The sequence below is a fragment of the Manis pentadactyla genome, chromosome 12 (assembly GCF_030020395.1).
Source record: "Manis pentadactyla isolate mManPen7 chromosome 12, mManPen7.hap1, whole genome shotgun sequence".
Taxonomy (NCBI): domain Eukaryota; kingdom Metazoa; phylum Chordata; class Mammalia; order Pholidota; family Manidae; genus Manis; species Manis pentadactyla.
This window is the reverse complement of record NC_080030.1, coordinates 73,204,212-73,276,300: the sequence shown is the minus strand read 5'-3', so window position 1 is coordinate 73,276,300 and position 72,089 is coordinate 73,204,212. Positions and strand designations below refer to the sequence as shown.

Sequence of the window (72,089 nt, the reverse complement as noted above, 5' to 3'; positions counted from 1 at the left end):
TGTTTAGTTGTGACATTTTTTATGTCTTCTTTATTATGATTTCCATAATGTATCAGTCTCTGAGTTACTTCAGGATCTCAGAAGTTCTATGTGGAAAGACTACAAAGTGAAGGAACTGAGTGAAGAGGAGGTGGATGTTGTGAGGCAGGCCGCATTTGAGAACATGAAGTCTGACCACTTACAAATTACATAAATATACTAAACAGATGAATTAAGGGTAAAAGGAAAGATAGCCATTTCATTCACAAAGGTGAAGTTCAGCAGACAATGTTTGTTTTGTTCTGTGGTGCAAGTAGACTAAAGTCTAGGCTCTGGATTTTATGCAAGTTTCCCAAAATACACCTTTCCTGGTCCCTTTCCCTATACCAGACAGTTCATTTTCCATGATTTCTGCTCCATGCTCTTCATGAGACTACATTATTTGGACACTGAAGCTATCTGAAGAATAACCTAAATTCACAAGGTCTTTACATGGCCCCCAAAAAGCTACCAACGCCTAGCACAGTGCCTGCCAAAATGGATGTTCATTCAATGTTAGACACTTCCCAGCACTCCCTGTGGCCAGAGTTATGATGTAGAGGCCATGACCTCTCTGTAGGCAATCACTAGCCATACCTGCATCACTATTCTGAACCTCCTCTTGTGAATAATTATAGCGCACACTTGCTATTCTTTTGTTATTGGGAGACTTACTACATGTCTCCTATTCAACCAGAATCTCAAATCATAAAATTTTATAGTGATATCTCATTCATCTGGCTTCTAGTGAGGCAGTTTTAGAATGAATTTTTCCTTCATACAAGTAATACCTTTGAACATATTAACTTTTTATTTTATACAATCACTCCAAATTATAGTTTATGAGGTTCTTACTTAGTACATGGAAAATGTGTAGTACAGAATTATGGACATAAATTTTGCACTTAATTATAGGGTTTTATTTCTCTATGTCAAAAGCAATAAATATTGGCTTTGATTTCTCAAAGTTTGCATTTCCTTCATTTCATTTTTAGGTATATCCTTGCCTCTTATCTTGATAAACATGAAACACTGGTAATAGGGATCTATCCTGAAGAGAGGCCATAACCTTCCCTGTTAGCCCCAGAACAGCCTATTGTGTTCTAGATAGTGAGGCCATTGTCAACTGCCATCACTGAACACTAGCATATTGTTTTTCTTTGGAAAAAGAAAACTTTCCTTGTTCCTATGTCTTTAACAACTGTGAAAATGAGAGCTGAAATGGCTAAAGAGAAAGATAGAAACAAGCAAAACGTTGTGTAGAACTGAAATTTGTATATGTTTATTTTGCAGACACACAAACACTTTGTCTTTGAGTGTACTTACCTGAACTTCATTTACATTTCCTCAACACTCCTGCACTGTTTTCTTTGTGTTATCAGTTTGTTCAGTGTTTCAGTTGTTTCTTTTCAGTTCAGTGTTTTGTTTAAGTCACTGTTTGTTGCCTTGCCTCCTTATTAGCTGGTCATCATAGATCTCTGTGTATGAAATTTTACTTTGATGTAGGTTGTCTAATACTTAAGTTGGATAAATATGGAGTAATTTCAGCTCTGCCAATACAAACTGTATGAACTTAACTATTATCTGAGCACTCATGTCCTCATCAGTAAATATTAGTTCCATGATATGTGATCCTATACTATTTTTAAAATACTTCTATAAAATACAGTATCATTCACCTGGAACAAATTAATAATCAAATATGTACATATTTTCCTTTCCCAGGTGGTTGACACCAGAAAAGGTAGGCTAGATATATCAAATTGTAGTATAATTGCATTGAAATGTTTGTTTACTACTTGCCATAAATTGAGAAAATGAAGAGTCACGGCCCTGTGGAGGAGCTAGAAACTTAGAGGTGAGAGAAAAATAGAAGTCGGAAAAAATCATTTTTCTCCCAACACTAAAATATCATGCACACCAAGCCCCAGCCAGCCTGGAATCTTTACTAAAACAATTTATTTGTAACTCCTCCAAGGTACCATTGGAAACTGGAAAAATCACATGACTGTTGAGCAGAATGAAAGGTTTGACAAGATTTTCCAAAGGGAGATGAGCAATTTCTCCTTGAAGTTCATCTGGGATATAAATGAAGAGTGCAATTCTAATGTCAGCACAAATATTTTAAGAAAACATGTTCAGAAGAAAGCATATTTATTATATACTTTAATCTTGGTTTATCATTGGATCATTATAGAACTACCTAAGTGATTAAGAAGTATTAAAATAGTAGTTTTGCAACATTTGCCATTTCTAGTCTGATTTACATTCCCCAGGGATTTCTTAGTTTCTGATCCTAAGAGGATTCCCCTTAATCTTTGGGTATGAAATAATGGAATATTTTTCTTTTAACTTTTAGTAGTTCTTAAGTTTTTGAGCAGAAGGGGAAGGCATACCATGTCATTAATTTGCTCTTGACATGGAAAACTTTTCCATTAAAAACACTGCTTTAGTCTTTTTTTCATACTGAAGAAGTTAATTTCACACAATGAAATGAGTGAATCTTTTAGTTTCAGGCATCTCAGGCTTGTGTTGAACTTAGGAGTGTTAGCTACCCCAAATATTTTCATGCATGCACATACCACATACTTAGTTGATGTGGACAATATGCTTATGTTCTAAGAAAACTGTTTTTCCTAATTAGTAACCAATTGAACAAAATTATGTTTTGAACAGTCCACCTTATTCCTATTGATAAAAATAGACATTCTCATGTTCTAAATAATTGCACTAACATTTATTTGTGTAAAATGACATATTTTTCTACTAATATACCTTTCTCTTTCAAAGTTAGGACATTTTCATTTCTAAAGTAAATTCACAAACCCTCATAAATATTAGTGTTGACATTTTGTTAAAAATTGCTTCATACTGAAAGATAATTTAAACACTGAAATCATTATCAACTAAATATTCCCATCAGAATTATTGTATGCTCACCATTTATTTTGTGTTCTTTCACGTTATTTGGTAAGGATCCCAGCTCTTCATAGGAACTGTGCTCATTTCTTGTTAAGTTTATTCCTAAGAATGTAAGATGGAATTTGTACCTATTCCAAATAGGATATTTTTCAATTACATTTTCTATCTAGTTGTTGGTGTTCATGTATTTTTGCCTGTTCATCCATACTCTAGGTATCTGGTATAAATTTGGCTGAGTGGGAAGCAATGCAGATGGCCTGAGGTCAGCAGCAGTGTGGAGGCTGCTGCCACCACCCACCAGATTCTGCAGACCCAATGATAGATCTCTGCTGATTGTTTAGGGTAGCCGATGGTCTCACTTGCTTTTATTTCCATATGCTCTAAACAAGGATACAAAGGGTCCTGATTCTTGCACTGGGAGAGGATTCTCAGTCCCAGTGACTCCTCTTTGTTCAGCACCTGGTCCTTTCAGATCTCAAAACTCCCACAAGGGTACACAGAGGAGGTGTCATTTGGAGAGAAACATTTGTTTTTGTCCTTTCTTCTCATTTCTTCTTAAACAAATTTGTGTAAGGAATGGGAAGGACACCTTGTGCTTTGAAGAGTGAATATTGGCACCTTCTGAAAACAAGATATTGACATTAGAATTTTATGTGAATTTTCTGCATGGTTATTAACAAAAACTTTAGAGATAAGTATTAATTCATAAAGGAGAAAACAGGAGATATAGCAAAATAAACTAAAATCCCAAGGGTAATTACTTAGTAAGTATTACCACTATGATTCAAAACCTTGTTTGAGTACAGAACTGAAAATTTTTAATACTCTTCCTTTAACGTTCTGTGAAAAATTAGGGATTAATGTGGTTTGTGACTGAGTTCCCATTTTAATTTGATTAAATTCTACTTTTGAATCATCCCTATCCCACTGATGAGTGCCCGCTAGATCTTTCTCCTCAGCCCTTTAATTTGAAGTTCTTCTCTGCAGAGGTGTTCATTTTAATTCTTTAGTCTAATACCTTAAAGTGTCACAATCTTGCCTAAGGTCAGATTTGGCAAACGTACCCAAGAAAGAAAACCAAGGATCTTTCACCTAAAGACATTCTGTCTCCTCTCTGGAACTTTAGTTAATCTAGTACTTATTATTTATACATATCTAAAGTTAAATTTTAAACATAAATTTTGGACTTTGGTGTTTTTTATTTTATTTATTTTTTGCCAAGGGAACATCAGCCTTTTGTGACTTTCTATGCCTGACAGCACAGGACAGTAAGTCTTAACCAAGTTTTTCATGATGATGTGTATTAATTAAGTTTATCACCATAACTACCTATCTGCTGCTATAATTGACCAGTTATCACAAGTATTGTGTCCAATGATTCCTAAAGCTGTGACTCACTTTGTCATATAAAAATCATTTCTCTAAACAACTTCTCTTAGAGTGCTTCAGTTATCTTATTACCATAAAATGCACTTTTATATGTTATATCATTGAATTACCATGTATTCTAGGAATAGAAATCCACTGAAGAACCTTTATTCATCCACAGAAAACCAAGATTTCTGTTATATAATCTGGAAGAATCTTTTAATACAGTGCAGTAGATTAAGTAGATGCTTCAGTCTACAAGAAATCATATTTCTGTTTTTTTTTTTACTTGAATCTGTATCCAAATAGTCTTTCTATAAATGACCAAATTGTGGCAAAGTTTTTATTCCAAAGACACATTTAGTGTCACACAGCTTTTTGAACATTAAGTGTACAGTAATTTCTTGGTTTGTGAGTTAAAATACAGATTTCGATTCCCCCCTTTGGAGAGATTTTGATATTTGAGGCTATGGTTAAGTTTCAGAATTCTGAGACTTGTAGGTAGACTATAGTCACACTTTGATTTTAATCTGTGGTTTCCCTCAATTGTAATAATCAGTATCATTACCAAGAGTGTATGTTGTATGTATGTGTGTGTGTATGTGTGTGCACATTCATCTATAACTTCCAATGAAATCATTTCACCCAGATTATTTTTAAAAATTTAATCAGCAATCTATGAACAGTTACTGAAAATAACTTTGGTAAATTTCCTGATGTCTTTATTTGGAAGACACTGAAATTCTTGGTTTTGATGGCTTGGGGAAATACAATTCTGTTAGATGGCTTAATTTATGGGTGGAGAGTGTTTATACAATATTTGTTTCATATATTGATGCTGATATTTTAATTAGATTACTTTTATGTCCAGCAAAAGCATTTGAGTTGAAATATGACGAGCTTCTTAATCTATGAACAGTATACAGTTTCAAAATGTAAATTGAAGTGACTATCTACATTAAATAACTCAACATTTGAAACCCATAATGCCAGTTATTATTATTTTACACTTGAATGATCAAGGCATGGGAGTTGCCTTCCTAGATTTATTGTGATGTAACATTATTGTTTATAAATTTTTGATATTTTATTTTTCTTGATAACTTAGACAAAATAGTAAAAAAAGAGAAACAGAATATAGAACAAGAGAAAACCCAGTTTATTTATACACATGAGTTTCAGCATTAACATGCTAAGGATTATCTCTGAATCTATGTTGCCAAGACCTATGAAAGGCACACACGAGTCCTTCATGCTTGCCTCCAAGGATGAGCATCAAATCCCTTCTCCATGATCTGTGTCATGTGTTTCTCAGTGTTTAACACAAAGTTAAACAAACCAATTATGAGCAAAGAAATTGAAACGGTAATCAAAAAACTACCCAAGAACAAAACACCTGGGCCGGACGGATTTACCTTGGAATTTTATCAGACACACAGAAAAGACATAATACCCATTCTCCTTAAAGTTTTCCAAAAAATAGTAGAGGAGGGAATACTCCCAAACTCATTCTATGAAGCCAAAATCACCCTAATACCAAAACCAGGCAAAGACACTGCCAAAAAAGAAAATTACAGACCAATAACCCTGATGAATGTAGATGCAAAAATACTTAATAAAATATTAGCAAACCGAATACAAAAGTATATCAAAAGGTTCATACACCATGACCAAGTGGGATTCATCCCAGGGATGCAAGGATGGTACAACATTCGAAAATACATCAACATCATCCACCACATCAACAAAAAGAAAGACAAAAACCACATGATCATCTCCATAGATGCTGAAAAAGCATTTGACAAGCCTAATTCTCATCAGTCTCCACTCTTCTGAAGCATAACGAACAAATTCTTACATAGTGAGTAAGTTCTTACATGGTGAACAGTACAAGGGCAGTCATCACAGAAACTTTCAGTTTTGATCACGCATTATGAACTATAAACAATCAGGTCAAATATGAATATTCGTTTGATTTTTATACTTGATTTATATGTGGATCCCACATTTCTCCCTTTATTATTATTATTATTAGTTTTAATAAAATGCTGAAGTGGTAGGTAGATGTAAGATAAAGGTAGAAAACTTAGTTTAGTGTTGTAAGAGAACTAATGTAGATGATCAGGTCTGTGCCTGTAGACTATGTGTTAATCCAAGCTAGACAAGGGCAATAAAACATCCACGGATGCAGAAGATTTCTCTCAAAACAGGGGGCGAGAGGTTCTAAGCCTCACCTCTGTTGATCCCCAATTTCTCACCTGATGGCCCCCTGCAACTGTGCCTGTCTTAGGTTGTTCCTCCCTTGAGGAATCCTACCCGTCTCTGGCTAACCAGTCATCTTCTGGGGCCATACAGGGAGATGTAAAGTTGGTAAGTGAGAGAGAAGCCATATTGTTCAAAAAGGTTAGCTTTTTACTTCTGTGCAGATTTATCCCCTGTGGCTTCTATGCCCAGCATTTGTCTGGAGGTATCTTTACCACTTGGAGGAATTATGATACTCGGTAAATTCAATATGAGGCACGAATTCTATTTAACGGTTGTAATTAGGAAGGAAGAAGAAAAGCTATAGAAGTAGCAGATGGAAGAACACACGGAAAGATTGATTATTTCTTTGACATATCTTCTTGTAGAGTAACTTAAGTATGTATAGGTTTTAAACTACTAATAAAATTGCGCACACACATTAACATAATAGAAATACAGTTACATAACCAAAGCAGATCTTTAATTACCAGCCATCTCCAGTGAAACCAAGAAAACCAGTTAGGCACACTAGGCATTTGTGAAAATTTATCTATGATATGATGGATATTGTCCAAATTTACTTGAACAGTCCGAGAGAAATCAGACAAATTAACATAACCCATTCCTGGGAACTGTTCACATCCCATATGTTCTTTTAAAAGTAGATAGTCTGTAGTTGTAAGATTTTGGAGCGCTACAACTTGAACTTCTCCTAATTCTTGATTGAGTTCCAACAGTATAGATCCAGTCAAATTTGTTGTTTTACTGTATGCACAGGCCAGCTTAGATATCTCCTTCCTCATTCCCATGGCAAGTCCAGGAACCGGTGGGATGAATGCAGCTACAGCTGTAGCAGCGCCTGGATCTTTGTTGAGGATTTTTGATGATCATCTTCTGGCATGAGTCTTCCAGAGAGTGCTGATGTTGGAAGTTCTTCTTCATATCATATCTTAGTTCACTTTCTGGGTAGCCAAATTAGCCTTTGATCCTCTGTATAAACACAAACAGACCTTTTGCCCACACATTGATATGCCCTTTATACCATTGTGTAGAACTCACTGGAGGTCACCACACAGGAACTGCTTTTATTTTCTTTTTTTTAAGAGAAAGGAATATTATCAGAAAAATATACCTCCATAAACAATCATCTGACACCCTTTAAGTGATCAAAATTAAGGATATTTAAAGCATGCATTAATCGTTGATTTACAGTTAGTTTTATCCTATCAGGGAGTAATCATCCTTTCTTTCTTTCTTTTATTTTTTGTTATCATTAATCTACACTTACATGAAGAATATCATGTTTAGTAGGCTCTACCCTATACCAGGTCCCCCCTATAAACCCCTATACAGTCACTGTCCATCAGCATAGCCAAATGTTGTAGAATCACTACTTGTCTTCTCTGTGTTGTACAGCCCTCCCCTTTCTCCCACTCCCCATTATGCATGCTAATCTTAATACCCCACTTCTTCTTCCCACCCCCTTATCCCTCCCTACACACCCATCCTCCCCAGTCCCTTTCCATTTGATACCTCTTAGTCCATTCATGGGTTCAGTGATTCCGCTGCTGTTTTGTTCCTTCTGTTTTTCCTTTGTTCTTATACTCCACAGATGAGTGAAAGCATTTGGTATTTCTCTTTCTCTGCTGCCCTTATTTCACTGAGCATAATACCCTCCAGCTCCATCCATGTTGCTGCAAATGGTAGGATTTGCCCTCTTCTTATGGCTGAGTAGTATTCCATTGTGTATGTGTACCACATCTTCTTTATCCATTCATCTATCGATGGACATTTAGGTTGCTTCCAATTCTTGGCTATTGTACATAGTGCTGCGATAAACATAGGGGTGCATCTGTCTTTCTCAAACTTGATTTCTATGTTCTTAGGGTAAATTCCTAGGAGTGGAAATCCTGGGTCAAATGGTAAGTCTGTTTTAAGCATTTTGATGAACCTCCATACTGCTTTTCACAATGGTTGAACTAATTTACATTCCCACCAGCAGTGTAGGAGGGTTCCCCTTTCTCCACAGCCTCGCCAACATTTGTTGTTGTTTCTCTTTTGGATGGCAGCCATCCTTACTGGTGAGAGGTGATATCTCATTGTAGTTTTAATTTGCATTTCTCTGATAATTAGCGATGTGGAGCATCTTTTCATGTGTCTGTTGGCCATCTGTATTTCTTTTTTGGAGAACTGTCTGTTCAGTTTCTCTGCCCATTTTTTAATTGGATTATTTGTTTATTGTTTGTTGAGGCATGTGAGCTCTTTATATATTTTGGACGTCAAGCCTTTATCGGATCTGTCATTTACAATTATATTCTCCCATACTGTAGGGTTCCTTTTTGTTCTATTGATGGTGTCTTTTGCTGTACAGAAGCTTTTCAGCTTAATATAGTCCCACTTGTTCATTTTTGCTATTGATTTCCTTGCCCAGGGAGATATGTTCAAGAAGAGGTCACTCATGTTTATGTCTAAGAGGTTTTTGCCTGTGTTTTTGTCCAAGAGTTTAATGGTTTCATGACTTACATTCAAGTCTTTGATCCATTTTGAGTTTACTTTTGTATATGGGGTTAGAGAATGGTCCAGTTTCATTCTCCTACATGTAGCTGTCCAGTTTAGCCAGTACCATCTGTTGAAGAGTCTGTCATTTCCCCATTGTATGTCCATGGCTCCTTTATCAAATATTAATTGACCATATATGTTTGGGTTAATGTATGGAGTCTTTAGTCTGTTCCACTGAACAGTGGCTCTGTTCTTGTGCCAGTACCAAATTGTCTTGATTACTATGGCTTTATAGTAGAGCTTGAAATTGGGGAGTGAGATCCCCCTTACTTTATTCTTCTTTCTCAGGATTGCTTTGGCTATTCAGAGTCTTTGGTGTTTCCATATGAATTTTTGAATTATTTGTTCCAGTTCATTGAAGAATGTTGCCAGTAGTTTCATAGGGATTGCACCAAATCTGTATATTGCTTTGGGCAGGGTGGACATCTTGATGATATTAATTCTTCCTAGCCATGAGCATGGGATGAGTTTCCATTTGTTAGTGTCCCCTTTAATTTCTCTTAAGAGTGACTTGTAGTTTTCAGAGTATAGGTCTTTCACTTCTTTGGTTAGATTTATTCCTAGGTATTTTATTCTTTTTGATGCAATTGTGAATGAAGTTGTTTTCCTGATTTGTCTTTCTGTTGGTTCATTGTTACTATATAGGAAAGCCACAGATTTCTGTGTGTTAATTTTGTATCCTGCAACTTTGCTATATTCTGAAATCAGTTCTAGTAGTTTTGGGGTGGAGTCTTTGGGGTTTTTTATGTACAATATCATGTCATCTGCAAATAGTGACAGTTTAACTTCTTCTTTACCAATCTGGATTCCTTGTATTTCTTTGTTTTGTCTGATTGCCGTGGCTAGGACCTCCAGTACTATGTTAAATAACAGTGGGGAGAGTGGGCATCCCTGTCTAGTTCCCGATCTCAGAGGAAATGCTTTCAGCTTCTCGCTGTTCAGTATAATGTTGGCTGTGGGTTTATCATAAATGGCCTTTATTATGTTGAGGTACTTGCCCTCTATTCCCATTTTGCCTAGAGTTTTTATCATGAGTGGATGTTGAATTTTGTCAAATGCTTTTTCAGCATCTATGGAGATGATCATGTGGTTTTTGTCTTTCTTTTTGTTGATTAGGTGGTTGATGTTGATGGATTTTCAAATGTTGTGCCATCCTTGCATCCCTGGGATGAATCCCACTTGGTCATGGTGTATGATCCTTTTGACATATTTTTGAATTCAGTTTGCTTATATTTTGTTGAGTATTTTTGCATCTATGTTCATCAGGGATATTGGTCTGTAGTTTTCTTTTTTTGGTGGGATCTTTGCCTGGTTTTGGTATTAGGGTGATGTTGGCTTCATAGAATGAGTTTGGGAGTATTCTCTCCTCTTCTATTTTTTGGAAATCTTTAAGGAGGATGGGTATTATGTCTTCCTTGGATGTCTGATAAAATTCCGAGGTAAATTCGCCCGGCCCTGGGGTTTTGTTCCTGGGTAGTTTTTTGATTACCCCTTCAATTTCTTTGCTCGTAATTGGTTTGTTTAACTTTTGTGTTTCTTTCTTGTTTTTCGAGGAAGTTGTCCTTTTCTTCTAGGTTTTCCAGCTTGTTGGCATTTAGGTTTTCTTAGTAGTCTTTAATAATTCTTTGTATTCCTGTTGGGTGCGTCGTGATTTTTCCTTTCTTGTTTCTGATTCTGTTGATTTGTGTTGAGTCTCTTTTCCTCTTTATAAGTCTTGCTTAAGGCTTATCTATTTTGTTTATTTTCTCAATGTACCAGCTCTTGGTTTCATTGGTTTTTTGCTATTGATTTATTCTTCTCAATTTTATTTATTTTTTCTCTGATCTTTATTATGTCCCTCCTTCTGCTGACCTTAGGCCTCATTTGTTCTCCTTTTTCCAATTTCAATAATTGGGACATTAGACCATACATTTGTGATTGTTCTTCCTTCTTTAAATATGCCTGGATTGCTATATACTTTCCTCTTAAGACTGCTTTTGCTGTATCCCACAGTAGTTGGAGCTTTGTATTGTTGTTGTCATTTGTTTCCTTATATTGCTGGATCTCCATTTTGATTTGGTCATTGATCCATTGGTTATTTAGGAGCGTGTTGTTAAGCCTCCATGTGTTTGTGAGCCCTTTTGCTTTCTTTGTACAGTTTATTTCTAGCTTTATGCCTTTGTGGTCTGAAAAGTTGGTTGGTAGGATTTCAATCTTTTGGAATTTGCTGAGGCTCTTTTTGTGGCCTAGTATGTGGTCTATTCTGGAGAATGTTCCATGTGCACTTGAGAAGAATGTGTATTCTATTGCTTTAGAATGAAGAGTTCTGTAGATGTCTGTTAGGTCCATCTGTTCTAGTGTGTTGTTCAGTGCCTCTGTGTCCTTACTTATTTTCTGTCTGGTGGATCTGTCCTTTGGAGTGAGTGGTGTGTTGAAGTCTCCCAGAATGAATACATTGCATTCTATTTCCTCCTTTAGTTCTCTTAGTATTTGTTTCACATATGTTGGTGCTCCTGTATTGGGTGCATATATATTTATTACGGTTATATCCTCTTGTTGGACTGAGCCCTTTATCATTATGTTATGTCGTTCTTTATCTTTTGTTACTTTCTTTATTTTGTAGACTGTTTTGTCTGATACTAGTATTGCAACACCTGCTTTTTTCTCTCCGTTGTTTGCATGAAATATCTTTTTCCATCCCTTGACTTTAAGTCTGTGCATGTCTTTGGGTTTGAGGTGAGTCTCTTGTAAGCAGCATATGGATGGTCTTGCTTTTTTATCCATTCTATTACTCTGTGTCTTTTGATTTGAGCATTCAGTCCATTTACATTTAGGGTGATTATTGAAAGGTATGTACTTATTGCCATTGCAGGCTTTAAGTTTGTGTTTACCAAAGATTCACAGTTAGCTTCTTTACTATCTTAGTGTCTAACTTAACTCACTTGTTGAGCTATTATAAACACGGTCTGATGATTCTTTATTTCTCTCCCTTCTTATTCCTCCTCCTCCCTTCTTCATATGTTGGGTGTTTTGTTCTGTGTTCTTTTTAGGAGTGCTCCCATCTAGAACAGTCCCTGTAAGATGCCCTGTAGAGGTGTTTTGTGGGAGGCAAATTCCCTCATCTTTTGCTTGTCTGGGAACTGTTTAATCCCTCCTTCATATTTAAATGATATTCGTGCTGGTACAGTAGTCTTTGTTCGAGGCCCTTCTGTTTCATTGCATTAAGTATATCATGCCATTCTCTTCCGGCCTGTACGGTTTCTGTTGAGAAGTCTGATGATAGCCTGCTGGGTTTTCCTTTGTAGGTGACCTTTTTTTCTCTCTGGCTGCCTTTAATACTTTGTCCTTGTCTTTGATCTTTGCCATTTTAATTATTATGTGTCTTGGTGTTTCCCTCCTTGGATCCCTTGTCATTGGAGTTCTGTGTACCTCTGTGGTCTGAGAGGCCATTTCCTCCTCTAGTTTAGGGAAGTTTTCAGCAATTATTTCTTCAAAGAGACTTTCTATCCCTTTTTCTCTCTCTTCTTCTTCTGGTACCCCTATAATTCAGATATTCTTCCATTTTGATTGATCACTCAGCTCTCTTAGAATTCTTTCATTCCTGGAGATCCTTTTCTCTCTCTCTGCATCAGCTTCTCTGCATTCCTGTTCTCTGTTTTCTAGTCCATTAATGGTCTCTTGCATCTCATCCATTCTGTTTTGAAGTCCTTCCAGAGCTTGTTTTATTTCTGTATTCTCCATCCTTAGTTCTTGCATATTTCTCTGCAAGTCCATCAGGATGGTTATGACTTTTGTTTTGAATTCTTTTTCAGGAAGACTGGTTAAATCTATCTCCCCAGGTTCCTTCTCAGGGTAAGATGTAGCAGATGCTGAAGCTGTCTGGGTTAGTCTTGTCTGGATCAAATTTTTTTGCCTTTTTATGTTGATAGGTGGTATTGACTGTCAGCTGGGAGGGCCAAACTTTCCACTTGCTACTGGCCTTTCTTTACTGGGACAACTGCGACCCCTAGTGGCTTGTGTTGGGTACTTGCATGTAGATTGGGTCTTTGTGTCTTGCCCGGCTGGTATGGAGGAAGCTCCCTTGCTGAGGGCGTGGCCTGCCTTAGGCTGCTGCTCTGCTATTGCTGCGCCCCAGAGTAGTAATGGACGGGGGGCTGTTTGGCTGTTTACCTCCGTGGAGGGTCTCAGACCTAATGCCCTGGGGGTTAGTGCATCCAGTTTTCCTTGAGATTTCAAGCTGCTGGACTGTGACCTGTGTTGTTTCCGTCCAGCTGTTGCATCCTTGTCCCTTTAAGACTTTCAAAAAGCACTCACTTTTCTTTTTCACAGGGGCATCAGCTTTGGAACCCACTCAGAGGTATTGCCTCACTGTTTACCTAGTTTCCAGCCCTCCACGCATGCACTGTTTCTGTGCTCTGTTGCAGATGGCTAGGGCTGTGTGTTTAGCAGTCCTCGGCTCCCTTCCCTCCCCGCTCCAACTCCTCTCCTCCTTCCAGGACCTGGGGTGAGGGGCGCTCGGGTCCCGCCGGGCGGGGACTTGTATCTTACCCCTTTAACCAGGCGCTGGGCTCTCGCACGTGTGGATTTAGTCTGGTTGTTGTCCTGTGTCTTCTGGCCTTTCTTTTAGGATTCGTAGTATTTGTTGTATTTTCAAAAATATATATGTTTTTGGGAGGAGATTCCCACTGTCCTACTCATGATGCCCTGTTGGCTCCGCCAGATATGGAATTTCTTAATGATTGAATCTACATCTTAAATTCGTTCCCAATTCTTGAATATTTTTCTGTGCCTCCATGAGCATGTTTATTATTTTTATTTTGAACTCTCTTTCAGGAAGATTGGTGAGTTCAGTTTCATTTGGTCCTTTTCCTGGAGTTTGTGAGATTTTGGTCTGAACCAAGTTCCTTTGACATTTCATATTTCTATGTGGCGCCCTCTAGTGCCCAGAAGCTCTAGTCTCTGGAGCTGCTCAGTCCCTAGAGTGAGGTTGTGGTTCATAGGGAGTGGCACTGGTGCCTGTGGGGAAGAAAGAGCTGTTTCCTGATTCCTGGTTGCAGTGCCTGTCTCCAGTATCAGAGCCAGTGGGCCGAGCACACCGGCTTTCCATCTGTAGCTGATGTCGGCGGGGCCTCCCTCTGTGTAGCCTGATGCCAGCACAGTGACTGCTGGTTTGTAAGCCTCTGCCATCAGGCCAGGAGGAAGTCACAGTAGGCTGCATGTCACAGTGGGGGACCTCAGAGTTGAGTAGGCAGCCAGGGGGATGGAGTGCCTGAATCTCTTCAAAGTTCCCAACCTGCTGGGAAGGGTGTGCCCAGACAACCTTGTTCACCTATTGCTTCTCCTGCACAGCAAGCTCCATGCAAACCCCACCCCTTCAGTAGCCCTTCTGCTGCTAGGAAGCCTCTCAGATTGCCTGCCTTTCCTTTGTCCCAGAGCGGCCAGATGTTGATCCCCATCCTCCACAAACAGCCCAAATCTCAGTCTCTCAACCACTCCACCTGTCCCAGCTCCCCAAACCCACCAACATCCAGAGCACCACACAATGTAGGTTTGTGCTCACAAAGCACATCTCTGGGGCTGGATGTTCAGCAGTTCCAGGCTTCTGTTCCCTCCCTGCTCCATTTCTCTTCTTTCAACAGGTGAGCTGGGGTGGGGGAAGGGCTTGGGTCCTGCAGGATGATGGCTTTTCATACGTTATTCTGTTTCATGAGGTCTGCTCTGTTGGTGAGGTCTGTATGCAGTCTGGTGTAGTCTTCTTTCATGTTGCTATTTTAGGGTTAATTGTATTAACTATATTTTTGTATTATATATGGTTTTGGGAGGAGTTTCCTGTCTCACCTCTCATGCTGACATCTTGAATCTCCAATAACACATATTTCTTATATTTTATAGACCATGGAATCAACTTTCTATCACCTTATTTGATCTATCCATGGCATCTGACATAGGTGATTGCTTCTTTACATGTTTTCTTTTCTTACCTTACCATGTCAGGGTAGAAACTTGGGAAGCCTGCAAACATTTGAAAACATTGAGATAATGAGTTAACCTATCTTGTTGACTCTAATGTTTGGTCTTTGTGTTTTGTTAGAAACATCAATTTTTTCATTATTTAGGCCTTTATCTAATGGTACAATGGGCATCTTAGATACTGTTCCTTCCTATTTCTGGCTTCTACTTATCTGTCTAACCTCTAAGTGCTGATCCTGGAAGTATCTGACCTGGCCTTTTCCTCCTCTCCCTCTGCACTTATTACCTATGTCACAGTATCTAATACCACAGTTTTAAATAAAACATACATGGTAACTTCTCATTTTAATTCTAGATGATATGAAATTCTCAGCTTTCCTATACTGATAACTTGCATGATAGTCTACCCAAAGATGCAGGAGCTTTTACTCTGTGATACCACTGTCACTTTGACATAAGACGGCGGATGTATTACAAGAGGTATTACCAAACCATAGTTAGAGACGTGAAGCATCATAGCAAGGGACTGAAAGTGACTTCTTTCATTCACATATCATCCTTTGCAGAAGTGCCATTCATTTCTTTACAGAACTGTCAATCATCATTGATGCTTGTTTGATATTATGATATTATCAACCCCACTTTGTTGTTATCAGACAAGTGCCATAGCTGAAGGACACTCTTTCCTGGGCAGTGTGGGTCACTTAGGGACTATAGGAGCACAGAAATACCAAGAATCCATCAGCTCATCTCCCATCATGAAAGGTTGTCTCTAGGCACTGCACAGAAAGAGGGCGGGTGGATGAAACCTTATCTTTACTTGAACAGGATATTCACCAAGAGGAGAAAGAGCAGATACATATGTCAATTCTCAATAGAGATGCAAGTTCTGTGGTTAACCAAGTGGCCCTGAATATTCTGTACACACAGATAGTAAGGCTCTTAAACATGGGCTGGGGAGATATTAATGATATTTTCTATTCCTGTAAGATTACCTTGCTTACTTCTTGATAAGGAATTATTTCTTCTAGTTGATTATCATAAACTGTTTGAAGTGAACCCTTTATTCCCTCCATGTGAAAAATACTTGACAAGTAACCTGTATGAGCCCAGCAGTTGTATTTTCCTCTATCAGTATGGAAGATGTTAAGTGTAGACTAAAGGATGAGAAAAATATACTTTGGGTTTTATTTTTGTATTGAAATGTGTTAGAAAAGTGTTCCAGTTCTCACAGAATTTTATAGTTTTTGAATCATTTTCACCTGCATTAGCTACTTATTGCTGGGAAAAGAATGATGTTACTCTCTCTACCTGGGAAATTAATAAGAGTTAAATCCTGAGATGGGGCTTGAAGAGCTATTGATAGTCTAGTATAGTCTAGGTCAAGCAGGGAGGGAAAGGCATTGAGGAAAGAGAAACTTGAATACAAAGGTGACAGCTAAGCACATACACGACATGGTTGGGAGATTGTGGAAACTAATATTAGTGTCATCCAACTGGAGTGCCTTTGGGGAAATTACGATGGTATGAAAGCAACAGAAACAATGATTCATCATTTTCCTGAATGTTATTTATGCATACAAGAATCCTAAATATGTTATGTGCTCATCTTTTTCACTTTTCAAACAATCTGAGAGCACTGGAAAAATCTTCCAGTATGGAGGAATTCATAGAACTCTTTTTAGAAGGGAATGGTAACTGAGCTTATAAACCTAGCAGTAAATTCATATCTGTGGGAAGTGTTCCAGCTTAGTGAATTTGGCAAGAGGTAAAAAACTTGTGAAATGGAATAGAATGGGATCAGAGGGCAATTTATCAAGTTAGGGATGGGGTTAACTTGGATTACAATGTTCTGCTATTCATACAAATTCTACTCTGTTTCCAGCTTTACCCCAGGAGAAAAGTCAATCTCCAAAACTTGTATTAGACTTCTCTTCTGTTTCAGTGCCAAAAGTGCATCATGTCACCACTCAAGGCAACATCTGGTAAAGGAGAATGGGAGTGCCATGAGGATTTCACCTTAAACAGGACCATTCTGGAAATGGAGCTGGGCACTGCAGCTAGAACACCACCAGGGATCATTTAGCAAGAAAGATGAGCAGATATGCAGGCAACAACTAATGGCTGCCACCAGCTGAATATTCTTCACTAGCTTTGGTTAAAGTTTGCCCCTAGATCCTTGCAGAAGCCTAGGCTCTCCTGTTGAGTCTATATCAGCTACCAAGGGAGACTCAAGTATCTGGCTTTGCAGCCCTCCTTACAATAGGGCTTCCTCCAATACCTCTAGCCATTTTTGATCTTCTCATCACAGGCCTGTTCATAGCTACTTGCATGGAAACAACATCTAATATATCTGTGACCTGACATCTCACACATTCCATGTAACCACAATATTACATATACTGTTCCTTTAGTCTAGATTATACATATCCTGCTTTGTCTCCCTAGAAAATCCTATTTCCATTTAAAACCTAGAAAATTTTCTCTTCTTCAATGAAACTTTCTCTGAAATATGTTTCATACTTACTCTCTCTGCATATATCACTATATTCAATTCCAAGCTCAGAGAACATTGCTCTCCTTTTATTCACTTGCCCTGTCACCTAGGACTGTGTCTGATATGTAGTAGTTATTCTCGCATAGTTTGCCTGTTGAACACAGATCAAGTGAAATGTGAACACTTCAGAAATAAATAAAAGTGAGGAGTAAAACTCAAGATGGAGGAAGATTAATTTACTAAGAAGGAATAATGAAATCCCTTCTCACTGTGTAATGCCTAATTAATAACCAGGCTAAGCAGAAACATTTTTGTTTCAGGATGTTATTTAGTTGTGACATTTGTATACATTTTCTTTGTAATGATTTGCATAATCTATCATTCTCTTATTTATTTCAGGATCTCAGAAGAACTATCTTGAAATTCTGCAGATTTCTGGGGAAGGAACTTAGTGAGGAGTATAGGATGTTGTGAGGCAAGCCAGGTTTGAGAGCATGACATCTGACCCACTTGCTAATTTTGAAATTGCATTACAAGCATGACCACTTTAAAAGAATTCATGGGTATTTTCTTCACAATGGTGAAGTTCAGTAATGTCTGTTTTGAACCGAGGTGGAAGTGGACAAACGTGCTCTGTCCTTCCCAGAGTTTCCCAAAATGGAACTCTGCAGTCCCCTTCCCTTCTTCAGATGGTTAATTTTCCATGATTTCCACTCTATACTCTTTCTGAGAATACATTATTTGGTCCCAGAAGTTATCAGAGGAGTAACCTGCAATTTTAAGGTGTTTGCATGGCCCCTAGAAATCTACCAGTGCCTAGCACAGTGCCTGCCACAAACTGGATGTGCATTGAGTGTTAGACCCTTTCCCTTCATGAAAATGGCTACGGTTCTGATGAAGAGTTAATGATGGATCTTTCAGCCATCACTGCCTGCTTTTGTGTTTCCGTGGAATTTTCTGAATTTCGGCATTCATCAGAGTGAATATCAGCACATATTTGTTATCAGGAGTCATTATTCCATGTCTTATATCAATCTAGAGTATCATATTATACAAATTTATGGAAATATCTTTTTTATCTGTCGAGTGAGATTTTGAAATGGAATTATTATACAATTGATACTTTTGAACCTATTAAATTTTTTTATTTTATACAATCATTCCAAATTACATTTTATGATCTTTTAACTGAGGGTGAGTAGACTGTGTAATACTGAATTATATATAGAGTTTGTCCTTGATTACAACATTGGATGCCTCTGTGTCAAGTAGCAATTAATACTGACTTTGTTTCTTGACTTTTTGGTATCCCATCATTTCTTAGGTGTATTTTCCCCCTTCTCTTAAAAAATTGAAGTGGTGGTAACAGGGAGCCCACCTAAAGATGGCATGTGCCCTTTTCCATTAGCCCCAGCATAGTCTGTTGGTTTCTAGATGCTAAGACCATTGTCATTTGTCATTATTGCTTTAGTTGCCTTTGTCCTTTCCTTGAAAAAAGAAAACTTTCTATGAACCTATGTCTTCAACAAACCTGAACACGAGTGGCTGAACTGGTAAATAAGGCAAATCAAAGCAAGCAAAATTTTTTTGCTGTAGTGATATATACTCCCACATATTTACTCTGCAGAGTTCACATGCACCTCTCTCACTGGAGTTACCTCCTCGAATGGCATTTGCACTGATATGACCACTCCTGCAGTAAGATTTCTTTGAGTTTTTAGGTTGTTTTGTATGTTTATTTTCTTCTCATTCAGTGTATTTTTAAAATCAGTGTTTCTTCTCTTTCCTCCCCTTCTCTCAGCTGCTATTTGTCATCACAATTCAGTTTGTCTGTAAACTGAGTTTGAAGCTTCATGATACCTAAATTGAGTAAATATGGAGTAATTTCAGCCTTGCCTTTATAAACTCTGTGACCTTCAGCTCTATTTTCACATCTCTCAAAGCATCCATATCCTCATCAGTAAGTATTAATTCAGTTATATTTGATAAGGTGTTTTCATAAAAATTTTGTCAAATACAGTAAGCAGTGCTAGTGTGAAACAAAAAAGTGATGTAATTGTACTGATTTTCTTTTGTTCCAGATGCTGACAGCTTCCAAAGTGGACTAATTATATCAAGTTATATTACGATTTCAATAACAAGTTTACCAGCTTGCCCAGAGTGATAGAGTGAAGTCATAGACATTGGTTAGAAGGAACAGGGAACTTAGAAGGGAGAGAAAACTAAACGTGTGAAAAATATGTTTCTCCCAAAGCTAATGTCCCTCACCTGCACTCTCAGCCCAGAAAATATTTTGTATCTATTCCAAGATACCATTAGAGACTGGAAAAACCACATGACTGTTGAACAGAATGAAAGGTTTGACAAGATTTTCCAAAAAGAGGTGAAAGATTTACCCTTGAAGTTCATCTGGGTTATAAATGAAGAATAGAATTCTAGGCTCAGCCCAAATATTTCAGGTAGATTCAGAAAGAAACATTTAACAATGTAATCTGTGAATAATGTAAACTTTGACTATTGTTGGATCATATATGTAAACCTTAATGATTAATAAATGCTAATATAGTAATTTTACATCCTGTGGTATATGTGTCCTGTTTTCCATTTTCTGGATTCATCACTTTCTGATGAAAAGAGGATTCCCCTTATTGTGTTAGTATTTAATCATGGAAAATTTTATTTTAGTTTTGAGTACAAAGTTTTTGAGCCAAAGAGGAATTCATAATATGTGATCAATTTTCTATCTTGTAATGGGAGTTTCCACAATTCAAAAACACTACTTATTGTCTTTCTTCAGGTTAAAGAGCTTACTATTTGGATTACCATGTGAGTGAAACATTTTACTATTTTAGGTTTTAGGTTTTATGTTTAACTTAGGAGTGTTGCCACCCCAAATATTTTCAGGTAGTCACATGTCATATCTTGAGTCGAGCTAGATAATATACTTATGCTGCAAGGAAATTATTTAATCTAATATTTTTAAAAGACTGATTTTTTTATTGAATGTTCGATCATTTCCTTACTGATTAAAGTGGACCTCATGATGTTCTAAAACATAAGTTGAGTTGTGTAAAATGTCAATTTTTTCCTCAATATGCTATTCTTTTTCAAAATCATGACACATAATTTCAAAATTAAGGTAAAAAATTCTCACAAGGAATCTTCTTTAGTATGCTAAGTATTGCTTTACATTTACAGGTAATTTATAAATGAAAGTATTACCAATTGAATATTTCTGTTCAGAAATTATTTCTCACACAGCATTTGTTATTTGTGTTTTCTTCAGATCATTTGATAAAGATACATTGTCCCTATAAAAAACTTGCTCATTTCTTATTGAATTTATTCCTTAGCACATATGCATATATATATGCATATATATAACATAAATATGCATATATATCATGTATATGTATAAATAAAATATTTTTACTTACTGCTGGTAGGAAATTTTATCAGTTACATTTTCTTACTGATTATTGCTATTCATGGATTTTTGTCTGCTCATTCATCATCGGGGTTTCTGGTACTAAGTCTGGCTGAGTGGGAAGCAGTGCAGTTGGTTTGAGGCCAGCAGCAGTGTGGAGGCTGCCATCACCACCCACCAGCTTCTGCAGATCCCTGGGTAGATTTCTGCTGATTGGTGTCCGTTTAGGGTGGCTGGCTGCCTCACTGCTTTTATTTCCATATGCTTAAAGCCCTGCTCAGCTTTCCTAAGAAGCACAAATAATTTCTTTCATACTAATGTCTTAAATAAAGAGAAAAAGGGCCCTGCCTGGTTCTTGCCCTGGGAGAGGATTTCTCAATCCCCAGGACTCAGCCTAGTATGGCACCTCCTCCTTTGTGAACTCAAAACTACTCAGGAGTACATGGAGAGGTGACATTTGTCTGAAAAGAAACATTTGTTTTCCCTCCTTTCTCCTTATTTCTTATAAAATTGGTTTGTTTTAGAAATGGGAAGAAAATCTTGTGCTTTAAAATATGAATATTGGCACCTTCTGTATACAAGTTATAGACATTAGAATTTTATATGAATTCTGTGCATTATTATTAATAAAACTCTTACCAGGTAGGTGCTTATTTCATAAATGAGAAAACAGGAGATAGAGCAAGGCAAACTTAATTCCCAAGGGCTAGTAGGCAGTAAGTGCTAGCACTATGATTCAAACATTTTCTGTCTGACTCCAGAACTGAAAGTCTTTAAAAATCTCCCCTTAACTTTTGTTTCCACATAGGGATTAACTTGGTTTGGGGTTGAGATATCCTGTTAATTTTATTAAAGTCTACTTCTGGTTCATCCACATGCCAATGAGTATCATCTACATCTTGCTCCTCAGCCCTTCTATTGGAAGTTGTTCTCTGCAGAGGTGTTGATTTTAGTTCTTTGGTCTCCTGTCCTAAAATGTCAGATTTTAGCCTAAGCCTAGAATTGGCAAATGTACCAGGAAAGGAAACCAAGGACACTTCACCTGCAAAGGGGCTCTTTCCTCTATGGAATTTCAGTTAATCTAGTACTTATTATTACAGACACCCAAGTTAAATTTTAAGCATACAAATTTTGTGTTTTGCTGATTTTATGTTTTTTTGCCAAGGGAACATTGGCCTCTCATGACCTTCTATGTCCTGACAGCATGGGACAGAAAGTCCTAACCACATTTTTCATAAGTATGTGATTACAGTTTATCACCATAATTATGTATCTACTGCTGTAATTGACCAGTTATGGTGGGCACTCTCCAATTCTTAAGTGGGTAAGTTGTTTAAACATCCCATTGTTGTAATAAAAATCATTACATTTTTGTGGAAAGGATGTCACTTCTGGCATATTTAGCCCTCAAGTACATTTGCAGGGCAACATGGGTCTTGTGTGAGAATGACATCCCTGAGATAATTTAGGTAGTCCAAGGGCATGACCCTCCTGATGACACACGTGTTGTGCCCAGTGATTTCCAAAGCTGAGACTTACTTTGTCATATAAAATCTTTCCACAGAACATGTTCTGTGAGTGTGCTTCAGTTGTCTTATTATCAAAAAAGCACTTTTCTAACATCATTTTGAAAAATCAGTATCAACATAGGGAAAAATATGATAATTTTACTAAATTATCATGTACTCTATGAACAAAAATACACTGAAATCCACCAAATAACATATATTCATCCACAGAAAACCAGGATTTCTGTTATCTAAACTGGAACAACATTTTATTATAGCTTGGTTGATTAAGGATATACACTTGAGTACATGAAATCATATTTCTTTCTTTTTTTTTCTTTACATAAATATGAGTTCAAATGTTCAAATTGAAGCAAAGGTTCTTTTCCAAACAAGACATATTTATTGTGACAGCAATGTTTGAACTTTTAGTATACAGAAATTTTCTGGTTGTTTTATGAAAACATGGATTTCAAAGCCCCTCTTCATAGAGGTTCTGTTTTTTGAAGGTGTGGGCACATTTCAGAAATCTGAGGTTTGTGGGTAATAGCCACACTTTGGATTTTAATCAGTGTCTATCTTGAACTGTATTATTCAGTGTTATTATAAAAAACATTTTATTGTGGGTAAAATTGCAATATTTCCAGAAAACTGTCACCTGGCATATCATATCAACTGTACATCTCCATATCAGTAGGTGATTACAAGAGTGAGCTAGAACATATCTGGACCTGAGAGATTGGGTGGAGTCTCTTCTTGCAGCCAAGTCACAAGAGATACGGGCATGCAGAAGTGTTTAACTGCTTTTAGGCAATAAATGGTTTTCTTCCACTTTATTTCTCTCTGAATGATTTCGGTTTCAAAGGGATTTTGCCAAAGGATTTTCACTCTGAATTTACAGTTGTGTACTTGTGTGTGTGTGTATATACATGTGTGCACCTATGTCTGGTAGAGAAACCATATCAGTGAAACCATTTCACTCAGATTATTTTAAACATTTTAATCAGTGATTTATAAAGAGGTTCTAAAACTAACTTTGGTAAATTTCCTGATCTCTTCATCTGGGACACACTGAAACAGTTGGTTTTGAAGGCTCCAGGAAATGGAATTCTATTAGTTGGCATTACTTATGGATGAGAATGTATGCATCATATGTTTTCCCTATATTGATACTGCTTTTTCAAAATGATGTTATAACTCTGGCAGCAAAATCATCTGTGTTGAAATATGAAATATATCTTAGTCTATGAACAGTACCTCAATGCACAGTTTTAAAATACAAATTCAAGTGACTGTTTAGGTTATGTAACTCAACATTGGAAACCCTTGAATTATCAAGGCATGGGTGTTCCCTTTCTAGATTCATTGTAATGTACTGTTATTCTTCATGAAATTTAATACATTATTTTTCTTGGTTACTTAAACAGAATTTTTAGAAAGGGAAACAGAAAAATGAAGAAGAGAAAAGCCAGTTTATCCATAACCATAAGTTTCAGAATTAACATCCTGACAATTGGAGAATCTCCCTGAATCTATGTGGCCAGGATCGCTGATATGTCCCAGCCAGGGCTTCCTGCCTCCTCTCAGGATGAGCTTCCATTACTTTCTCCCTGAGCCCTGTCATCAGTTCCTCATGAGACAAGCTTTACCTGGAGAAAATCTGAGGGGACCAAGCTTCACAGGGGTTTAAATAAGATAGAGACAATATTCTAATGCCAGGATAATTCCTACATTTTGGGAGTAGTAAGTAAATAATATAATCAATTCTCCCTTCCTAACAAGACAGATGATCTGAGGATATTGTGGTAGTGAGAAACTCCAATGAACATTTACATGCCAACAGAAGACATAAGCAAGAAGAAATGGATACATTTCTAGAAACACACAACTTAAGGACATGAATCAGAAGGAAGTAGAACATCTGAACTGGCAAAAAGGAAGTAAAGAGTTTGTGTCAGTAATTGAAAACATCTCAGAGAAACTCAGGATCAAAGTACATCACAGGAAAATTCTGCAAAATAGTTTAAAAATTAGCACAAATCCTCAACAAACTCTTCCCTAATTTCAGGGAAGACAGAAAACTTCCAACTCACAGCGCTCAAGTTCAGTGCCACCCTGATGCCAAAACCAAGTAATAACACCACAGAAAAAGAAAAGTATAGATTAATATGCATGGGGAATACAGATGCAAAAATTCTTAGCAGAATATTAAGAACCAAATTCAAGAACACTTGAAGGTGTCCAAGATGCGGGCATAGGAAGAGCGTGAGTCCACCTCCTCCCATGTATACATAACATAGGCAGAGAGCAATTTGTGCCCAAGAAGAACAGAGTGCTGGGAGAATGCCTTCTGCACACTGAGAGAAAAAAAACATACATAAAAAATGGCAGGGGATATGGAGATAAAATATTGGTGGGATCGCCAACCCCAGGAAGGCCATGAGGTGGGGAATGATATTGCTGAGATACCAGAGTACAGACTCTCCTGCCTTGGGACACAGAAAAAAAGCCACCAGTTGGAGGATTTAAACCAAAATGCCAAAAGACATAGTAAACAGCTGGAATGCTTTGAGACTGGAGGTGCTGGTGAGCTCAGCTGTTAGAGTTGCCCACAGACACTGCTAGCATTGAAAGAGAAGGGTGAGTGCTGCTGTCTGCATTTCAACTGCACACCACAAACACAAATGGGATCAGGGTGGGTATGTTGTTTCTAACCACCCTGTCCTGCATAGTTTACTGCATGTGGATACAGAAGGAGCTATATCGTTCAAATTACACTTGCACATTGCTAGTGCAGATAGAAAAACTGTGGGCACCATTATTACATTCCCCACGCACATTGATAGTGCTGACAGGGGCAGGGGCAGGGTGCACACACCAGCTCCAGACATAAGGGAGGCAGCAACCTAGTCCCCCATGCCAGCCACAAATATGTCTCTCAGATAAACATCAATTCTACCAAAGTAGTACTAGTGTGACATGCAGATTCATTCTGCTCATTCCCTACCTTCCTAGCTGTCCCACTTGCACAGTCCTAATGCAGTGCCATGTGGGAGACATTGGACTGCACCCACAAAAACACAGCCACCCCATTAATATGACCCTAGCTGGGACACCTGAGGACAGTGCCCTTCTTAAGACAGTACCCCCACTAGAGTGAGCCGAATGTTATGCCCATCAGGGAGCTCTCCTGACTATACCACCTTGAGATCAGCTGTCCCACCAGCATGGCCATGGCTGACAAACACAAAGGAGACCCTCAGCCCATGCCCTTGGGGTCTTGGCATTGAGACATGCCTGTCTCATGGTTACTTGGCCTCCAAACAGGTAAAGCTACTAGACTCATTCAGTCTACCAGGGGACCTTCCTACCAGGCCATTCCTTCAATCCTGGGAGTGGGAGCCCTTTTGAGTTACTCAGAGAGTAAAGCACTGAAGCCCCTGGAAATGAGGTGACAGAGGACTGTGCTCAAATGACAGAAATAAATAATCCTTCAGAATAAAACCTAAATGAGTCAGAGTTAATGTGATCTTCCTGATGAAGAGTTCAAAGTGATCTTGATAAAGGTGACCAATGGACATGAAAGAGGGATGGGGGAGCTCAGGGAGGTCTTCAGCAAAGAGAATGAAATCTTCATCAAAGATGAAGAATACAATAAATGAAATAAAATATAAAGTAGAAAGGATCAATGGTAGCCTAGAGGATGCAGAAGAATAGGTCAGTGACTGGGATGACAGAGTAATGGAAAGCACTCAAGCAGAACAACAGACAGACAAAAAAAATAAGAAGAAATGAGAGTAGGTTAAGGAATCTCTGGGATGACATCAAATGTCCTAATATTCTCATTATAGGTATCCCAGAAGGAGATGAGATAGACAGCGGTGGAAAGCGTTCTTCAGGAAATAATAGATGAAATAATCTATAAGTCAGGGAAAGAAAAGTCATGCGGGTCCAGAAGGCACAGAGAGCCTCCTGTAAGATGCCCCCAGGGGGCCACACCAAGGAACACCATAATTAACATGTCAAAGATCACAGACAGAAAATTAAAAGAAGCAAGAGAGAACCAATGAGTTACCTACAAGGGAAACACCATAAACTTATTGGCAGATTTTTCAGCAGAAACTCTACTGGCCCCATGGGGAAGAGAAAGACCTGTAAATAAAGAATACTCTACCTGTCAAAGTTATCATTCAGATGAAGAAGAGAAAAAGAATATCTGAGAGAAACACAGATTAAGGATTCATGACCATGAAGCCAGCCTTACAAGAAATGTGAAAGGAACATCTTTAAGAGGAAAATGTAAAGCCATAATGAGAAGCAAAAAATTATGAAATCAAGAAATTTCACGTCAGAGGAAGCAGAGAGCAAAGCTAGATCAATCACATAAAAGCCAGTAAGAAGGTTAAAAGACAAAAGTAGTGAAATTAACTACTTCTAAAATGTAGTTCAGGGAGACATTATATGAAAGTTGTAAAAGAAAAAATCAGACACATAAAATGTGGAGATAGTAGACTTAAAAATAGAGTGCTGTTATGAGGGGTTTAATCGTAAACTACTGTCAACATATCAGACTGCTATATGTGTAAGACCTTGTATTTAAACACCATGGTAACCGAAAACCAAAAACCGATAAGAGATACACAAAAAATAAAGAGAAAGAATTCTAGACATAAACTAATAAAGTCAGCACACCAAAGGAAAGAGAGCAAGAGAAGACAAAACCAGAGAAAAATGACAAAACCAACCAAAAAATGTTTAACAAAATTCCAATAATATTCTTCCTATCAATAATTGTTTTAAATGTAAATGGACTCAATGCTCCAATCCAAGACTGTGGTTACTGGATGGGTAAAAAATAAAGACTCATCTACGTGGTACCTAGAAGAGAGTTACTTAAAGATACACACAGACTGAAACTGATGGGATGGAAGAGGTATGCCATGTGAATAGAAATAAAAGAGAGTTGGAGAAGTAGTAGCTCTATCAGAAAACATAGATGTTGAAACAAAGACTGTAAAAAGAGACAAAGACATTAGATAATGATTAAGGGGAAAAAAACAACAAGAAAATATGACAGTTGTAAATATCTACACAGCCAACAGAGGTGCACCAACATACATAGAAAAAATGTTCACAGACATGAAGGGAGAAACTTACAGTAAAACAATGATAATAAAGGGAGTTTCATACCACACTTACACCAATGGATAGATCATCCAGAGAGACAGTTAATTAGGAAACAAACAGTGGCATTGAATGATACATAACATCAAATAGACTGAATAGATACATGCAGAATATTACATCCAGAAAAGCAGAATATTTATTATTTTGCAATGCACAGGGAACATCCTTCAGGATAGATCACACATATGGTCACAAAACAAATTTTAACAAATTTAGGAAGATTCAAGTCCTACCAACCATCTCTACTAACCACAAGAATATGAAACCAGAAATTAATTACAAGAACAAAATGGGAGAATACATGAACACTTGGAGGCTAAGTGGTATGCTGAGACAAAATATGGGTCATGAAAGAAATTACAAAGTAAAACAAAAAAATAATTGGACTATCATGAAAAGAGAAACACCTCAATGCAAAATATTTGGGAAGCAGCAAAAGCAGTTCTACTGGGAAGTGTATAGTATTACAAGCCTATGTGAAGAAACAGAAAAATCTCAAATACAAAACAGAACCTTACACATAAGAGAATTTGAGAAAGAAGAACTAAGAAATCCCAAAGATAGTAGAAGGAAGGACATCATAAATATGAGAGCAGAACTGAAAAATAAGGGACTAATAAAATACTACAAAGGATCAGTGAAATTCAGAGCTGGTTCTTTGAAAAAGGTAAACACAATTGATAAACCTATAGCTACACTCATCAAAAAATAAAAAGAAAGAGAGACAGAGAGGACTCAAATAAAATCAGAAATGAAAGAGAAGAAACTCCTGTCACCAAAGAAATCAATTATGAGATTACTATGAGCAATTATATAACAACAAATTGGACAACCCCAATGAAAAGGATATATTTGTAGAAACATGCATATGCAAGACTGAAAAAAGAAGTGATGGCAATTCTGCACAGACTGATCACTAGTTATGGAATTAAAGTGGTCATAAAAAGCCTCCCAAAAAACAAAGCCCATGATTCTATGGCTTCACAGGAGAATTCTACAAATATTAAAAGAAGATATAATATCTATCCTTCTTAAAATATTCCAAAAAGTTAAAGACAAGGAAAGATTCCAAATTCATTGTAAGAGGCAACATGACCTTGATTCTAAAACCAGATAAAGACACAACAAGAAAAGAATATTGCAGACCCATATCTTTGATGAACATAGATGTGAAAACCCTCATGAATATGTTATCACACTAAAATTAAAAATACATTGAAATATTAATCAACATGACCAAATGGGACTGATTTCAGGGTGGCAAGTTTGTTTTAATATCCACAAATCAATCAAATGAGTAATAAGCCAGCTGAAGGAGATATTAAGAAAACCATCCTGCTTACAATTGCATTAAAAAAAAATAAAGTAGCTAGGAATAAATATAACCATGGAGGTAAAAGTCCTGTCTTTGGAGAACTAAAAAACTTTGATGAAAGAAACTGAAGAAAATAAATGGAAAGCTATTCCATGCCCATGTACAGGAAGAATTATTATTGTTAAAATGGCTCCACTGCCTAAAGTAATACACAGTTTCAAAGCTTTCCTTATCAAAATGCCAATGGCATTTTTCAGATAACTAGAGCAAATAACCTTAAACTGTGTATGCAACCACACACACAAAACCTGAAGTCTCTTAGCAAACTTGAAGAATACAAAGCTGGGTAATCACTCTCCTTGATTTCAAACCATATACCACAAAGCTACAGTAATCCAAACATTAGCATAATGACACAATAAGATAAATAGTCCAGTAGAAGAGAACAGAGAGTCCAGAAACAGACCCATGCCTATAAATTCAATTAATCTACGAAAAAGGAGGCAAGAATATACAGTGAGGAAAAAAAGCCTCCTCAGTAAGTGGAATTTGGAAAATTAGACAGCTACATGCAAAAAAATGACAATGGATCACTGTCTTACACCATACACAAAAATAAACTCAAAATAGGTTAAAGACCTATATTTGAGACCTGAAACCATAGAATTTCTAGAAACAAACTTAGGCATAAACTCTTGAACATCAGCAGTAGTGCTTTCCTGGATAGAACTGCACAGACAAGGGTAACAAAATCAAATAAAGGGAGCTATAGCAAACTAAAAGGCTTCTGCAAAGCAAAGGACACCATCAACAAAACAAAAAGGCAACCTACCATGTGGGAGAGTATCTCTACAGAGGATATATCTGATAAGGGGCTAATATAGAGAACAAATAAATAAGTTGTATAAACCAACACAGAAGAGACAAGGAATTGATTAAAAACTGGGTAGAGGACCTGAAGAGACATTTTTTGGAAGAAGACCGACAGATGGCCAACAGACAATTGAAAAAATGCTCAGTATCACCAGTTATCAACCAAATGCAAATCGAAACCTCAATGAAAAACACAGGGATAGGCCCCATGCACAACTGTGATTTATCCCTGGGATGGAAGGTTCAACATACGCAAATTAATAAACATAATATTTCACATCAAAGAAGTGGAAGATAATTTTTAAATGATTATCTTAATAGATGTAGACAAATCAATTGTTAAAACACAACATCAATCATTTCATGATGAATCCCCTTAACAGATTGGGTATAGAAGAACCATATCTCAACTTAATAAAGGCTATACATGACAAACTCAGTTAATGTCAAATCAAAGGAGAAAGGATGACTTTTTTTCTGGAAAATTCAGAACAAAGAAAAATACCCACTCTCCCACTCATATTTAATAAAGGGTCAGAGGACTTGCTTGAGCTGTTAGGGGTGACAAAATAATAAAAGATATCCAAATCAGAAAAGAAGAATTAGAATTGTCACTTGCAGATGATATGATTTTATATACAGTTAATTACAGAGAGTCAAGCAAAAATTGTGGGATCTAATCAACAATCTCAGTAAGGTTAAGGGATATAGAATCAATATGCAGAAATCAGTTGCATTCATATACACTACCTGATGAAACATCAAAAGAAGAAATAAAGAAAACTCTTCTATCAACAATAGCATAAAAGGCTTTAAAATACTTAGGAATATATATAGCTAAAAACGTGAATGATTTCTACATTGAAAATGACAAGACTTTGCTGAAAGTAACCAAAGTCACAAACAAATCAAAAGGTAGCCCATGATCTTGAGTCAAGAAAATTAATATTGTTAAAATATTCATACTACCAAAGGCACTTCCAGTTTCAACATAATTACCATCAAAATACAAAAGACATTCTCTATAGAAATAGAAAAAACAATCCTAAAATTTCTGTTTCAGTATTTTGTGATAGGTCCAAGTAAAGATCTAGTCATGAGTAAACTACTTGCTTGCAGAGCTTCAGGGATATGTAGATGGACCTTCATCAAATCTGGGAAATTTTTGGCCATCGGGTTTCCAAATTCTTTTCTACCTTGTTCTCTCTTATCCCTCTTACGCACACATCGGTAAGTTTAATGTTTTCCTGGATCTCCGAGGCTCTGTTCATTTTCCTTCATTGGTTTGTCCTTATGCTGCCACATGGGATAATCTCTACGGACACAAGCTCACAGTCCCTGAGTTTTCTTCTGCCAGATCAAAATGGCTGTGGAGGTGTTTTCGTGACTCATCAAATAGAACATATTTTCCATAACTACTTTGTTTGCTAAGTCCAGCACTGGGTCCTCTAAGTTAGCTTTGTTAATTGGTCTTTTGCCTGATTCTGTGCCACAAATTCTAGTTTCTTGGCCTATCTCGTATTTTGTTGAAAACTAGACATTTAGATAATGTTAAATCTGATCTCTTCCTGGAGGTGGTTATTTTTTCTCTTTTTCTGATTTGTTTTGTTTATAGCTTGTTTATCAATATGGACTCCACTTCCTCAGGACTACACAGAATTTTTCAAAACTCCCCTAAAAGATTCTCTTAAGAACATTGTTTTCTAATTTGACATCTGGGCAAGAAAATATATCCTTCAGTTAATGATAAGTCAGAGGTTTTACTCAAAATCTCCAGTAACTAAAATTTCCCTCTTTGCACTCTTATATGACATTTTGCAAATATTTAAAAAAGTCAATAATCATAAGTCTTGTATACTTTTCTCAAGTTATGCATTTAGTAAATGAGTCAAAATTGTTTTTTTCAAGCTATTAACATCCTTTATTTTCTTGAATTGAATTATTTTTTGACTTTTAAATTGCCAAGAGAAATAGGCAGTATGAACAATTACAAGGTTAAATGTGTATCACATGAAACACTTATTTTCTTAGCAGTTAAAATTGCTCCAATAAAAGGGATTGGAGCCTTCCTTTGAATTGATTGTTTATTTAATGTTATATGGTGATAGGAAAAATGTATCCATGAATTCCAAAAGTACTAAGAGCTGTTTCCAGTGGGAAATACAAGCTGGTTTTGCCTGTTGCTGTTCATCTTGAATAGAAGGGGAGAACTGTGCTAAGAATGGCTTAAGTTGTTTTCCAAATCAGTGTGTCCAGTGTAAAGTCAGCAGATGCAAAAGAGTCATGAGTTATCATACTATATAGGAAGAAGTATCTGTCACAAAAGAAGAACAAATAATAGAAGAGTAGCTGCAGATAAGGTCAATAACCCTAGTGAATATACAGGGAATTTGAGTAGGCCTTAGAATATTTACCTTTGTGGCCACCCTATTTTGAAGTTAAACTGAATGGGTAGAATATGTAATCCCTGAGAAACATGATAAACAGTATCAGGAGAATCATCCCAGGACCTCTCTCTATGTGTGTGAGGAAGAGATATGAACATCTTACTAATACCCACCCAATGACTGGGACAATGACAGATAATGATGACTGTTAGTTAAGTGAGCATTACACTTTTTGAAAATTGCAGAAATTGGGCAAGTGCCTAATACTTCAAAGCACATCAATTTAAAACCTCCCTGTATGGCTTTTTATTCTTAATGTTTCAGTTTGTCACATTATACCTATTCTCAGTTGGTCATAAGAAATAATACAAAGATTTAATTGTCCCAATAAGTATGACTTTGAAGTAGAAGAACCTTTATCTATTGTACTGGTAACTGATAGATGCAAGAGGGTTATAAATGTCACAGCAAGTAAAAACATCCTTCTTTTCTGGAGTTATTCCTAAACAGGTACTTTGAACCCTGCCCAGCAGCCCTAAGAAGTTTTGATTTGGTTGAATCATTTACCATCCAATATTTGTGATAAATGGACCAGGCATTTCACGCATGTGCTGGAAAATGGATAAGTCTGCATGTGTTTAATCCCATTCTTGAGTGAATTATTGATTCTGGGAACATTTCTAATTGGTCGGTCATTAAATTTTTGTGGAATATTAGTCTCTGTCTTTATCTTTTTCCTTTGCGGTCACACAGCTGTTCTTTTTACATGCATTTATATTGGAAGGTACCATCATTTAAGCTACCTCCTCAGGTGAGTAGTTTCATTCTTGTATAGGAGCCGAAAACTTTTCCTTTCTTTCCTTTTACAGTCTTTGGCCACTTCTGTAATTAAGTTTATAGAAGTCATATAAACAAGAGAAAAATAACCTTAAATACTTATAAAGAGGAGCATCTCAAAGGCACAAATCCTTAAAGACCTTCAGGCAATATACTGAGGCTGATATAACGCCTGAGCTAAGTAAGGGGCCTTGGGCTCTGGAGCTTCAATAGGGAGGATGATCATTCACCTGAGATGAAAAGATGAAATGTTTGGAGAACATGTTTCTCCTGCTATGCAGATAAGTCTTTTGGATATGGAAAGTACCTTTGGCAATAGCTCTTTTCCTGATACAGGTCACCTGTCAAACTTATTTTGTACAATAAGCAAGAGGAAAAAGCTTCTCCCGGGCCTTCAGATCAAAATAATTCACATCCTGCAGTGATATCCTCTGTTTCTGCTCAGTTCCATATAGGCAACTTCCCCAAGAGTTTCTTGGTCCCAAATTTGTGTGTTACAGTGCTCCATCTCATGGCGCTAGTCTCTTAGTCCTAGCAATAGATCAGTTCAGTTAAACTCATTAAAAGAGGCAGTGATGTATGTCAGCTCCCAAAATTAGGCTTATACTGTGTAGGCCATTGTGTATTTAATGAGGCATTTCTATGGAAGCTAAAGAAAAGCAATGGATAATAAGAGGAGCAGTCTTTAATCACAGTTTCTCAGGTGAAGGTAGCGGGTTGAGAAGATTTTTTACACATCTGGCTTGAAACATCTTCAGATGTGGTGATGGCAGGCATTGGCAATATGACAAATGTTCTTGATTTGTAGAGTGAATGTCTCTGTAGATGTTTCTGAGAGGCTGTGTAGCAACAGGCATGGCCCACAGATGAGTTGCTGTGGTAATTTCTCTGATGTTTAAACTAAGATGTCCAACTTAACATGCATGTCTTCTTGAAAAGAGAAGTTTTAGTTTCCAATGATTCCAAGTCAGAAGTTGGGAGAAAACTGGAAGTGTTAATTTGGAGTTATAGCCAAATAGTTGAGGAAACTAGAAGAATTACAAATGCAGTTCAATTTACAGGTCAAAAACAAAACCTCAAAGACAATGGGCCAGACTTAAAAATGATATCCACAAGGCTGTGTTATAGATTTTTCCTGAAATGTAAGTTTTCTCCTTGCAGTTACCCCCATTTCTAACAGATAATCAAAGTAAGAACAATTTATTTGCAACGTACATGTAGTCTCCACCTTGCATAACTATTGACATGAGTACAGTACAGTGGGAATAGGTTGATTCTATAGTCTCCTTGACAGCTGGCACTGTTGGAATATGTCAAAAGAAGTGGGGTTTTGACCCTAAAAAATGTTTTGTGTTTCTAGGACCTAAGCCCAAGGTTCACATCAGACTTAGCCTACAATACTTCAAAATTTGAGTTAATTCCTCTCTTCTTGAGGTCCCCCACATATCCTGAACTTCCTGGGCCTGCCAGGAAGTGACCTTTCTTACTCACCAGATAAAGCTGCTGGGAGCCCTATAACAAAGTAGTAGGCCAATTTTTATGAGAGTTTGTATTGGGTTCATAAAGTCACCCTTAGTTCCATAGAGATGTCTGGTCATGTGTGAGTCTATGTGTATCTCTCTCAAATATGACATTCAAGCCAAAGCCTTGGTTATACCACCTGTATTTCCAATTGTGTCCTGTTAGAAGGGGAACAGAATCTTACTGAACTTATGTGAATGAATACATTACTAAAAAACTGCAATGGTCACTAAGAGTTTATAAATTCTAGGGGGAACAGGTAGGATGATAGAGTAAATGTTTCAGCCTGTACCAAATGATACCCATTACCAAATTGCTGATTCCTTAATAGAAAAGTGAAAAGGTTTCCTTAAATAGGGAAAAACAACCACTGAAGAGCATGCAATATTTCAAATCAAAAGCCATAGAAACTTTAATCATCCTCATTCTATGCAGTCCCATGCAATTGCTTCTCATTGATCTTTTATTAGCAGTTTTCTGAAGTTTAGCTTCTCTTTTAGAGTTCTTTAAATTCTTATCCAGTTCAGTTTCATGATCAGAAAGGTATCAGAAACCCATGGTTGTTAGAATCCTTTTCAGTAATCTCATTGAAGAGATGTCCTTTTTGAAAGAATCACAGTAAAATAATAACTTTGTTCCTGTGTTTTCCTGTCTGTTGGCCTATTCTTGGGAAGCTCATTGCTGTAGACCTTTGCACCTTTCTACTCTGTCCCATATGATTATCCATAAACTGATCTCTTTTTTAAAAAAGGAAAAAAATCAAAAGACTTAAATATGGCCCTATTTAAACACCTGATGAGAGGTCAGTATAATGCACATGAAGAAGTTTGATATTTTTGTACTAATACAATCTAATATAGGTTTAGTGTCACTTTTTTAAAAAGACTTCCCAAGTAATTAAATGTACAAATAGGCCTACTTATTTTCTCATTTGTTTTCTGATAAGGAGAGAGAACAAATCTTTTGGTAGTACCAGGGATGCTATGAAAAACCTGAAATTGCTAGGTCAACAAGACTTCATTTGGAATTCAGTTTTTGGGAATTTTGTCAAAAATATCAAAAGGTTTTAAAACACTTGGTGAACTAGAATCATAGATCACTTTGATACAATACTTTGGTCATTATGTAACCAAACTGACAATAACATATTTAAAAAGCCAATAAATAGGATACACAGTTGTGAGTAAAATTTGCTCTTTTAATTTTAAGCCTCAGTTTTCTAAGGTAATCAAAGACATGGTAAAGACAACAGGAAGCACAGGAAATTATTTTGCTAAGACATTAAATCTTTTCTTTGTAGGTAGATTGTTAAAAGATAAGGAAAAATGTTTCACAATCTATGAGGAGCAGTAACCTCTACCTCCCCCAAGTCCTGGGGAGGGGCTCACTCCTTGGAAGGAAAACCGCCTCAGACCATTTGCCCACTGGGGGATAGCTGGTGTTTCCCCATCCATAGGGGCAGCTCGCTGAAGTATCCTTTCCACGAGGGCAGGTTTTTACATATTTCAAAGTGAGGCAAATCTTAATGACTCTGCCAAAATGTAGTTGGTAGTCAGAGAGGGTGCCCAACCCCAAGCAAGTTCACACTGGATTCGGATTGGCTGAGACTGAAAAATGACAATAGATCATTGGAAGCATAAAAGGGCTTATGCCCATTTTTATTCTCACAGAGGTAGGTTTAGTGGTAGAATCACATCTTCCTCTGGCTGTCTGCATCCACCTCAGGCTTGGTATTCTCTCCAGGCTCTGCTCTTGAGCCCAGCCTCAGCTCTGCTCTGCTCTTAACACCAGGCAGAGCTCTTTTTATAGGAACACAGGGAATAATGGCTTATTACCAATGGGTATACAAACCTGTGCAGTAAGGTAAGTATTACATCATTGCATGAACACAGTGGGTGAGTATTTTAGAATAAAGTGAGGATCCTGGCTATGGAACTTACATTTTCCTTATTCTCACATGACTTTTTATCTCACTGTTAGAAGCCAGTGTGTGTTTTCTATATTTGTAGAAGTAGTTCTCTTTATTCCTCCATCTAAACTGGAAAACTATGCATATTTATTTTTAAATGCATTCTAAACATGTCCTCCCTACTGTTACTAACAATGGATAATTGAGTACATGTTTGTTGATCAGATTTATATGTGGAAGTCACATAATTTCTGTTAGGGATTGTAGAAATTTGTGCCATAACACATCAAGTTTGTTTGCATTACTTTTAAAAGCATCATGATGATTCTTGCTCTTCATATGATGTTTCTTTTTCTAACAACTGAAATCATTCCATGTCTGCTGATGCTCAAATGTCCCTTGGGTCATTACAGTCCTCATTTTAACCTTTGAAGCTTTAGTGCTCCTCTCATAGCTCTGAAATTTTGTCCACTTTAGTAATAGGTGAAGATGTTACAGGTTCATCTTTATTATTTTCATCTCAAGAAATAGAATCAGCTACTCCTCAAGGAGCACTGCTTCTTTATAATGGAAGTTAGTATTTGAGACCAAATCAGGGCCCCAAGTTATCAGTTAGGCTGTTTTCTTGAACCTTCGGGAGCAGCTCCAAGAGACTCTGATGACTCTGTTGATGTGATAAATCTTCTCTGTCTTTCTTCCTCCTCCTCCCAGTTCTGGCTTTGAATTTTTGTTATTGGTTCAATAAATTTATACCTTTCTTAAATCTCAGTTTTGAAGAGAGGCTATCAAATGTAAGTTTACTAGTTACAGAGTGACTATTGAAATATATTAAAAATTACAGTTTTCCTTTTTTTTTTAGAAGGTCACCAAGGTCCAAGAGTCCTGGAATTGCTGTCAAATGGTGCAATTCTTCTGCTTTTCTTTGTCAGCTATTCCTTGGATAATGTATTTGGGACAAAGAAAAAAAAAAGGGAAACAAGAATCTTCTAGAAGAATCCCCAAATCAACTAACCTCAGAATTTTCTGTATAGAAGAGATTTTTTTCATGAAACCCATGACAGATGATAACAAAAGGCAAATATACACATAAATGATGACTCACAAGGTGTGGTGCACATTCTACATGTGACCAGTGTTTGAAGATTTTCCTTCACACTTTTATTTTGTGTCATAGTTGAAATTGTCACTATGGATAATTCAGTTGCTTATTTGCAATTTCTCAAGATTTCTTGTGAGCACTAATGTCTGTTACTTCATAATAATACTAATCCAGTTTCTCTAAACAATCTGAAGGTTAACAAATAAAATCAAATTTAAATAAAAGTTTAATAAAAATATCATAAACAAATAACTCCTACCCAAAAAGTTTATGATGAAATGGTTCTAAAAGTCTGGTTAACCTTAAAGTATTGTAGTTCCATTACAGGACTAAAAAGGCTCAGGTCATGAACTGCCAGGCTTGAGAAATATTTTTATTCTTTCCTTAAGGAATTAACTTCCTTCTGAAGCCTAAGTCATATTTGTGTATTTTTTTTACTGTGTTGGTAGGATACATAAGAATTCTGATTTAAGCATTATTTTGAAACTATCACAATAATATCTTTTAAGTGTTTCCCCTGTAGCTACATGAAAGGAGGACACACATGTAGAATCAAGACCCATCCCATGACCAGCAGACTCCTGGACCCTGGAGCAAAGCCCACACACCCAGATTCTGAGCTAGTAGTTTCAGAGTCAACAGGTTATCAGAGTATCTGGAGAAAACAGAAAATCAATTTCTATTCTCAATTATAGACAAGAAACAGGGATATGGATGGGAAGAAGATCTAAAATTGTACTAGACTCTTTCAAAGAATTTATGTCTTTTGCAGGCAATTGAATTATGGAAGATAAAGAAAACTTTTTATTCAAATTTAAAGGATATAATTTTATAAATAGTGAAATTGGTATTGACTTTTAAGAAAATTTGGATGATTTTGAAATCAGAGATGATGATGTCTTCATAATCACATACCCCAAATCTGGTAAATTCTCCATTCTGATAGCTAATCTAATAACTGAATGGCTTTTCTGAGAACATAGTTTCTCAGTCTTATTTTGTATAGTCCTGTACTCTAAATTGATTGGGTATTGAAAGATAAGATCATTTCATGTCTCATGAAATACGGTGTTTACAATGTAGCTAAATTTATTTCTCATTTTGGCAAGTGAAATGAACAAAATGAAGAAGCTGTTGTCTTGAAGAAAATGTATCAAAAGCATGGTGATGAAGTAGCTTGGAAAGGAGGCAGGAATATTTCCCTTAGGCAGGGAGTTGGGACAGAAGATTTAAGCTACATTGAATGATGTGTGAAGAAGGAAATTTAACTTATACTAATTATAAATAATGTGGAATACAGCTCACAAAAATTCAACAGTTCATTATTTGTGGGACATCGCAAAAGCAGTTCTAAGTGGGAGGTACACAGCTATTTAGCCTACCTTTAGAAATAAGAACAATCCCAAATAAACAGTCTAAACTCATAATTAAAGAAAATAGAAGAAGAACAAATAAAACCCAAAGTTAATAGAAGGAGGGACATCAGAAAGATCAGAGCAGAAATAAATAATTCAGGAAAGAATAAAATAGAAAAATTCATGAAACCAAGAGCTGGTTTTTTTGAGAAAATAAACAAAATAGATAAATCCTTAGCCCGACTCATCAAAAAAAAAAAAGAAAGTGACACATAAACAAAATCATTAATGAAGAGGGAATAGTCACAACAGATACACAGAGAAATCCAAAGAATTATTGGAGAATACTATGACAAATTGTATGCCAATAATTGGACACCTGATTAGAAATGGATAATTCCTTAGAAAAGTAAAACCATCCAAGACCAACCCAGAAAGAAACAAAATCTTAATAAATTACCAACAATAAAACAAAACAGGTAATCAAAAACTCCAAATGAACTAAAGTACAGTATCAGATAGCTTCACAGTTGAATTCTACCAAGCATCTAAACAAGAGCTATTACCCATCCTTCTTAAAGTATTCCAAGAAGTAGAAGAAGGAATACTCTCAAACTCTTTCTATGTGGCCAGCATCTCTCTAATATGATAGCCATACAAAAACACTAAAAAAAAGACAAATTTAGACCAATATCCTTGATGAAAATAGATGTAAACATCCTCAACAAAATATTAGCAAACCAAAATAAAAAATACATCAAACGGATAATCCATTATGACCAAGTTTTGTTTATTCCAGGGGTACAAGGATTATATAATATTCATAAATCAATGTCACACACTACATTAACAAAAAGAAGGCTAAAAACTACATGATCTTTTCAATAGATGTTGAAAAAAGCATTTGACATAATTCAACATTCATTCAAGATAAAATCTCTCAACCAAGTGGGAATAGGGGGTATATCCTCAACATAATAAAGGCCATTTATGTCAAACACACAGCTAATATCATACTGTCAAATATCACAGCTATTTTTAATAGCATAAAGCTGAAAGCTTTTCCTCTATTATTGGGAACAATACAAGGATGTCCACTCTCACCACACTTATTCAACATAATACTGGAGCTCCAAATCATGGCAATCAGACAACACAAGGAGATAAAACGCACCCAAATTGGTAAGGAACAACTTAGATTGTCTCTATTTGCAGAGACCTGATATTACACATAGAAAAACCTAGACTCCATCAAAAAACTGTTAGAACTCATAACTGGATTCAGCTGTGTTGCACGATACAAAATCAAAACTTAGAAATCTGTTTCATTCCTGTATGCTAACAATAAATTAACAGAAAGAAAAATCAGGAAAATTATTCCATTTACTATTGCATCAAAAAGAATGAAATAATTAGGAATAAACCTAGCCATGAGGGTGAAAGACATACACTCTTAAAACTAGAAAACACTCATGAGAGAAATTAAAAAAGAAACAAATAAATGGATATCTATCCTGTGTTCACAGTTAGGAAGATTTAATAGTATCAAAATGGCCCCCCTATACAAAGCAATTTACAGATTCATGGTAATCCCTATTAAAATACTAACAGCACTTTTCAAGGAACTAAAACAAATAGTTCTAAAATACATACGGTATCATAAAAGACCTTGAATAGCCAAAACTGAGAAACCAGGAACAAATCCGAGAGGATTGCACTCCCTGACTTCAAGCTATAATATAAAGCTACAGCAATCAAAACAGTATGTTCCTGGCACAAGAAAAGAACCGTAGATCAATAGTACAGTAAAGAGAGCCCATATATAGTTCCACATATATATGGCCAATTAGTATATAGTATATGATAAAGGAGACATGAATATACAATGGCGAGAAGACAATCTCTTCAATAATGTGTTGTAAGAACTGGACAGCTATCTTCAAGAGAATGAACCTGGATTACTGTCTAACTCCATATAAAAGAGTAAACTTGAAATGGATCAAAGATTTGAATGTAAGACATGAAACCATAAAACTCTTAAAAGAAAATCTAGGCACAAATCTCTGAACATACATATAAGAAATATTTTCATAGATGCATCTCCTTGGGCAAGGTAAAGAAAATAAAAAATGAACATGTTTGACTACATCAAAGTAAAAGTTTCTACACAGCAAAGAACACCATCCTCAGAACAAATTCATAAACAATTTATCCAATAAGGGGTTAATATCCAAAATATATAAAGAGCTCATTTGCCTCAAGACCAATGAAACAAATAACCTGATTTGAAATGGGCAGAGGACTTGAACAGACACCAAAGAAGAAATTCAGAATGCTAAAAGACACATGAAAAAATGCTTCACAATGCTAATCATCAGGGAAATTCAAAGGAAAACCTCCCTGAGATATCACCTCAGACCAGTTAGAATGGCCACTATTCAAAAGAAAAAATATGTGTTGGTGTGGATGTGGAGACATGGGAACCCTCCTCGCTGCTCGTAGCTATGGAAATTGGTACAAGTGCTGTGGAAAGCATTATGGAGGTACCTCAGAAACTGAAAATAGAAATATTATTTGATCCAGTAATTACACTTCTAGGATTTCACCTGAAGAAAACAAAATCCCTGAATTGAAAAGATATATGTACCATTGTTTATTGCCACATTATTTACAATAGTCATAATATGGAAGCAATCAAAGTGTTCATCAGTAGATGAATGACTAAAGATGTGGTACATATACAGAATGGAATATTTTTCAGGCAGAAAAAGAAAAGAAATTCTGCCATTTGCAACAACATGGATGAATCTAGAGGGCATAACGCTCAGTGAAATAAGCCAGGTATAAAATGACAAATATCATATGATTTCACCTAATTTGGGAATATAAAAATAAATCAAAACAAAATGAACAAAACAGCAGTAGACTCATAGAAACTGAGAAGTGACTGGTGGTTACATGGTGGAGTGGTTGGGGTGGGTGGATGGGGAGGCTGAGAGGGTTAAGGGGTATGAAAATTCTCAGTCATAATATATAAGTTTGTCATGGGGGTAGTAGCACAGCATGGAGAGTATAGTCAGTGATTCTCTAGCATCTTTCAATGTTGACAGAAAGTTAACAGCACTTAGAAGGGTCGAGGATTTAACAATACCAGTAACTGTTGAAGCACTCTGTTATATATTTGAAAAAATTGTAAGATTGTATATCAGCAATACTTCAATTGGAAAACATTTTTTAAAGTGAAAAGACAACCCACAGAATGGGAGAAAATATTTGCAGATCATATATCTGATAAGGAACTCTAATGAGATATCCCTTCACACTCACTAGAATGGTGATAATCAAAAATACAGTAACAATTGTTGGCAAGGATGTGGAGAAATTAGAACTCTCAAATATTGCTGATGGGATTGTAAATGTACAGCTACTCTGTAAGCTGGTTTGGCAGATCCTCAAATGTTAATACATAGAGATATCATATTACCCAGAAATTCTACTTCTACATATCCCAAAGAAAGAACACACTATGCCTACACCAAAACTCATACATGAATATTCATATCAGCATTATTAATAAGAGCAAAAAGTAGATACAAGCCAAGTGCCCATTAACTGAAGAATGAATTAACAAAATGGTATAGCTGTAAAATAGAATATTATGTGGTCGTGAAAAGGAATGAAGTACTGATAAATGTTACAACATGGATGAACCTTGAACATATTACATTAAAGAAGCCAAACACAAAAGGCCATGTATTGTATGATTCCATTTAAGAAAAGTCTAGATAGGTGAATTTATAGAGATAGAGTGCAAATAGTGGTAGCTTGGGGCTGAGTTTTAGAAGAGGAATTGTAATTGACTGCCAATGGCTATGGAAATATTTGCAAATCAATTGGTGGGTGGCAAATTAGATCATGGTGATGACTGTACAAACTTGTGAATATATTTTTTTTAAACCCATGGATTATAAGAATAATATGGGTGAATTGTAACTGAAGTGAATGAGGTTGTTTTAAAAAAGAAAATAATATATCCCGAAGATTTTAAATGTGTCTCTGGGACATAAAATGGCTAGTACTATTAAAGCAAAGTCCTAAGTAGTGATTTGCATAGAGAAGAACTTAAGGGGCTTTTTCCCACTTTACTCCCATGGTTGTGCCTCAGGGCATGACTCATTAATCCACTAACCATCCTCCTTCTGCCTGCCTTTTCCCTCTGATGACACAATCTGACTGATTTCTGATTTTTTTTTCACTTTCTGTACTGAGTTTTTCTCTCAGGTAGGCCAGCTTTATTTCTTGGACTGTTTTTGAGGACACATTCTTACTGCCCCTTCCATTCTCATTCATTCAGTTGATTGCATAGCTCACAACACTAAGCCCATTTCCAATGCAAGATTTTCTGATGTCCTCGAATGGGCTGATCAAATGGTGACCCTTTCCTGTCCAAATACGCTGTATATAAATGATAGAAAACAGTCAGCATTCAGAAGATCAGAAATGTTTTGAATAATGCTTGAACACAAGTTAAAATATAAATTCTTAATAAGAAAGTTTCCTGCTCTTCAAAAGTCTGTTAAAACTTCCAAAAAAGGAAGGTTATAGTAGTAAATTTGGGGTGTTCACAGAAAGATAAAAAAGGATCTGAGTATTTTTAAAGTATTTTTGCTACGTCACCTGGCTCTGAGAAATCCCGCAGTGTGCACTGTCGATGTAAGGGAGACCTAACATTCCTGTTTGCTCCCTGGACGTCCTTCAATTCCAAATCAGCACTTTATGGGGCAGCAGCAGAGACCCTTATTTTTATGACCACCTTTCAATTCGTTGTTGTTGCTTGTCTTTTGGATGTTGGCCGTCCTAACTGGTTTTAGGTGATATCTCATTGTGGTTTTAATTTGCCTTTCCCTGATGATTAGCGATGTAGAGCATCTTTTCATGTGCCTGTTGGTCATCTGAATTTCTTCTTTGGAGAAGTGTCTGTCCAGAACTTCTGCCCATTTTTTTATTGGGTTATTTGCTTCTTGGTGTTGAGGCATGTGTTTTCTATATATATTTTGAATGTTAATCCCTCCCTTATCAGATATGTCATTTATGAATATATTGTCCCATACTGTAGGATTTTTATTCTAATTTTTTTTTGTACTACTGATGTTCTACTTTTTGTTCTACTGATGGTGCCCTTTGCTGTACAAATGCTTTTTAGTTTGATGTAGTCCCATTTGTTCATTTTGGTTTTTGAAACTTTGCCCAAGAGATATTTTCAGGAATAAGTTGCTCATATTTACCTTCAAGAGATTTTTGCCTATGTTTTCTTCTATGAGTTTTATGGTTTCATGACCACATTCATGTCTGTTATCCATTTTGAGTTTATGGAGTTAGACAGCAATCCAGTTTCATTCTCTTACATGTAGCTGTCCTATTTTTTCAAGACCTGTTTTTGAAGATTTGTCAATTCCCCATTGCATATCCATGCCTACTTTATTGTTTATTAATTGGCCATATATGTGTGGGTTTTTAACTGGGCTCTCTATTCCAATGATCATTGTGTCTGTTCTTGTGCCACTACCAAATTATCTTGATTACTGTGGCTTTGTAGTAGAGCTTGAAGTTGGGGAGCATTGTATAATGCTTTATTCTTCCTTCTCAGGATTGCTCTGGCTATTTGGGGTCTTTTGTGGTTTCATATGGATTTTATAACTGTTTGTTCCAGTTCATTGAAGAATGCTGTTGGTAATTTGATAGGGTTTGCCTTGAATCTGTATATTGCTTTGGGCAGGATGGCCATTTTCACAATATTAATTCTTCCTATCCATGAGCATGAGATGTATTTTCATTTATTGGTGTCTTCTTTAATTTCTCTCATGAGTGTCTTGTAGTTTTTAGGGTATAGGTCTTTCACCTCCTTGGTTAGGTTTATTCTCAGGTGTCTTATTCTTTTAGATGCAATTGTAAATAGAATTGTTTTCCTGATTTCTCTTTCTGCTAGTTCATCATTAGTATATAGGAATGCAACAGATTTCCGTATATTAATTTTGTATACTGTAATTTTGCTAAATTCAGTTATTAGTTCTAGTGGTTTTGGGGTGGATTCTTTAGGAATTTTTATGTACAATACCATGTCATCTGCAAACAGTGACAGTTTAGCTTCTTCCTTACCAATCAGGATGCCTTTTATTTCTTTGTGTTGTCTGATTGCTGTGCCCAGGACTTCTAGTACTATGTTGAATAAAAGTGGGGATAGAAAGCATTCTTGTCTTGTTCATGACCTTAGAGGAAACGCTTTAAGCTTTTCGCTGTCAATTATGATGTTGGCTGTAGGGTTGTCATATATGGCCTTTATTATGTTGAGGTATTTGTTTGTTATACCCATTTTGTTAAGACTTTTATCATGAATGTATGTTGGACTTTGTCAAATGCTTTTCAGCATCTATGGAGATGATCATGTGATTTTTGTTCTTTTGTTGATATGATGTATGATGTTGATGGATTTTCGAATATTGTATCATCCTTGCATCCCTGGAATAAATCCTACTTGATCATGATGGATAATCTTTTATATGTATTTTTGAATTTGGTTTGCTTATATTTATTGAGCATCTATGCTCATCAGGAATATTGGTCTATAATTTTTTATTTTGTGGTGTCTGCCTAGTTTTGTTATAGGATTGATGCTGACTTCATAGAATGAGTTTGGAAGTATCCCATCCTCCTCTACTTTTTGGAAAACTTTAAGAAGTATGGGTATTAGGTATTCTCTAAGTGTTTGATAAAATTAAGTGATGAGCCATCTGGTCTGGGGTTTTGTCTTTAGGTGTTTTTTTTTTTTACTACCAATTCAATTTCTTTGCTGGTAATTGGTCTGTTCAGATTTTCTGTTTCTTCCTGGGTCAGTCTTGGAAAGTTGTATTTTTCTAGGAAGTTCTCCATTTCTTCTAGATTATCCAATTTGTTAATGTGTAATTTTTCGTCACATTCTTTAATAAATCTTTGTATCTCTGTGTCGTCCATAGTGATTTTTCCCTTCTCATTTCTGAATCTGTTTATGTGTGTAAACTCTCTTTTTATGTTTAGCTAGGGGTTTATCTATTTTGTTTATTTTCTCAGGAACCAACTCCTGGTTTCATTAATTCTTCCTATTGTTTATTCTTCTCAATTTTAATTACTTCTCTGATCTCAATTATGTCCCTCCTTCTACTGACGTTGGGCCTCATTTGTTCTTCTTTTTCTAGTTTCATTAATTATGAGTTTAGACTGTTCATCTAGGATTGTTATTCTTTCTTAAGATAAGCCTCTATTGCTGTATACATTCCTCTTAGAACTGCCTTTGCCATGTCCCATAGAAGTTGAGGTGTTGAGCTGATGTTTTCATTTGTCTTCATATATTGCTTGATCTCTGTTTTCAGTTGGTCATTGACCAATTGATTATTTAGGAGCATGTGTTTTTTTGGTTGTTGTTTTTTTTTTGGTATCATTAATCCACAATTACATGAGGAACATTATGTTTACTAGACTCCTCCCTTTACCAAGTCCCCCCCACATACCCCATTAGTCACTGTCTAGCAGCATAGTAAGATGCTGTAAAATCACTACATGTCTTCTCTGTGTTACACAGCCCTCCATGTGCCCCCCACAAACATTATACATGCTAATCGTAAGGCCCCTTTCTTCTTTCCCGCCCTTATCCCTCCCTTCCCACACATCCTACCCAGTCCCTTTCCCTTTGGGAACTGTTAGTCCATTCTTGGGTTCTGTGATTCTGCTGCTGTTTTGTTCCTTCAGTTTTTCCTTTGTTCTTATATTCCACATATGAGTGGAATCATTTGATACTTGTCTTTCTCCACCTGGCTTATTTCACTGAGCATAATACCCTCTAGCTCCATCCACGTTGTTGCAAATGGTAGGATTTGTTTTCTTCTTATGGCTGAATAATATTCCATTGTTTATACATACCACATCTTCTTTATCCATTCATCTACTGATGGACACTTAGGTTGCTTCCATTTCTTGGCTATTGTAAATAGTGCAGCGATAAACATAAGAGTGCATCTGTCTTTTTCAAACTGGGATGCTGCATTCTTAGGGTGAAATTCCTAGAAGTGGGATTCCTCAGTCAAATGGTATTTCTATTTTGAGCTTTTTGAGAAACCTCCATACTGCTTTCCACAATGGTTGAACTAATTTACATTCCCACCAGCAGTGTAGGAGGGTTCCCCTTTCTCCACAACCTCGCCAACATTTGTTGTCGTTTGTCTTTTGGATGGTGGCCATCCTTACTGGTGTGAGGTGATATCTCATTGTGGTTTTAATTTGCATTTCTCTGATAACTAGCAATGTGGAGCATATTTTCATGTGTCTGTTGGCCATCTGAATTTCTTCTTTGGAGAACTGTCTGTTCAGCTTTTAGGAGCATGTTTTTAAGCCTCCATGTGTTTGTGGGCTTTTCTGTTTTCTTTGCACTTTTTATTTGTAGTTTCATACCTTTGCGGTCTGCGAAGTTGGTTCATACAACTTCAATCTTTTTGAATTTTTGAAGCCCTTTTTGTGGCCTAGTATGTGATCTATTCTGGAAAATGTTACATGTGCACTTGAGAAGAATGTTTTGGTGGAGTGTTCTGTAGATGTCTGTTAAGTCCATCTGTTCTAGTATGTTGTTCAGTGCCTCTGTCTCCTTATTTATTTTCTGTCTGGTTGATCTGTCCTTGGTAGTGAGTGTTGTGTTGAAGTCTCCTGAAATGAATGAATTGCTTTCTATTTCCCCCTTTAATTCTGTAAGTATTTGTTTCACATATGTTGGTGCTCCTGTATTGGGTACATATATATTTATAATGGTTATATCCTCTTGTTGGACTGAGCCCCTTATCATTACATAATGTCCTTCTTTATCTCTTAATATTTTCTTTGTTTTGAAGTATATTTTATTCCATAGAAGTATTGCAACTCCTGCTTTTTCCTCCCTTTTATTTGCATGAAATATCTTTTCTCCACCCCTTCACTTTTAGTCTGTGTATGTCTTTGGGCTTGAAGTGAGTCTCCTGTAGGCAGCATATAGATAGGTCTTGCTTTTTTATCCATTCTATTACTCCGTGTCTTTTGATTGGTGCATTCAGTCCATTTATGTTTAGAGTGATTAGCATTAGGTATGTACTTATTGCTATTGCAGGCTTTAGATTCATGGTTACCAAAGGTTCAATGGCAGCTTCTTTACTATCTAACCATTCAATGAATTGTTGAATTCAGTTTGCTCATTTCTTATTGCATATTTTTGCACCAATGTTCATTAGAAACAGTGGTCTGTAGTTTTCTTTTCTTGCAGTGTCCTTGTGTATGATTTTATTATCAGGTAATGCTGGCTTTGTAAAATGAGTTTGACAGTGTTCTCTCATCTTCTAATATTTGGATGAGTTTTAAAGGGACTAGCATTAATACCCAAAGAATTTTTTGAAAACATTTGAAATATTTTAACAGAGAAATAGTGGTTTTCTTGATTTTACTCAAATATAAAAGGCACATTGCCACCTCAGACTCTTTGCACTGAATGATTCTTCCTATAATTGACTCCCCAGTTATCTGCATAGATTACATTTTTTTCCCACCTATGGGTACTTGTTAAGTTATTGCATTCTCAATGAAGTCATTCTGGATGATCATATTTAAAGAACCAGCCTCACAAAAAAAACAGCATTCTCTTGCTGCTTTATTTTCTCTCTACAATACATTTATCACCTTGTAATATACCACATATTTGTATATTTATGTTTTTTATTCTTTACAAGGTCCCACTACAGAATCCCATATAGTACTTGCACAAGAACAAATAGGTCACAGGGACAGGAAGGAGAGACACAAGTCCACAAGTATGAGAGACTCCCTAGAAATTTAATCATGGCTCAACTATTAATGAAGAAAGGTTGAGTCCTTAGTGTTGGGAGAGTTGCCTCACTATATGGAGGAAATGCAACTAGATATCTATCATCCCACCCAAGAGTGAATTCTGATTGTATTTTAGATATTAATATAAAGGGTAAGCTATAAAGCTATTTTTCTTAGGGGAGTATAGCTATTTCTGTTATAAAAATCATTGTGACTTTGTGTGGGGAAGAGCTTCTAAGCCAAATGTCCAATGCAGAAATTACAAGCAAAACATCTAAAAAGGCAGTGTCTGAGATGAAATGTGATGGCAATCTGGCATGAACTGAGGAAAATGTAATATAATTTATCACCTCAGACATGAAAAGGGCAAAAAGAGAAAAAGGTGTAAAGAGATGGACAGGCTGGGAAAGTGAAAGCAGTAGGAGCAGCAGAAGAGGAAGAAGAAGTGCAGCCTGTGTTACCTGGGGAACACTTTGCTGCAGTGCTCATATTCTTGAATTTCTGGAGACCTGAGGCCTCATAGGTCATGAGTGGTAGTTATCTTGTCTGTCATAAATCCTAAATAAATGATGTCACATCCTGAAGTTGTGATACCTCCACAGCAGCAGTATCTATTAACTGGGAAACTAAGATTTATGTAAAAAAAACCTATCAGAGATCCATACATTGAATTTTAATCAAGTTTTACTCCAGCTGTGCTAATATATATAGGCACAAGTGGTCATAGTCTTCCCGGGTGACATCGGAAGCCTTTGGGAAATAAGGCTAGCATAGAATTGATGAGGGGCCCATATATTTACTCATTTCAGAACTCAGATTATTATCCGGACAGGGGCACAGGATGTTTCAATGAGGTAAGTCTGCCTGAAAACACAAGCTTGGAAATACCAGAAGCATGACCTTATTAGTGGGTGTGTTTTAAAACTCACTAGTCCCATATATGTAGCTTGTGAAGAAATGTAAGGAAATGAACACAGGTAATTAAACCCACATATTTGGTCACTAATGTCCACTTTAATTGGAATTAACTGAGAGAATCATCATAAAAATTTCCAGATCCCACAGAAATCCAGGGTCCAACTTCTGGTAGCATCTTTCTCTTTCTATGTGGTTGTCATAGATTCTCCTTTAGGTATTTGTAGTAGACAAATTTCCTTAAGTAGTGATCATGGGCAAAGTGAGAAAACAGGAGGAAGGTGAGAAAGATTAAAAGTTCATTCTTTGGAGGAAATTTTCTTATCTGTGCTTAATTAGCTAGTGATCAGGGAGTGGAAACGAGGAAAAAAATATAGGGGTAGGCATAGAGGTAATGTAAAGATACCATATGAAGAAAAGAAAGAAAAGACAATGCTACAAATAATGCATTTGTGTCAAATGCCCTGGGAGTTTTGAATGGGCCATCTCCTTAAAAGGAAACAAAAGCAATCTTTATTGTCTTTTACCTTTACTTCACTTTACATATGTAAAATAATCCATGCAGATATTATCATTATCCCTAGTTGAATAACATAACATACACAACTTAAAAACTGATGCTATAGTTTTGGACATTTTGAGAACTTCCTGAAGTTGAAAACAAAATTATTTCTTTTACAGGAACCATGTGGGCTCAGCAGTTACTGAGCCTGATTTATTTTGAAGAGTATCGCAAAAGAACTGCAAACGTGGACACAGTTGATATAGTCCCCTTTCTTGAATACTATCTTCCACCAAGTGACTTTGACAAAAGACCATCTCCTCGTCTGTTCTGTAGCCACATTCCATACTACTTGGTGCCCAGAGGGCTGAAGAAGAAAAAAGCCAAAGTAGGAAAGAGACGATGCCTGCTCAAAGATTGTTCTTTTCATTATTTCATTTTCAATTACACTGATACTACATACATCCAATTGTTATCTAATTTGCTATTTTGCACACTATAATTTTCATTAGCATTTGCATTCTTATTTGTAGTATTTAATTTTATTTTCACCTTATCCTTTTCTCTTTAGGGCCTTCCCTGCTTCCTTGGATATTCCCAACTTATTTCCCATTCTCCCTCAAATCTCAACTTCCATGAAAATCAAAGGATCTTTAGAACAAGAAAGGATCTTGTTCTAAAATGCCACCAAGTAGTATGGAATGTGGCTACAGAACAGACGAGGAGATGGTCTTTTGTCAAAGTCACTTGGTGGAAGATAGTATTCAAGAAAGGGGACTAGATCAAGTGATTCTCTCTCCCTCTTGTCCATCCTTCCTGGATCAATCATTACCATGGATTTAAAATTTCAGCTCTTGACTCATTACCTTACTCTCCACTTTGGCTCACATCACTCATGGGATAATTTTAAGGTTCATGTTAATGGTGTTCAGGCAGGCCCAGACCAGGAGAGGCCAGCAAGACACCAGGGCCTGAACTCCAAGGAGGACCTCACTTTCAGGGTGCAGCAAATGCCTCCTTTAAGTCTGCCCTCCAGGCTCTGCCCTGGCCTCCTTCTATTCCCAACCCTGCCAACCTCAGTGTGAAATTTCCAACACCAGTCATCTTTCCTCCACCAACCTCAGCTCCCCTTCTAGCCCTCTTATAAACCACCATTAACTTATAGCACTCATTGCTTTCTGATTTAATATGTATAAATATTAGCTTATTGTCTATTTTTTTGAACTGAATGGAAATCCATGAGAGAGGTAGAGGTTTTCTCAGGGCTGTGTTCACAATGCTGAGAACATTGGACCTCAGGTAGTGAACTTGGATGAAGAATTCACCAATGGTTGCACTAATTATGTCATGACTTCAAACACCTTGTTCAGAATGCTGCCTCCTAGTCTGCCTAGTCTTTTCTGATGTTCCCATCCCAGTTCCTGTAAGTGTCATTCGGGATCCATCTCCTACCGTCCCCTGCAGCAAAGAGTTCCAGTTCTCACTGTATTTTTGCACTATACTCACTTCCTTCTAAAGCCACTTGCTCCATTTATCTCTGTATTCATCAGCTGACAAACCCTAATTCTTAAAACAGAATTGGAATGCATTCCTACTTTGCTCAGAGACCTGAATGACTAGGGTAAAACATAAATACTTCAAAGTTATACCTGGCCTTTAATCTATTGCCAAAGGTCTCAAATTCTACTACTTTAAGTATTTCACTTTTTTGGTTTACAAAATGAATATATGATACTTTCTTTCCTCTTTAGAAACCACAACAACATTTTGCCCTGTGCCTCCACCGACCCCAGTGAGTGACCTCCAATTCAGAATGTTATCCCCACTGGTGTCCTCTCACCACCTTCCCTCCTTAAAAGAAAAGCTGCAGTGTGTAGATGGTGTCCACAACTATTAGAGATTATCCTCTCCAGTTGTGGTCAGAGTCTGTTTTTGTTGATCCCAGTGTGCCTCAAATAGGGTGATTTTGTCTCTATTGGATATTTGGAACTGTCTGGAGGCATTTTTGGTTAGGGTTGTGCTGGTACTGCTGGTTTGGTGTGAGATGAGGCCACAGATGCTATTAAATATGCTACATTTTACAGGGCAGACCTGCAGAGAGCACTAATTGTTCCAAAATGTCAGAAGGGCCCCTCTAGTAACTTTGTTCTATCCTTAAAGATATGGCGTGAGCACTAATTTCCTTTTTTCAATTCATTATCAATTTCCTGTTTCCTGCTCATTCTCTTTGACACATAATCAAGTTGTCATGTTACACATTTTGAAAGAGATGGAACTCTTCTTTCTCCATATTGATTTTTAGCAGTTGCTCTTCTGTTCTTTGAGCTAATCTTACTCAATTTGGTTTCTGCCTCCAACTTTCATTGATGCCTCAAAATCAATATCACATATTTATTTTATTTTATAAACCAAGGTCTCAATTTTCTATCATCTTTTTTAGCCTATCCATGGCATCTGACATAGGTGATTATTTTCTCCTTCTTTACATGTTTTCTTTTTCTAAGTTACTATGTCAGTGTATAAATGTGGGAAGCCTTTAAACTGTTTGAACACATTGGGATAATGAGTTAACCTAACTTGTTGACTCTAATATCTGTGTTTTGTCAGAAAAATCCATCCCTGAATTACTTAGGGTTTTCTCTAATGGACAGTGGGTATCTGAGAAAATGTTCCTTCCTCCTTTCGGCTTCTCCTTCCCTGTCTAACCTCTAAGTGCTGCTCCTGCATGTATTTGACCTGGCCTTCTCCTCCTCTCCCTCTGCACTTATTACCTAGGACACATTATCTAATACCACATCTTAAAGTAAAATGTATATGGTAAGTTCTCACTTTAATTCTAGATGATACGATCTTCTCAGTTTTCCTATACTAATAACTTGCATGCTTGTTTACCCAAAAAGGCAGTACCTTTTACTCTGCGATACCACTGTCACCTTTACATAAGCAAAGGGATGTATGACAAGAACTAAATCCCAAACCGTAGTTAGTGACACAAAGCATCATAGCAAACCACTGAAAGTTACTTCTTGCCTTCACATTTTACCCTCTGGAGGGGTGCTATTCATTTCTTTACAGAAATATCAGTCATCATTGATGCTTACCTAAACACAGGGGAAAAACAAAAGATATACATGTCAATTCTCAGTAGAGATGCAAGGCCTGGGGTTTAATTTACCAAGTGACCCTGAATGTTCTGTGCACAAACAGAATAAGTCCTTTAAATGAGCTGGGCAGATATTAATGATATTTTGTATTCCAGTAAGATTAGCTAGCTTATTGTTGTTAAGTAATTATTTCTTTTGGTTGATTATCATAAACAATGTTTTAAGTGAACCCTCTATTCCTTCGATGTAAAAAAATATTTGACAAGTAACCCGTGTGAGTCAAGCAGTTATATTTTCTCTACGTAATGTAATGAAGATGTTAAGCATATTCTGAAGGATAAGAAAAACACACTTTGAGTTTTATTTGTGTATTGAAATGTGTTAGCAAGGTGTTCCGGTTCTCATAGAATTTTATAATTTTTGAAGCACTTACACCTGCATTAGCTATTTATTGCAGAGGAAAAGAATGATGTTGCTCTCTCCACCTGGGAAGTTAAGAAGACTTAAATCCTGAGATGGGTCTTGAAGAGTGATTGACAGTCTAGATCAAGCAGGGAGGGAGAGGCATTGAGGGAATGAGAAACATGAATACAAAGGTGACAGTTGAGTATGTACAACATGGTTGGGAGGTTATCGATACTAACATTAGTGGGTCCCATCCAACTGAAATGCCTTCAGGGGAAATGATGATGGAATGAAAGCAACACAAACAATGATTTCCTCTTTTTCCTGCAGATTATTTATGTGTACAGGAACCCCAAAGATGTTATGTGCTCATTTTTTCATTTTTCAAACTTGATAAAAACACTGAAACCATCTGGCAATATGGAAGAATTCATGGAACTCTTTTTAGAAGGAAAAGGTAACTGAGCTTATAAACTAGAAGTAACTTCAGACCTGTGAGAAGTTTTCAGCTTAGTGAATTTGGCAGAGGGAAAGAGACTTTGAAATAGAGTAGAATGGGTTCAGTGGAAAATTTATCAAGCCATTGGTGGGGTTATCTTAGATACAAATACTCACTGTCATCCAAACTCAGCATATTGTCAAGATCGCAAAGTTATAGTACAAGTAAATATTTATCTTTGATCATGATGGGAGTGTGAACAGATCAGGAACTCAGAGGTCTCTGTTACAGCTCAGCTGAGAAGGTGGCTCAGTGTAGATCACAGTAGGTTTGGGGCTTTGACAGTACATATTGCATGTGGAAACTTCCAGAGGCTTCTATGGGACAAAGTTCGGTTCTGCATTGTGTTCTGAGGAGTCAGTGTAGCTTATTGAGCAAGAGAAAGGCCTGCTGAGACAGAGATGATGGTCTGGCACAGGAGAGGTAAGCTTAGGTTCTGCACCCCTGTGCAGAGCTGAAGGACCTCCTCAGGGAGCCTACATGGTCCACTGAGCTCTATGTGCTTTTGGGGTCAGTAGGAGGAGTCCACTGAGGGGAGCAGCTCTACGTGCCTTTGGGGTCAGTGGAAGGAGTGGGTTAGAGAGGATTTGGTATTATGACTGTTGTTGGATTTTTGTCCTTCCTATTCCAACTTTAAAATGCTTTTCTGTTTATATAAAACATGTTTGTAAGAAAAAACAATTTATCCTTTAATGCCTATAATATTTTCCTGGTGGCAAAGGGGTGATTCTCCTGTTAGTCGGGTGACAGGGAACAGATTTCCTTTTCCTTCTTTTGTTATTAAATTTTCCTGCACCTCATAAGAAGGCTATAGTTTATTTCTCAACATGTTCAACACATTTATCTAATTTCTTCTCTATCTTCCCACAGTATTGGGAAGTCTTTGGTTTGACCATGTCAGAGGTTGGTATGAGCACAAAAATCACTTCAATATTCAGTTCATAATGAATGAGGACATGATAAAGGTGAGATGAGATTATAGTTCTATTTTAATCTAAGTTGTAACCCAGCCTGGTCTAATGAATTGATGATTTCATAGAATCTTCAAGGACAATACTGAATTAGAGATCCAAGAGGTAGTGTTTTGGAGACTTTTTCCTGTGTCATCTCCATATTCTATTTACCAGGTTGTCGTTTCCAGTATTAGACTTAAATTTCCTTTCAAAAAACAATATGTGTGTGACTGATTTCTTAGTAAATGCATGCCTTCATATTTTTCATTATTTTGAATCTGAATATTGCTCTCTCAGTCTTGCTTTAAACCTTCTAGGTTCTGCATTCTTCATCCTTTAAACATTTTGGATTTAGTTTATCACACTGGGATTCATTTGTTTTGAAATTTAATATTGTGTCCCTTATGTTGAGTAAGCCTGATAGGAGAATTTAAATGAAATGTGTATCTTTCATTAGGAAGAATTCAGCTCCTAACAACAGTTGATAATAAGTATTTTGAAGCATAAGGATAGCTCTTATTTGTTGACTGAAATTGAGAGGCATGCTGGGTATGGCAGCTAAAGGATGTCATGACTGTTCCTAGAATTTTTTATTTTCTTTTTATCATATTTGGTGTGGCATTGGTCCTCCCCACATATTTGAAAGATGGTTTTCATGGCACCAATCTTATGTCCTATGAGGATAGGATAGACAGCACCCCAAGTGGAAATAGAAGGAACAGGAACATAAAGGGCTTTTTCTCTTGCTCTGTTCCCAGCTATAACCCAGGAGGAAAGTTAATCTCAGAAGCTTCAATTTGACTTTGTCTTTGTGTTTCAATGCCGAAAGTGCATCAGTCACCTCTCTAGACTAATCTATGTAAAGGAGAGTGGTACTGTCATTAGGATCTCAGCTCAAACAGGACCTGTCCTGGAACTGCTGCCAGGATACCACCAGGGGTCTTTCAGCAAGAAAGAAGAGGATGAGCTGAAATGCAGGCAAAGACTAATGGTGGCAACAGCTGAATGTTCATGTCCAGGTTATGTCAAAATCTCCCCCTAGGTCATGATAGAAGCCCAGTATCTCTGGTTGAGTCCATATCAGCTACCAAGAGAGATTCAAGTATCTGGCTGGGTTTGCATCCCTCCTCCCAATAGGGCTTCCTCCAGTGCCTCCAGACACTTCTGACCTTCTCATCCCTGGCCTATTCCCAGCTACCTGCAGGGAATCTGAATATCTAACTTTTCTGTGAACTGATATCTCACACATTCCGTGCAACCACAGTATTGTATATACTGACCCTTTAGTCTGGATTATGTATTTCCAACTTTGCCTCCCCAGAAAAACTTTGTTTCCATTTAAGACCTACGACATACTTTTCTTGCTCCCTGAAATTTTCTCTGAAATCTGTTGCACACTGACTCTCTCACCATGTGTTGTTATACTCAATGCAAGCTCTGATTCCATTGCTATCCCTCTGGTCAGTTGCACTGTCAACCAGTGTCTGATATAAAGTAGCTACTCTCACAAGGTTTGCCTGTTGAACAAAGATAAAATGAAATGTGAGAGCCCTAGAAATAAACCAAAATTAGGAGCAAAACTATAGATATTGACAAAAGAAAACTTAATTTACCAAGAAAGAATAATGATGTCCTTTTTCGCTGTTTAATTCCAAATGTATAATCAGCCTAAGGAACTACATATTTCATTCCATGTTGTTATTTCATTGTGGTATTTGTATAAATCTTATTTGTTATGATTTTCCTAATGTATTATAATTAGTCTGTGTTTTACTTCAGGATCTGAGAAGTTCTATATTAAAAGTCTGTAAATTTCTGGGGAGAGAATTGAATAAGGAAGACATGGATGCTGTTGTGACTCAAGCCATGTTTGAAAACATGAAGTCTGACCCACGTGCAAATTATGAAAATGCACTAAACAAGCGAACTGAAATTAGAAGGACACATGGCCATTTCCTTTGCAAAGGTGAAGTTTAGCATGAAGTTTTTTGTTTTGTGAAGTAAATTATCCAAAGTGCAGCTTCTGGACCTCTTGCCAGAGTTTACCAAAATGGAGCACTGCTTGACCCCTTCCCTCCTCCACTCAGTTGACTTTTCTGTGCTTTCTGATCCATGCTCTTTATGAGACGATATTATTTGTTCCCTGAAGGGGACCTACTGAGGAGTAACCTACAATCACAGGTCTTTACATATCCCCTACAAATCTACCAATGCCTAGCACAGTTCCTGCAACAAAATGGATGTTCATTCAGTGTTAGACACTGTCCCTTCATTAAATGGCCACAGTTGTGATAATGAGTTAGTGATGGATCTGTTAGCCCTCACTGGCTGCATTTACATCTCCACATTATTTTCTGAACATCATCCTGGTGTGAATTAAGAGTACACATTTGCTATTCTTTGCTATGAGAAGTGACTATTATGATGTATGTATTATGTATCTTAATCAAATCTGAATCTCATAACAACTTAGAGGAATATCTCATTTATCTGGCCTAATGGTGAATGATATTTTTGATTGAATTAAATCATTATACAAATGATACAGTTGATCATATCGAATTATTTTTATTATATAATCTTTCCAAATAATACCTTACAATCTTTTAACTGAGGATGAGTATACTGTGTGATACAGAATTATAGATACATAGTTTTCTTTAATTATAGAGTTCTATGCCTCTATATTAAGTAATAATAAACACTGTTTTCTTAAAGATTTTTACTGTATCCCTTCATCTATTGGTACATTTTCCTCCTTCTCTTAAGAAATTGAAGCAGTGGTAACAAAGAACCTATCTAAAGAGGAGGAGTGCCCTTTCCCTTTGGCCCCAGCATAGACTGTTGTGTTCTAGATGCTAAAACCATTATCATTTGTCATTATTGCTGTACATGCATTTGAATTTTGTTTAAAAAAAGAAAACTTTCTGTGAATCTGTGTCTTTAACAAACCTGAACAAGAGAGGTTGAACTGGTAAATAAGGGAAGTCAGAGTTAGCTAAATTTCTTTGTAGAATTGGAGCATATTCCCACGTTTCACACTCACTTTGCTCATTGAAGTTAGCTTCTTGAAGGTCATTTGCATTGGTATGACCACAGCTGCATTAAGATTTCTTTGAGTTTTTAGTTTATTTCATATTTTTATTTTCATTTCATTCTGTGTATTTTAGAAGTCAGTGTTTCTTCTCTTCCTCTCCTTCTCTCAGCTTCTACTTGTCATCACAATTTTGAATGTCTGTAAGTTTAGTACCAGGCTGTGTCATGCCTAAACTGAGTAAATATGAAATAATTTCAGCCCTGCCTTTCTACACTCTATGACCTCTGCTATATTTTCACATCTCTTAGAACATTCATGTCCTCATCAGGAAATATTAATTCAGTGATATTTGATATGGGATTTTTATAATACTTTTAAAAAATACAGTAAGCAGAGCTATTGTGGAATTAAAGAGTGATTAATTTGCAGTGATTTTCTTTTTTTTCCAGGGGGCTGACAGCTTAGAAAGGGGACAAATTACAGTGTAATTGTAATGAAAAGTTTCTTTACCAGCTGTCCATAAAGTGAGAGAGTGAAGACAGGGCCATGGGGAGGAGGAACCAAGAACTTAGAGGGGAGAGAAAAACAAAAGTGGGAAAAATCATGTTCCCTCAGTGCTAAGGTCCCACACCTGCACCCCCAGCCCAGACACTTCACTGAAGCAGTTGGTTTGTATCTCCCCCCAGGTAACATTGGAGACTGGAAAAACCACATGACTGTTGCCCAGAATGAAAGATTTGACAAGATTTTCCAAAAGGAGATGAAGAATTTACCCTTGAAGTCCATCTGGGATATAAATGAAGAATAGAATCCTAAGCTCAATCCAAATATTTTAAGAGAACACATTCAGAAAGAAACATTTAACAATATACTGTAATCTTTAACTATTCTTGGATCACAATTGAAAACCTTAATGATTAATAAATACTAATAGAGTAATTCTACATCATTTGGCATATGCCGCCTGTTTTCCAGTTCCTGGGTTCGTCCATTTCTGATGAAAAAAGTATTCTCCTTATTGTGTTAGCATATAATTATGGATATTGTATTTTACTTTCAAGTAATTCCTCAGTTCTTGAGTAAAAGAAGAATTCATAATGTGATCAATTTACTATGTTATAATGGAAGGTTTGACTATTATAAAACACTGCATGTCAGTTTTCATGTTAAAGGACTTAATATTTCCATACCCATGTGAATGAAACTTTTATTTCAACTCTTTTAGGTTTTATGTTTAACTTAGGATTGACACCCCAAATATTTTAATGTAGTCATATATCATATCTTCATTTGACCTATATATGCTTATGTTGTAAAAAATTATTCTTCTAATAGATAAAAAAATGACTCAAATTGTTTTTTGAATAGTCCATCATTTTCTTCCTGTTTAAAATGGACATTATCATGTTCTATATAATTGTATGCATGTAAGTCGAGTTGTGTAAAATGTCATATTTGTTCTCCTAGTATGATTTTTCTCTTTCAAAATTATGATGTATAATTTCTAAAATAAAGTTATAAAATCTCAGAAATAATTTTTTGTTATTATTGTAAGTTTTGCTTTAAAGATAATTTAAAACTGAGACCCTTATCAACTGAGTAGTCCCATTCAGAAATATGTCACACCATTTATTTGTGTTTTCTTTTCCCAGATCATTTGGTAAAGACATGTGGTTCTTATGTATGCCAGCTCATTTCTTGTTCTGTTTAGTCCTTACCATACATGTATGTATTTATAACATTGTAGTTATTGCAAGTAGGAAATTTTATCAGTTAAATTTTCTGACTCTTTATCACTGCTCATGGATAATCCATAATCTGCTCATCCATAATCTGGGTTTCTGGCATTAAGTCTGCCTGAGTGGGGAGCAATGCAGCTTGTCTGAGGCTGGAAGTAGTGTGGAGGCTGCCACACCAGCCACCAGCTTCTGCAGACCTCCACGTACATCTCTGCTGATTGGTGCCCAATTTAGGGTGGCTGGCTGCCTCAGTTGCTTTAGTTCCATATGCTCAGAGCTCTGCTCAGCTTTCCTGAGAAACACAAATAATTTCTTTCATCACTGCTTCTTTAAACAAGGAGATAAGGGGCTCTGACTCCAGCATTGGGAGAGGATTTCTCAGTCCCCATGACTCCTCCTGGCACAGCACCTCCTCCCTTCAGAACACGTAACTTCCCTGGGGGGCATGGAGGAGGTGACTTTTGTCTAGAAATAAACATTCATTTTTCCCTCTTTTCTCCCTATGTCTTCTAAAACAAGTTTAGGTTAGGAGTGGGAAAGGGAATATTATGCTTAAAAGAATGAATATTGGTACCTTCTGTCTACAAGATATTGGCATTAGAATTTTAAGTGAATTTTCTGCATGATTATTAACAAATCCTTATAAGGTTGTTGATATTTCATAAATGAGCATATAGGAATTAGAGCACAGTAAACTTAACTCTAAAGAGCTAATAGGCAGTAAGTGTTAGCACTATGATTCAAACCCTTGTCTGTCTGACTCCATAGCTGAAACTCTTACTCTCCCCTTAGCTTTTTGTACCAAATTAGTGATTAACTTGGTTTAGTCTGAGTTGCCATTTTAACTTGATTAAAATCTGCCTCTGGTTCATCCGCATTCCACTGAGAACATGAAAGATCTTTCTCCTCAGCCCTTCATTTGGGCGTTCTTCTCTGCAGAGGTGTTGATTTTACTTCTTTAGTCTCTGGCCCTAGGGTGTCAGAATCTGGCCTAAAGTAGATTTAGCAAATGTACCCAGGAAAGGGAACCAAGGATACTTAACCTGCAGAAGGCTCTTTCCTCTTTGGAATTTTAGTTAATTTAGTATTTATTAATTACAGAGAGCTAAGGTTTTTAAATACATAATTTTTGTACTTTGCTGTTTTTTATCATATTTTTGCCAAGGGAACATTGGCCTCTCATGACTTTCTATGTTCTGACTGAACAAGACAGGAAGCCTTAACCATATTTTTTATGAAGTGTATAATGCTTATCACCATAACTACTTATCTACTGCTGTAATTGATCTGTTATGGGGGCCACTATTCAATTCCAAAGAGTGCAAGTTGTCTAACTTTCCACTGTAGTAGCAATAAAAGTCAGGTGATATTCTGTGGAGGAATTTAACTCCTGGTATATTTAACCCTCAAATACATTTGCAGGGCAACATGAGTGTTGCATGAGAATGATATCCCTTAAGTAAATTAGGTACTCCAAGGCATGAGCCTACTGAGGACATGTGTATTGTGTGCATTGATTTCCAAAGCTGTGACTCACATTGTCATATAAATCATTCCTTTATCATGTTCTTGAATGTGCTTCAGTCATCTAATTAACATAAAAAATTATTTCTGTTATTATGTTATTAAATTATGATGTGTTCTAGGAGTAGAGATCAACTGATGAACCTATATTCACCCATGGGAAACCATGATTTCTGATCTCTAATTTGTAAAAATCTTTTATTAGAACTCAGTTGATTAAGTAGATGATCCTGTGTATGTGAAATCATATTTTGTTTTTTTCACATTAATCTGTTTCCCAATACACCTTCTCCAAATGTCCAAGTTGTGGCAAAGGTTTTAATTCAAGCAAACACACATTTACAGTGACAGCAATTTTTTCAAATTTTAGTGTACATAAATTTCCTGGTTTGTGTATGAAATTAGATTTCAAGGCCCCAAATCAGAAAGATTCTGATTTTCTTGACTGTGGGTAAGGTTCAGAAGTCTGAGGTTTGTGGGTAGACTGTCACCATACTTTAAGTAAATTTACATACGTTTCTCTTGAACTGCATTGATCAGATTTTTATCAAAAGTGTATGTTGTGTATGTGTGTATACCTGTATCTTTATGTCTCGATGAAACCACTTCATCCAGATTGTTTTTAAAAATTTAATCAGTGGTCTACAAACAGGTTTTAGAACCTGTTTCTAGCTTTTATAAATTACCTAATCTCTTTTACTGGAAAACACTGAAAAAGTTGGATTTGATGACTCCAAGAATGCAATTCTTTTGGACTGTTGAATTTTTGGGTGAGAGTTTTTATAGTGTTACACTGATACTGATTTTTCAGAATGAGGTTAGGTTTCTTGCCAGAAAAGTCATTTGTATTGAAATATGAAATGTACCTTACTCAATGTATACAGTTTTAAAATATAAATTGAAGTGACTGTTTAGGTTATATAATTCAATATTGGAAACCCAGAATGTCATTTATTATTATTTTTTACTTGAATGAACAAGGCATAATTGCTCCCTTTCTAGATTTATTGTGATGTGCCATTATTGTTTATAAATTTTCATATTTTATATTTCTTGATAATTTACAGAAAGTTTCTGAAAAGAGAAACAGAATACAGAACAAGAGAAAGGCCATATCCATAAACATGAGTTTCAGCACTAACGTCCTGAGGATTCTTCTTGAATCTATATTGCTAGGATCTCCGACAGGTACCCAGCAGTGCTTCTTGCCTGAATCTCAGGATGAGCACCATGTCCATTCTCCATGAGCTCAGTCATGAGTTTCTCAGTGAGACAAGTTTTACTTGGAGAGAACATGATCGGAAACCAAGCATCACTTGGGTTAAATAAAAATAAGATCCAGAGAATTTTCCATTGCCAGGATAATTCTGACAGGTTGACAGTAGAAAGTAAATAGATCAGCTGAGGATACAGTACTAAATTGTCCACACTGTCATTTCTATCACATTTGTGTCCTTCATAATTGCTCCTCAAATTTTAACAAGAGTTCATTAATTGTTAGGTTTGTTGCAGTGCATATCCTCTCTCTTAACAAATCCCTCTTCTCATCGTAAAAACATTAGAGTGATTCTAATTCCCCTAAAGATTTCCTTCTTTAAAACATAGATCATTTAAGAGCCCTTTCCAGCCACATAACCAATATTTGCTGGGCCCAAGTACTACTTTCCCCATGTGGTTTGTCCTTCTCATATCTAAATCCATAGCTTCCTTGTGATATGGTCAATAAGAAGTCTCATTCTTTTCATTAAGCCTTCTAAAAAATTGAAGTCCAAAATACCTCTAATGAATTCTTAAGTAGATTGCCAACTCAATCCTTTATATGGTGTAAATAAAGAAACAGCTTTATTCAGAGATTTTTTTCCAATGAAACTTAAAATCTACTCATGTAAGACAGTTCTAATTGTAAATGTCTTTGTGCTTTAAGAATAAAGGTTCTCATCTTCCTATTGATTTTTGTAAGTAGTTTAAGATGGTCATGGACATCACACTTGACTATATGGCTGATTAAATGTTTTTTGTGTGAGACTGTTACTTATTCTCATCACTGTATCCAGTTTTTTGGTTTTTCACTTGTGTGAGACAAATGAGCAGGAGATATAATAAAAAGAGCATCCATTAAGAAGTCAGAAGGTCTGTGACCGACAGAAGACCACCATGTTAAAATTTTTGAGTTAGTGAGAATCCTGAGCTGAACTCCAAGTTCCTCCACCATTATATTCTCCCTGCTTTCAGGGCTGGGAGGCTGACAAGGGGAAAGTAATTTCCCTGAAATCAAGAGCTTCTATAGAGACAATATTATAGTGAAAATTGGTTGCTAGTCCTTGAGTTGTATATATGATGAACTTTCTCAGCTCTTCTTAAAATATATTTATTGGGGGATTACTTATAATCCAAAAAATTATCCTACTGCATGAGTACAATTCAATGATTTATAGTGATTTCCAAGGTTGTCCAACCATCACCACAATTCAGTTGTAGAACAATTCCATCAACTCAACAAAGTCCTTTGTGTCCTCTAACAGCTACTCCCTATTCCCATGTCACAGATCCAGCATGTATTAAGCTACATACTACCTCTGTAGGTTTGTCTTTTCTAGACACTGAAGTTTACATATGTTGCAGCAAGTATTAATGTTGTGCTCATTTAAGTAGTGCACAGTGAGAGGACAGCCAAGTAAGTGGATTCTTGTCAGACATGAATCTACGGGTGTTATAATCTTAGACTTCCCAGCCTCAAAACTGTGAGAAAGAAAAATCTACTGTTTAAGCCACCCAATCTTTTATATTTTTTTATAATAGCCAGACAAGATGAAGATCTTTGATATTCTTTTATATTAGCCAGACAAGATGAAGGCAATACTCATCTCTCATAATTTCATAAAAAAATCTAATCCAGGAGAAAAGAAAGAATTAGCAGTGCTGGTGGCACCTCCTTTAGGTACACTTGCCCAAATGTTGCCCTGCATTTGCTTCTTTAGCAGCTGGAGGCCTCAAGTTAGGACAGTTGTGAAGGGAACCACAGCCCCTGGGATCCCTGTTTGATCAGCTGTGGTTTTGGTGAGACTGCACTGCACCCAGCCTCTCCCTGTGCCCAGTCATGCTTCCTCCAGTCTCTCAAGGCCATTGTCCCTGAGAGCTGATCTCAGTGAATTTCTTGGAAGAAAACCACCTTTTACATCAAATATAATGTCTTGAATTATAGTGGCATCGTGAAACAATGGCAAACTGTTATAGGACAGAATGGGCTGAGGGTCATATGTGATGTGGCAGGTCTTGAACTTGTGTCCTTTGATACCCAAAGACCCCACATAGTGCTTGGAAAGGAGTTCTTGTGGCTTTGGAAAGTATTGTCACAATATATCAGGGATGGTAGAGGTAAGGGATCCTAGACATTTTCTGGTGTCAGGACACTCTGACAATGCAAAAAACCCTTCTGTATCCTGCCCAATTTCCTAACGTGTATTTGGCCATTCATGTCTGTGAAAAACTTGTATAACTACCTTGGTATTGAACCAATTCCATTTTGCATATATACTCAAAGTTTGTTTTACACAATTTTAATAAGCACTGAATGTTGTAAGATAACAAATGCCATGTAAATTGAAGAATGTAGTTTATTGTGTTGAGAAACGCACCAAGAGCTCTTTTCCATTTGAATAAAAAAACATTGGTTATAACAGTGCCTCATAAAATAGGTGAATTTCCAAAGCAATTCATTTGGAATGCAATTCCATTTGTATGCATTAACATTTTTTGCATTTGTTGTATTCTGGTTATATGGTCAATGATATGGCCATTTTAGTATGTCTTATAATGTAGTACTGTTTGAGTCTTTCAACAAAATATATACTATTATATTTCATCACTCACTGATTTCTATTTACCCTTTATAATTAGGACATATACTCTTCTTTTGTTCAAATTTCATATGGTTTAAATCATGTTATGTAGATTTTTCCTAGGGAAGTAAAGGCATTACAATTTATTAAAAACAAAAGGTAAATCACAGTAAAATATATTACATTCACTGGAATGATTAGAATTAAAAAGACTAACAATCACAGTATTGGTGAGGAAATGGGGCAACTGGCATTCATTCACATTAATGCTGAGAATGTCAAATGGTGGAAATTCTTTGGCAAACTGGATGTTTCTTATAAAATAATCCACACATCTGCTCTATGACTGAATACTTTTATTCCTAGGTATTCAACCAGAAGATATGCTGACATATGTAAAAAAGATATTTTACAAATATTTATAGCAGCTTTAATCATAGCTTTACCAAATTGAAAACCACCTAAATTTTCACCAAGACACATGGACACACTGTGTTACATATACACAATAGAATGTTATTGGCAATAAGATAGAATGAACCACTGGTCCATGTTAGAACAAGGAAGAATCTCAACAATTGTGTGTTTAGCCAAAGATGATTGATGGCATTCATATGAAGTTTTAGAACAGAGATTGCAGTTTATGATGATTAAGAGAAAAAGCAATGGTTGCTCCTAAGGTATGAGAGATTTCCTAGAATATGTTACATGGGAACTTTCTGAGTAGAAGGAAATGTATATTTGAGAAAATCAATCAACTATACAATCAGCATTCATGAATCTTATAGTATGTAGTCATACATCAATGTAAACAAAGAGCAGTGTGATAAAATGGGAAAAAATAATCACAAACTAAATGGATGTTTGATAGAACTGAGGACTATTTCTCTACACAAAAATTTCTGTGAAACTCCTGCAAAGGATGAAGAATTGCTAAGAGAATCTACTGATGAGAGGAGACCTGGCATGGGCATGAGAGACCCATGAGAAGGAATTACTACAGACCTTAGGTAGAGCAACATCCACTCAGACAAGCAGAACTTGCCACGTTCATGTAATGGACACCTGTGTTTGTGACCCAAGTGTAACAAGAGACGTCTTAATGGAAAGCAGCCAAACTCAAGCAAACAGAACATAGGCCAGACTATTGAGTACATTTTCTTGTTTAGATCATAGGATAAGACACAAAACAAAGCTTAGCAAATTTAAGAAGGTTGGAAATATACCCAGTATCTTTTCTGACCACAATTTTATAAAACTAGAAAAAGATAACAAAAGGAAATGAAGACCAACACATATGTGGAAATTAAACAAAATTCTGATGAATAACCAATAGAACAAAAATTAATCAAAAGGGGAATAAAAAAGTATCTCCAACAAGTAAACATGTATGTACACAATACCAAATCTTATGTGTTATAATCAGGAAGTTGAGAATAAAATTTCTAACAAAAGATGCGTATACTCAAAATTAGATCCCAAAAAACAGCCTAACTTTACACCTCAAGAATAAAGAAAAAGAATATCAAATTGAGCCCTAAGGCAGCAAAATTAAGGAAATAATAAAGAAAGAGTAAAAATACACAAAACAGAGCCCATAAAAACAACAGAAAGATCAACAAATCTAAAACCTGGTTCTTTTCAAAGATAAATAGTTTAACAAAACTTTCAGCTTGACTACTAAGGAAAACAAATAGAAAATGCAAAGAATTACTGGAAATGAACATAAAAATACATAGATTGTAAGAAACTACTATAAACTGCTATATGTCAACAAATTATATTTATGAAATTAAATGGGTACATGTCTAGAAATAGACAACCTAGGCAGACTGAATTAGGAGGAAGCAGAAAATATGAACAGACCAAACAGAAGTACAGACTTTGAGTCAGTGATGAAGTAACCCAAAGATAGCAAAGGATCATAGTGGGCAATTTTACCCAATAACTTAAAAATTAACACAATTCCTCCACTAATTCTTCCCTAATATTAAGGAGAAGAGATCACCCCCAAACTTATAGCACTCAAGGCCATTGCTATCCTGATTTTGAAAACCAGATAAAAATACCACCTGGAAAGTATACACCAATGTATATGGTGAATACAGATGCATAAATTCTCAGCAAAATATTAGCAAACTAAATTCAAGAACATATGAACATGTCCATGATGGGGGCATAGAAAGCACGTGAGCCCATCTCCTCCCAGGTACACAGAGAATCTGCACATAAATGGAGTGTGATTCATGCCCAAGCAGAACAGAGGCCTTGGTGAACACCTTATGTACAATGAGAGATAAAAAGATCACATAAAAAATAGCAGGAGAAATGGAGATACAGTATTGGTGGGAGCCCCACTCCCAGGTTGGCCTTGAAGAGGGGAAGGATATCATTGGGCTACTAGAACCCATACTTGCCTGCAATGCGACACAGGAAAAATCCACGATTTGGAGGATTAAAATCAAACTACCAAAAGGCATAGGGAACTGCTGGAATGCTTTTAGGACTGGAGGTGCTGCTGAGCTAACATTGTTAGCATTAGCCCCACATACTGCTGGCATGGATGGCTGTAGGGTGAGCACCATCGTTTATACTCCAAATATATACTGCTACTTGTGAGGCAGGTGTTAGTGGGACACAGACAGATAGAGTTCAAGGACCTGTACATTTCAAGGCCCTGTAAATTTCAAGGCAGACAGAGTTCAAGGTCCTAGTAAGTTGCAGTCAGTAGGGACCTACGATCAAGGCTTTGCAGTAAACAAGAAGCCATAACCATGACATCTGGAAATTTCAGCCTGAAATAAAAGGGAGATGTTTTTTGAATCCAGATATACCTGAACAACAAGCTCCCAATCATGTAAATTACTTTGTGCTTATAAACCCTAGACACTGCAGCCTTGATGGCATTCTCTCTTGGAGCCCCTCTTGACTGGCAGGACATATTTTCTTTTTACTCTTCATTAAAAGCTTTGCTTGTTGATCCAAACCCTTATCTGTTGGTTTCATTCTTCATTGACTCTGAGACGGGATCCTAGGACAAACAACTTCTCTGGTCATTTGTGAGCCTATATGTATCTCTCTTATGAATCACATTCCAGTCAAAACATTGGTAATTTCACCACTGTTTCCAATTTTGTTCTGTTAGAGGTGGAACCAAATCTTATTGAACTTAATAATATAAATACATTATCAAAAAAAAATAGACTGGTCATTAAGAGTTTCTTTAATTCTAGAGGGATCAGGAGAGGTAACAGAGTAATAGTTTCACCATGTTCTGATAAGTAACCATTACGAAGATGATGATTGCTTAATAGAAATGAGAAAAGTTTTCCTTAAATATGGAGAAACAAACACTGAAAACAAACAATATTTCAAGCCAAAGTCATAGAAATTGTAATCAGCCTCAATTATTCTATCCCATGTAATTAATTCTTGATGATGTTGATCTTTTGTTAGCAGTTTTCTGAAGCCAACAGTTTCTCCTTCATTATTCTTTAAATTCTTATCCAGTTCAGAATCATGATCTGAACATTGTTAGGATTCTATTGATAAATGTCTTTGAAGGCAAGTGCTTTTTCAAATCATCAGAATACCTCTGTGTTCTCTATTGTCTTGCCTGCAGTTGGTCTATTCTTGGGAACTCAATGCTGTAGGCCCTTGCATCTTCCCATTCTATCCTTTACTTTTATCCATAAACTGGTGTCTTACTGTTATGTCGAGTCTTTAAATTTGTGGCAAGAGTTCCAAATTCTACTTCTTTAAATGTTTCACTTTTTCCCTCTCAAAATGATTATTTGATACCTATTCTCTCTTCAGAAACCTCAACAACATTTTGCCCCAGGCAACCTCTGGCCCATTTACTGACCTCCAGATCAGTGTCTATTCCGCCTAAGCACCTCCCCTACTTATAAGATGAAGTGGAATGTGTGGACTGTCTCTTCTATTAGACATCAGCCTCTTTGTGCTCAGGTTCTGTTTTTGTCTAAACTGGTGTGTCTCAAATGGAGGTGATTTTCACCCTGCAGGATACTTGGACCAGTCTGGAGGCATTTTTTGGCTAGGGTTGTGGAGGTGCTGCAGACATGAAGTGAGACAAGCCAGGGATGTTGCTAAATAACCTAAACACATTAGTTTCAGGGTTAAAGTCCTGAGGACTACTTATCAATCTATGCTGTCAGGGATCTCCTACATGTACCGGCCAGGGCTTCCGGCCAGCCTCTCAGGACGAGCATCAGTTCCATGCTCCCTGAGCCCTGTCACGAGTTCCCTATGAGACAACATTACCTGGAGAGAATCTGATGGGGAAACAAATGTCACATGGATTAAAATAAATTCCAAAGTATTTTCAGTGCCAGGATAATTCCCAACCTGTTGGGAATAGTAAATAAATAAAATAATCAGTTCTCCAAACCTACCATGATCAGATCATTGGAGGATATTGTGGTAATTAGACCCTTAGTCATTGTCTATCACATTTCTCTTCTGTATGGCTGTACCCCGACCTTCACCAAAATTTCATTAATAACTCTCTCATTGGTTTGGTTGTTGCAGTGCACATCTTCTCTCTCAACAACTCCCTACTCTTCTCATTTAAAAAATTACAGTGAATCTATATCCCTTTAAGATCTACTTCTTTAAACATAAAGATCACTTGAGAATCATTTCCAGCAACAGAGTCAATATTTGCTGGGCACAAGCACTGCTTCTCCCCACAAGGTTTGTCCTTGTCTCTGAATCTGTAACCTCTCCATGATATCACCAACCGTGCTGGGCAGAGCCACACTGACATCTGAGGTAAAGGCACATCAGTAGCCATTTAAATTTGGATAGGTCACTTTTCATGGGTTGCACAGTAATTTTTGGTTTTTAAATTCAGCACTAAAAAAATATTTTTCTTAATTACTGAGTTTTAAGCACTTCCTTACATTCTGCATCTGAAGCAAGTGCTTCATTCACCTCCTTGGTTATTCACACAGGTGATGTGGGTTCCCTTGGCATCCATCCCCAAGAACCTCAGGGAGCAAGCACTGAGGTGGAATCACGTGGAGCTGTAGGTAAGGAGGGATTCTTTGCATAAGTATGGAAATCAGTGGACAAATAAAACGAAGCCAAATTTTTGCCAGCCCCAAACAATTAGTTCAGCTAAAACCATTAAGGAAGCAGAAATTACTGGAGCATGGACTCCTGCCACAGGCCCAAGATGGGAAAGGTAGATTCTGGGCTGTGGCCATCCTAGTCCAAATGCACCTAAATGTGATGTATCATTAAAATATAATGAATTATACTCCAAATTTTCTGTATCTTTAATAGATCGATTCTTGTAATATTCCACCTATGCTTTGGGGATAAAAATATTTTTAAAACACTTTTTGGTGTGAATTTGGGTGTGTATTCTGTCATTTGCTTTTAAAGAACCTATGGATCCATTTCTATTTATCCAAAGGCCTTCAAGACATTATGAACTGTTCACAAGTGTGTTTGTTTTAATCGGTAAATAATGATGCCAAGCCCTTAAAAATGACATCGAGGACAGTGTTAGGCATATTCCCAGAGATGTGCATTCGATGTCTTGTCCCTTTCCTGGCTATTATCAGCTAATTTTGTGGGACTCTATTTGAGACAGGAAATGTCCCTGTACATATATAATTTTTACATGGGCAAATTGGGATTCCTCTCTCTCTGTCTTTGGAGGTCAATGGATAGTGAGCCAGCACACTTGGAGTAGCACCCGGGAGCTTGCCCACAAGTGGGAAAAGTGAAGATTTGATATTTAATACTTAATGCTTCAGTTCACCACTGACCTTTAATGCACTGCATAGTGTGAACATCTATGAGATGGTTCTGGTGAAAAAGTGTGAGAATGGGAATCATAGGCTCTTCTTAATTGTGGGAGATTGGGAAACAGTCACTTACCCTCTTACCCTCAATTTCCCCATCTGTATGGTGGTACTATAGTATTTCCTTAACATGAGAAGTTTATTTAAAAAGGAAAACTACTAAACATATACAAAATTGACCATTTATCAGGTAAGTTCTTTTCAGGGATTTGTCTACAAATCTCTCCCAGCTCTCCCATTGCTCATGATTCCACCTTCCCCTATGTGATTAAATCATATTGAAGAAGTATACTGTATGAACTGGAGGTTTGTGTCTCTCTCCAAATGCATGTTTTGAAATCCCAACACCTTAGTGGATGATGTTAGGACATTTGGGAGGTGATGAATAGGATCAGTGACCTTACAGAAGTGACCCTTGAATTCCCTTTTCCCCCTTCTGCCCCGTGAGGTCACTGTAGGAGGACAGCCAAGAAAGTGGGTTCCAGCCAGGCATGAAGCTGCCTGTGTAGTCATCTTGGACTTCCCAGCCTCAGAGCTGTGAGAAATAAATTTGTGGTGTTTGTAAGCCACTGAGTCAGTGGTATTTTGTTTTAAATACCCAAGGAGACTAAGACAAATGCTCCTCATCTTTTGTCATTATATCATCATTATTTAATCAAAATCCACAAAAAAGAAAGCAGTATTTAGCAGTGGGGGTGGCACCTCCTTAAGCCACAGTTGCAAAAATATTGCCTTGGAATCTGTAACAGCCAGACAGCCTCAAGTTAGAACAGTTCTCAAGGGCCTCCCTGCTGCTGAGATTCCTGTTTGCTCAGCTGTGGCTTTGTTGGCACTGCACTGCAGACCAGCCTCTCCCTCTGCCCAGTCATCCTTTCTTCAATCCCCCTGGG

The 72,089-nt window shown here is 36.7% G+C and overlaps 1 pseudogene; it reads left to right on the top strand.

Moving 5' to 3' along the window:
- Window positions 1-38,403: 38,403 nt before the first annotated feature.
- LOC118916509 (amine sulfotransferase-like) lies at window positions 38,404-59,406 on the top strand (annotated as a pseudogene).
- The last annotated feature ends 12,683 nt before the right edge of the window (window positions 59,407-72,089 follow it).